Source organism: Pelodiscus sinensis, unplaced genomic scaffold (genome assembly GCF_049634645.1).
Source record: "Pelodiscus sinensis isolate JC-2024 unplaced genomic scaffold, ASM4963464v1 ctg58, whole genome shotgun sequence".
NCBI classification, from domain to species: domain Eukaryota; kingdom Metazoa; phylum Chordata; order Testudines; family Trionychidae; genus Pelodiscus; species Pelodiscus sinensis.
In genome coordinates, this window is record NW_027465922.1 from 99 (window position 1) to 68,423 (window position 68,325).

At 65.6% G+C, this 68,325-nt stretch overlaps 2 protein-coding genes across 4 annotated transcripts; both read right to left on the reverse strand.

The window, feature by feature from the left end:
- Window positions 1-5,227: 5,227 nt before the first annotated feature.
- Window positions 5,228-57,182, reverse strand: MAPK8IP2 (mitogen-activated protein kinase 8 interacting protein 2). 3 transcript variants are annotated; one of them, XM_075916730.1, is made up of 13 exons: window positions 57,040-57,182; window positions 50,072-50,177; window positions 38,433-38,657; window positions 27,798-27,906; window positions 27,073-27,231; window positions 24,805-26,946; window positions 23,768-23,843; window positions 21,965-22,140; window positions 17,319-17,428; window positions 10,099-10,218; window positions 7,750-7,820; window positions 6,641-6,739; window positions 5,228-5,834 (listed from the first exon to the last, which is right to left on the reverse strand). In XM_075916730.1, the coding sequence occupies exons 1-13, from the start codon at window positions 57,102-57,104 to the stop codon at window positions 5,762-5,764; spliced, it is 3,531 nt and encodes a 1,176-aa protein (XP_075772845.1). In that variant the 5' UTR covers window positions 57,105-57,182; the 3' UTR covers window positions 5,228-5,761. The 3 variants fall into 3 exon arrangements, with proteins under 3 accessions (XP_075772845.1, XP_075772844.1, XP_075772843.1); XM_075916729.1 differs by having other exon boundaries at window positions 21,965-22,137; window positions 24,805-27,231; XM_075916728.1 differs by having other exon boundaries at window positions 24,805-27,231.
- LOC142825013 (uncharacterized) lies at window positions 38,829-40,179 on the reverse strand (the record flags this gene model as incomplete). The annotated part of the gene is made up of 1 exon (XM_075916726.1): window positions 38,829-40,179. A coding segment is annotated over exon 1 (1,176 nt), but the record flags the coding sequence as incomplete, so codon positions are not given.
- Window positions 57,183-68,325: the final 11,143 nt, after the last annotated feature.

Genomic DNA, 68,325 nt, shown 5'->3' on the forward strand with positions numbered 1-68,325 from the left:
CACACACACGCGCGCGCACACACACACACACGCGCGCACACACACACACGCCCTGTTCTTTCGCCCAGACACACTCACCTGTGGGTTTTTGGTTTGCTTTGATTTGGTTTTTTAAATTTTACAGGGTCAGTTTGACTTCACACCTTATTTTGTATGGATTTCCGGAGAGTTCTCCTTCTCCGGAGTCATGGCGGTGCAGCACATGCACCTCCGGCCCCTCGACGTTGTGATACACACACCCCACAGAGATCTATGTTTCTTATATTATTATTATATTATTATTATTATTATGTAATAAATTTATAAGAAACCTTGTGTTGTGCTCCGCGAGAATCCTTGCTCTGGCGGGCGCGGGTCCCAGGTGGCTCAGGCAGCAGCAGCCCTGGCCAGTGCGTCTGTGGCAGGAAAAGGGTCTCAGCTCGCAGCCGAGCAACCGGCCACCAGTGTATCGGCAACAAGCGGGGGACGATCCGCTGGCTCAGGCGCGCTGACGGGGACGATTCGCTCCTGTCGCGTGCGGGCTCCGTGCTGCAGGCTGAGCATCCCTCCCGTTCACAGGCCGAACACCCGCCCACCCCAGGGCCAATTCCCGGGCTATGCCTCTCACACCTGTGCCGGCCACGGGTCAGGCCCCACGCCCCTCATGGCCCTGGGGCTGCGTGGTGCCAGGAGCGCTGCCTGAGCTGAGGCCATCGCTCGAGCCAGACAAGCAGGCGGGCGTGAGGACCGGGGAGGCCGTGGCTGGCCCCTGCTCGGCCAGGTCACCCCACAAAGAGCCACGCAGCAGGGCAGGCGGATCTCGGAGCCTGCGGCACCGTCCAGCCCTCGGCGCTCGCAGGAGCATGGCCCCATCCTCCACCAGGGTCAGTCACCAGCTCCCTTCCCGTGGCCGCGCTGGGCCAAGCAGGGGAGAGAGGCTGGGCCCCCAGCGGTGCTGCAGGGCTTAGTGTCAGCCGCCCAGTGCAGGCGACTGACGGGCTGGGGCCCAGGGCCACTTGCCACACACCAGCGGCTGCAACGTGAGCAGGGCGTGGGCCCGCCAGTGCCTTGCTGCCCTGCTGGAGCTGAGGGCAGGGGGCTGGCCCAGCCGGGGCCTTTCCCAGCCCTCGGGCAGGGGCAGGCGCTCGCAGGCAGCGGTTCAGGCCGGCTGGGAGCCCCCTGCTCTAGGGGGGCCAGCTGGGGGAAATGCTGGGCCACGTGGCGGCCACGGCCAGGAGCGGCCCGAGGCGGGATGCGCGATCGGCGCCCCGCCTCCCTAGCCCGCAAGGGCGTGATGTCATCCCTAGCCCGCAAGGTTGCCTGCAGCCACAGACAACCCCAGCCACGCACCGGCCACTGCAGGCCCCAGCCACGCGCCTCTGGAGGGGGCGGGGGGGCGTAGCCAGGGCCCAGCCAAGCGCTCAGGTGGGGGCTGGAGATAGAGGGGGGGGCATAGCCAGGGCACAGACAGGTGCTCGGGCGGGGGGAGCTGAAGGCGCTGGGGGGGGCATACCCAGGCGTGGGGGGGGGGCTGAAGGCACTGGGGGGGCATACCCAGGCGTGGGGGGGGCTGAAGGCACGGGGGGGGCATACCCAGGCGCTCGGTGGGGGCTGAAGGCACTGGGGGGGCGTACCCAGGCGCGGGGGTGGCTGAAGGTGCTGGGGGGGGCATACCCAGGCGCTCGGTGGGGACTGGGGGGGCATACCCAGGCGCGGGGAGGGGCTGAAGGCGCTGGGGGGGGGCGTACCCAGGTGCTTGGTGGGGACTGGGGGGGCATACCCAGGCGCGGGGAGGGGCTGAAGGCACTGGGGGGGCACACCCAGGTGCTTGGTGGGGGCTGAAGGCACTGGGGGGGGCGTACCCAGGCGCGAGGGGGGGCTGAAGGCACTGGGGGGGGCGTACCCAGGCGCGAGGGGGGCTGAAGGCACTGGGGGGGGCGTACCCAGGCGCGAGGGGGGGCTGAAGGCGCTGGGGGGGGCGTACCCAGGCGCGAGGGGGGGCTGAAGGCACTGGGGGGGGCGTACCCAGGCGCGGGGGGGGCTGAAGGCGCTGGGGGGGCATACCCAGGCGCAGGGGGGGGCTGAAGGCGCTGGGGGGGACATACCCAGGCGCGGGGGGGGCTGAAGGTGCTGGGGGGGCGTACCCAGGCGCGGGGGGGGCTGAAGGCGCTGGGGGGGCGTACCCAGGCGCGGGGGGGGCTGAAGGCGCTGGGGGGGCATACCCAGGCGCAGGGGGGGGCTGAAGGCGCTGGGGGGGGCATACCCAGGCGCGGGGGGGGCTGAAGGTGCTGGGGGGGGGCGTACCCAGGCGCGGGGGGGGCTGAAGGCACTGGGGGGGCACACCCAGGCGTGGGGGGGCTGAAGGCGCTGGGGGGGGCATACCCAGGCGCGGGGGGGGCTGAAGGCAGTGGGGGGGGCGTACCCAGGCGTGGGGGGGCTGAAGGCGCTGGGGGGGGCTGAAGGGGTTGGGGGGGCATACCCAGGCGCGGGGGGGGCTGAAGGCGCTGGGGGGGGGCTGAAGGGGTTGGGGGGGCATACCCAGGCGCGGGGGGGGCTGAAGGCGCTGGGGGGGCATACCCAGGCGCGGGGGGGGGGCTGAAGGGGTTGGGGGGGTCATACCCAGGTGCGGGGGGGGCTGAAGGGGTTGGGGGGGCATACCCAGGCGCGGGGGGGGCTGAAGGCGCTGGGGGGGGGCTGAAGGGGTTGGGGGGGCATACCCAGGCGCGGGGGGGGCTGAAGGCGCTGGGGGGGGGCTGAAGGGGTTGGGGGGGCATACCCAGGCGCGGGGGGGGCTGAAGGCGCTGGGGGGGCATACCCAGGCGCGGGGGGGGGCTGAAGGCGCTGGGGGGGGGCATACCCAGGCGCGGGGGGGGCTGAAGGCGCTGGGGGGGGCATACCCAGGCGCGGGGGGGGGGCTGAAGGCGCTGGGGGGGACATACCCAGGCGCTTGGGCACACAAGGCCCTGCCTGGTCCGGTGGGGGGGGCTCAGCTCTGCACGCCCCAGGGACGCCTCAGCCCAGCTCGTCCAGGGCCTGGTCTGAGTCCTTGGGCCGAGCCGGGACCCTGCCCTCAGCGCAGCCTCAGCCACGGCCCCCGCCCCCCGCCCCGAGGGCACCCACCAGCGCGGCGCAGGGGCCGACGCCGGGGGGGGGGGGGCAGTCTGGGTGAGCGCGTGGCCGGGGTGGCCTGGCCAGCCCCGCGTCCCCCCACTGGACAGTGGTTTCTCAGCTCTTTCCTCTGGCTCCCCCGATCAGCTGGCACAGCTGCCCTTCCTGCCCGCCAGTGGGGCATGGAGCAGCAGTGCATGTGAGGCACCGGCCCCACCCTCCACAGCGGGGCGACTGCTGGGGGAGGGGGGCAGGCGTCCAGCCACTGGCTGTTCCGAGAGGGGGAATGTGCCACGTTCTCATCCCGCCCTGTGCCGGGCGCAGGGTCACCCAATGACATTACTAGGCAGCAGGTTTAAAACGAGCCAGAGGACGTTCATCACTCAGCGCGCAGCCAACCTGTGGAACTCCTCGCCGGAGGATGGTGCGTAGGCCAGGACTTTAACAGGGTTCAAAACAGAGCAGATCCATTCCTGGCGGTTAGGTCTGTCAGTGGCTATTAGCCGGGATGGGCAGGAAAGGGTCCCTCACCTCGCTGTGTCAAACTGGGAATGGGCGACGGCAGGGATCACTTGATTCCCTGCTCTGAGCAGCCAGGACCCAGGGCCGGATGGGCCTTTGGTCTGAGCCCGCCTGGCCGCTCTGATGCTCCGCGGCAGTTACTCTGTGTCCTGCCCAACAGCTGTTAAGTAGCTGCCCCAGAAGTAGCTGCATTTCCTGACGCTCTAGAGCGAGCTGCCCAATTGGCATTTACAATGACGCCCTTCCAGAGGCGGCAGCGAGGCACCCGGGGCCCGGAGCGGGTAGCATCCCGGGCTGCAGAGCCAGGCTCCCGGGGCTGCTGACAGAGCGGGCCCAGCCGTGGGTCACACCAAGCATATATTTTATTGAAAGCCCAGGGCTGTGGGGCGGCAGTGGGGACCCCTGCCCCAGGGGTTTGTCCAAGTCACAGTCACTCGGGGCCCGGGGGGTGATACCGCGTCGTACACAGAGCAGCGTGGGGCGGGGGCGCTAGCGAGACGCGCGGGGCTGGCGAAGCGACACCACCGGGCAGGGCGGGGGCGGGAGAGCAGGGCGGCGGAGGGGCCGAGGGCAGCAGGTGCTGGGCGCTCAGGCGGGGTTTCCCCCAGCTGCTCTGCACCCGGCTCGGGCTGAGGGGAGCTGGCGGCGCAGACCGGGGCTGGAGACGGGTGGCGGGGGGAGGCTAGTTACGGCCTGCGCCGCTCAGGAGGCTGGGGTGGGGCAGGGCCACTCAGGCCACAGACCAGCCTGCCCACTGCGGGGTCCCAGCCAGGCCAGCCCCTCCCGGGCAGGCCTTTGCCCCGGCACGGCTGGGCGTGTCACGCAGTCCCTTGTGCAAACACAGCCCAGGCCACGGCATGGCCGGGCCCGTCACGCAGCCCCTCGTGCAAACGCAGCCCAGGCCACGGCACGGCCAGGCGCGTCACGCAGCCCCTCGTGCAAACGCAGCCCAGGCCACGGCATGGCCGGGCCCGTCACGCAGCCCCTCGTGCAAACGCAGCCCAGGCCACGGCACGGCCGGGCCCGTCACGCAGCCCCTCGTGCAAACGCAGCCCAGGCCACGGCACGGCCGGGCCCGTCACGCAGCCCCTCGTGCAAACCCAGCCCAGCCCACGGCACGGCCAGGCGCGTCACGCAGTCCCTTGTGCAAACACAGCCCAGGCCACGGCACGGCCGGGCCCGTCACGCAGCCCCTCGTGCAAAACCAGCCCAGGCCACGGCACGGCCAGGCGCGTCACGCAGTCCCTCGTGCAAACACAGCGCAGGCTACGGCACGGCCAGGCGCGTCACGCAGCCCCTCGTGCAAACCCAGCCCAGCCCACGGCATGGCCAGGCGCGTCACGCAGCCCCTCGTGCAAACCCAGCCCAGCCCACGGCACGGCCAGGTGCGTCACGCAGCCCCTCGTGCAAACCCAGCCCAGGCCCGGCCCAGGCTCCACGGAGTTCAGCCCCTGGCTGGTCAGCTCTGGCTCGGCGTTCCTGGGGGCGGGGGCATTTGCTGGCTGGGGCGGGTGGGGGCAGGCTCGGCTCAGCACCGCGCCGGGGGACAGGCCGACGTGCGTGTGTGTAAACGACACAGCCCATTGGCTGGCGCCATTGGGGGCCTGGGAGCTGGAGAGGCGGAGGTGGGGGGTTGTGGGGGAGGAGCCAGCTGTGGGGTGGAGCGCTTGGGGGTAACGCTGGGGTGCCCCGCCCACGCGCCTCTCCACGCCAGGCACCCCTCCCCCCACTTCCTGCACGACCCTGACCCGCTGCCCCTCCCCCCACTCGCTGCACGTCCCGACTCTGACAGCCCCCCTCCGCCCCTCCCCCCACTCACTGCACATCCCCTAAACCCTGCCAACACCTCCCCCCACCAGTCCTGTGACCTCCAGCCCCCACCCCTGTGCAGCTCATCCTCTGCTGGCCCCTCCCCCACTCGCCGTGCGCTCCCCCCTCCCCCGCCAGCCCCTTGGCCCAGCCCTTGTGCCCTCCAGGGTTAGGTCTGGCCATGCAGACGGGGGCCCTGCGGTCTCTGCTCAGCCAGGGAGGGGCCCGGCGGGTGCCCGGCTTGGGGGGAGCAGTGAGGGTGCAGCGAGTCCGTCGGGGGCGGGGGCCAAGCCGCCGGCTGGGGGTCGGAGAGTCTCTGGCCCGCGGGGGGGGGCCGGGCCCCTCACTCCAGGTAAATGTCCTCTGTGGGGCAGGCGAACTCCAGGTGCTCCTGGTAATATTCCTGAAACGCCCGGCTGCAAGGCAAGGGGCAGCGTGAGGGACCCGGAGCCAGGCCGGCCAGCGGGGGAGGGGCAGCGTGAGGGACCCGGAGCCAGGCCGGCCAGCGGGGGAGGGGCAGCGTGAGGGACCCGGAGCCGGGCCGGCCAGCGGGGGAGGGGCAGCGTGAGGGACCCGGAGCCGGGCCGGCCAGCGGGGGAGGGGCAGCGTGAGGGACCCGGAGCCAGGCCGGCCAGCGGGGGAGGGGCAGCGTGAGGGATCCGGAGCCGGGACGGCCAGCGGGGGAGGGGCAGCGTGAGGGACCCGGAGCCGGGCCGGCCAGCGGGGGAGGGGCAGCGTGAGGGACCCGGAGCCGGGCCGGCCAGCGGGGGAGGGGCAGCGTGAGGGACCCGGGGCCGGGCCGGCCAGCGGGGGAGGGGCAGCGTGAGGGACCCGGGGCCGGGCCGGCCAGCGGGGGAGGGGCAGCGTGAGGGATCCGGAGCCGGGCCGGCCAGCGGAGGAGGGGCAGCGTGAGGGACCCGGAGCCGGGCCGGCCAGCGGGGGAGGGGCAGCGTGAGGGATCCGGAGCCGGGCCGGCCAGCGGGGGAGGGGCAGCGTGAGGGATCCGGAGCCGGGCCGGCCAGCGGAGGAGGGGCAGCGTGAGGGACCCGGAGCCGGGCCGGCCAGCGGGGGAGGGGCAGCGTGAGGGATCCGGAGCCGGGCCGGCCAGCGGGGGAGGGGCAGCGCCACGGGCCAGCGCCGGGCCAGGCCAAGCCCCGTGGGGGAGGGGCAGCGCCGTGGGCCAGGCCCCCCAGCCCCCGCGCCCATCCCCCCCCGTGCTCACCCGACGCACTCGGCGACGTGCCGCATGGACTCCTGGGACACGAAGACGTGGCAGGCGAAGCGGCTCAGCAGCGGGTGCTTGGTGATGAAGCCGAAGTAGCTGCGGCGGGAGGCAGAGTCGCACGGGCCCCGCAGGCACCAGGCGGCTGCTCGCTGGGCCCCACCGGGCCCCTGCACCGGCCACGGGGCCACGCGCTGCAGGTGCCCTGTGCACAAAGCTGGGGAAGGGCCCAGCCCCCCCCAGGCCCACGGCCATAACCAGCAATGGGATCCCCGATCCCTGCAAAGTGGGGGTGGGGCCCAGGGGGCCGGGCCGGGCAGGGGCGGGGGGGGGGCCCATGGGGATGAGACGGGCAGGGCAGGGGCAGAGGGGGGGGCCCAAGGGGACGGGACGGGCAGGGGCAGGGGGGGGCCCAAGGGGACGGGCAGGGCAGGGGCAGAGGGGGGGGCCCAAGGGGACGGGACGGGCAGGGGCAGAGGGGGGGGCCCAGGGGGACGGGCAGGGCAGGGGCAGAGGGGGGGGCCCAGGGGGACGGGCAGGGCAGGGGCAGAGGGGGGGGGCCCAAGGGGACGGGACGGGCAGGGGCAGGGGGGGGCCCAAGGGGACGGGACGGGCAGGGGCAGAGGGGGGGCCCAGGGGGACGGGCAGGGCAGGGGCAGAGGGGGGGGCCCAGGGGGACGGGCCGGGCAGGGGCAGAGGGGGGGCCCAGGGGGACGGGACGGGCAGGGCAGAGGGGGGGGCCCAGGGGGACGGGCCGGGCAGGGGCAGGGGGGGGGCCAGGGGGACGGGACGGGCAGGGGCAGAGGGGGGGCCCAGGGGGACGGGCAGGGCAGGGGCAGAGGGGGGGGCCCAGGGGGACGGGACGGGCAGGGGCAGAGGGGGGGCCCAGGGGGACGGGACGGGCAGGGGCAGAGGGGGGGCCCAGGGGGACGGGATGGGCAGGGGCAGAGGAGGGGGCCCAGGGGGACGGGCCGGGCAGGGGCGGGGGGGGCCCAGGGGGACGGGATGGGCTGGGCAGTAGGGGCAGGTCCCGGCTGTGCGGGCTGGTTTGCCCCTGGCCCTGCCGGCGGAGGGGGGAGCGGGAGCGGGGGGGGGGGGCGGGCGCTCACCAGCAGTTCCTGGGGTGGCAGCCGCAGAAGGAGATGTTTTTCATCTGGAAGAAGTGGCTGCAGCGCTCCAGCTGAAAATGAAACGCTGTGTGAACCCAACCACCCCCCCGTGGGCGTGCGGAGCCCCGTGCAAACCCAACCCCCGTGGGCATGCGGAGCCCCGTGCGAACCCAACCCCCGTGGGCGTGAGGAGCCCCGTGCGAACCCAACCCCCGTGGGCGTGAGGAGCCCCGTGTGAACCTAACCCCCGTGGGCATGAGGAGCCCCGTGCGAACCCAACCCCCGTGGGCGTGAGGAGCCCCGTGTGAACCCAACCCCTGTGGGCGTGAGGAGCCCCGTGCGAACCCAACCCCTGTGGGCGTGAGGAGCCCCGTGCGAACCCAACCCCCGTGGGCATGCAGAGCCCCGTGTGAACCCAACCCCTGTGGGCGTGAGGAGCCCCGTGCGAACCTAACCCCCGTGGGCATGAGGAGCCCCGTGCGAACCCAACCCCTGTGGGCATGAGGAGCCCCGTGCGAACCCAACCCCCGTGGGCATGAGGAGCCCCGTGCGAACCCAACCCCTGTGGGCATGAGGAGCCCCGTGCGAACCCAACCCCCGTGGGCATGAGGAGCCCCGTGCAAACCCAACCCCTGTGGGCATGAGGAGTCCCGTGCAAACCCAACCCCTGTGGGCATGAGGAGCCCCGTGCGAACCCAACCCCTGTGGGCATGAGGAGCCCCGTGTGAACCTAACCCCCGTGGGCGTGAGGAGCCCCGTGTGAACCTAACCCCCGTGGGCATGAGGAGCCCCGTGCGAACCCAACCCCCGTGGGCATGAGGAGCCCCGTGCGAACCCAACCCCCGTGGGCGTGAGGAGCCCCGTGCGAACCTAACCCCCGTGGGCATGAGGAGCCCCGTGCGAACCCAACCCCCGTGGGCGTGAGGAGCCCCGTGTGAACCTAACCCCCGTGGGCGTGAGGAGCCCCGTGCGAACCCAACCCCTGTGGGCATGAGGAGCCCCGTGCGAACCCAACCCCCGTGGGCATGAGGAGCCCCGTGCGAACCCAACCCCCGTGGGCATGAGGAGCCCCGTGCGAACCCAACCCCCGTGGGCATGCAGAGCCCCGTGCGAACCCAACCCCTGTGGGCATGAGGAGCCCCGTGCGAACCCAACCCCCGTGGGCATGCAGAGCCCCGTGTGAACCCAACCCCTGTGGGCGTGAGGAGCCCCGTGCGAACCCAACCCCCGTGGGCATGAGGAGCCCCATGTGAACCCAACCCCTGTGGGCGTGAGGAGCCCCGTGCGAACCCAACCCCCCGTGGGCGTGAGGAGCCCCGTGTGAACCTAACCCCCGTGGGCGTGAGGAGCCCCGTGTGAACCCAACCCCTGTGGGCATGCAGAGCCCCGTGTGAACCCAACCCCTGTGGGCGTGCAGAGCCCCGTGCAAACCCAACCCCCGTGGGCGTGAGGAGCCCCGTGCGAACCCAACCCCCGTGGGCATGAGGAGCCCCGTGCGAACCCAACCCCCGTGGGCGTGAGGAGCCCCGTGTGAACCTAACCCCCCGTGGGCGTGAGGAGCCCCGTGCGAACCCAACCCCCGTGGGCATGAGGAGCCCCGTGCGAACCCAACCCCCGTGGGCGTGAGGAGCCCCGTGCGAACCCAACCCCCGTGGGCATGAGGAGCCCCGTGCGAACCCAACCCCCGTGGGCATGAGGAGCCCCGTGCGAACCCAACCCCCGTGGGCGTGCGGAGCCCCGGGCAAAACCAATCCCCGTGGGCGTGAGGAGCCTCGTGCGAAGCCAACTCCCCAGTGGGCATGCACAGCCCCGTGCAAACCCAACCCCCCCCCCCCCGAGCTTGCGGAGCCCCGTGCGAACCCAACTCCCCAATGGGCGTGCGGAGCTCTGTGTGAACCCAACCCCCCAACGGGTGTGCGGAACCTCGTGCAAACCCAACCTGGGTGTGTGGAGCCTTGTGCGAATCCAACCCCCCCATGCATGTGCAGAGCCCCGTGTGAAACCAACCCCCCCACCCACGTGCAGAGCCCCGTGTGAAACCGACCCCCCCACGTGCAGAGCCCCGTGTGAAACCGACCCCCCCACGTGCAGAGCCCCGTGTGAAACCGACCCCCCCACGTGCAGAGCCCCGTGTGAAACCGACCCCCCCCACGGGCGGCGTGTGTTGAGTAGCCCTGACCTAGACGTAGCCAGGTCCTGCCGGGAGGGCCGGGGACTGCACTCGATGACTCTCGAGGTCCCTTCCCGTCCTAGGGCTCCATGATTCACTGCATGGCCCCCCTGCAGCCCTGCCTCTCCCCCTCGGGACGGGCCCCACCTCCCCCCAGCCAAGGCCCCCGCCTCCCTCACCTCGTCGTCCCGGCTGTCCTCATTGACGCTCAGGATCAGCTTGATGCCTTGCAGGGTGATCTCCAGGTCGCACGTGGCCGGGGGGCGCAGATGCACCGTCAGCTTCCTGGTGGTAGCGATCTGAAGGGCCCAGGCAGCGCTCAGAGCGGGCCCGGCCCGAGCCACGGGGAGCGGCCAGAGCCCCCCCCGCCCACGCGCCTGCCCCGTGCCCGGCAGCGCCCCCTGCTGGGAGCGGCCAGAGCCCCCCCCGGCCCACGCGCCTGCCCCGTGCCCGGCAGTGCCCCTTGCTGGGAGCGGCCAGAGCCCCCCCCCCCGCCCACGTGCCTGCCCCGTGCCCGGCAGTGCCCCCTGCTGGGAGCGGCCAGAGCCCCCCCCCCGCCCACGCGCCTGCCCCGTGCCCGGCAGTGCCCCCCTGCTGGGAGCGGCCAGAGCCCCCCCCGGCCCACGCGCCTGCCCCGTGCCCGGCAGCGCCCCCTGCTGGGAGCGGCCAGAGCCCCCCCCCCGCCCACGCGCCTGCCCCGTGCCCGGCAGCGCCCCCTGCTGGGAGCGGCCAGAGCCCCCCCCCGGCCCACGCGCCTGCCCCGTGCCCGGCAGCGCCCCCTGCTGGGAGCGGCCAGAGCCCCCCCCCCGGCCCACGCGCCTGCCCACTGCCCGGCAGCGCCCCCTGCTGGGAGTGGCCAGAGCCCCCCCCGGCCCACGCGCCTGCCCCGTGCCCGGCAGCGCCCCCTGCTGGGAGTGGCCAGAGCCCCCCCCCGGCCCACGCGCCTGCCCCGTGCCCGGCAGCGCCCCCTGCTGGGAGTGGCCAGAGCCCCCCCCCGCCCACGCGCCTGCCCCGTGCCCGGCAGCGCCCCCTGCTGGGAGTGGCCAGAGCCCCCCCCCGGCCCACGCGCCTGCCCAATGCCCGGCAGCGCCCCCTGCTGGGAGTGGCCAGAGCCCCCCCCCCGCCCACACGCCTGCCCCGTGCCCGGCAGCGCCCCCTGCTGGGAGCGGACAGAGCCCCCCCCAGCCCACGCGCCTGCCCCGTGCCCGGCAGCGCCCCCTGCTGGGAGCGGACCGAGCCCCCCCCCGGCCCATGCGCCTGCCCCGTGCCCGGCAGCGCCCCCTGCTGGGAGCGGCCAGAGCCCCCCCCCCGGCCTACGCGCCTGCCCCGTGCCCGGCAGCGCCCCCTGCTGGGAGCGGCCAGAGCCCCCCCCCAGCCCACGCGCCTGCCCCGTGCCCGGCAGCGCCCCCTGCTGGGAGCGGACCGAGCCCCCCCCCCAGCCCACGCGCCTGCCCAATGCCCGGCAGCGCCCCCTGCTGGGAGCGGCCAGAGCCCCCCCCCCGGCCTACGCGCCTGCCCCGTGCCCGGCAGCGCCCCCTGCTGGGAGCGGCCAGAGCCCCCCCCGGCCCACGCGCCTGCCCAATGCCCGGCAGCGCCCCCTGCTGGGAGCGGCCAGAGCCCCCCCCCGCCCACGTGCCTGCCCCGTGCCCGGCAGCGCCCCCTGCTGGGAGTGGCCAGAGCCCCCCCCAGCCCACGTGCCTGCCCCGTGCCCCGGCAGCGCCCCGTGCTGGGAGCGGACAGAGCCCCCCACGGCCCACGCGCCTGCCCAATGCCCGGCAGCGCCCCCTGCTGGGAGCGGACAGAGCCCCCCACGGCCCACGCGCCTGCCCCGCTGGGAGCGGCCAGAGCCCCCCCCCCCCCGGCCCACGCAGCGCCCCCTGCTGGGGTGTCGGAGGGGTTTTGCTCGGGAGGCTTCAGGCAGGCTGCTGAAGCGCTCTGTGGGACTGGTTTGTGGCCTGTGTGGAGAGGTCACCAGTCTGGGGGCTGTAAGGAGCCCCGGATTTGAGCAATTCGCCCGGAGCGGACGCCCTCAGCTGTGCCCAGACACGGCCCGGTCCGTCACAGTGGCGTAGTCGGCAGGATCCACAGATCTTGGTCAATTGAGCTTTGGGATCAGGACCCCGCGCTGTCTACATTTGATTTGTGGTACTGAGAGTGCGGTTGGTTAAAGGCAGCCGAAATGAGTCAGCAGCGCCCATATGAGAGCCTGAGCAGAGAGGCTCTGAAGGATTTGTGCTCACAGAGGGGCATTGGCTTCCTACAGAAGACTACTAAGCAGCAGCTGACAATTTTGCTGCTGCAGGACGACCTGCGGGCCAAGGGGCAGCCCCCACCCGAGGCTACAGATGCGGTTACGGAGGAAATCAAGAGGCAGCAGGCAGCGAGGGAAAGGGAGCTAGAACACGAGAGGGCCCTGGCAGAGAGACGTGCCCAGGACCACGCACGGCGCATGGAGGAGAGGGCGGCGGAGGAGAGTTCCCAGCGGCGCCAACTCCAGATACTGGAGGCACAACAAAGGGTCCAGCAACCTGCGAGCCCAGCCCCGCTTGCCAACAAGAGCTGGGAGAGGATCTGTCCCGTCTACAGCGATAGTGACGATATCGAGGAGTTTTTGGCCACCTTCGAGCGCATCTGCAACGTGAACCGGATCCCAGACGAGCAGCGCAGGCCTGTCCTGAGGGCCAGACTGACTGGCGAGGACAGGGAGGTATCAATGACATGGGGGAGGAGGAAGCGTTGGACGACGGGCGGTTCAAGGACTATGCACTGAGGCGGTTCAGGGTCACCCCTGGATCCCACCGGGTTAAGTTCAGGAGTTTTAGGGTGGCCAGTGATTGTTCCTATCTGGAATGTGCCCACAAGCCGATGGGCTTTGTTAAAAGGTGGGTGATGGGGGCGAAGGTAAACGGGGATTATGAGAAGCTGCTGGATTTGGTCACCCTGGAGCAGTTTCTGAATGTGGTGCCTGACCAGGCCAGGGCGGCCGTGTGTGATCGAGAGCCCGAGTCGGTCCTACGGGCTGCAGACATTGCGGACGCCCAGACCCAGAACAGGGCGCGGGATGGGCACAGACCCCTGGGGAGGACTCAGCACCTGTCCCCCAGTCTAGACGGAGGGAGGGGGTCAGGAGCAGACCCGGCCCAGAATCCATCGAGGGGACACAGAGGAGCCCCGAGAGCAGGGGTGCCCTCCTCAGGGATAGGCAGGCCAAGTGCTATCCCTGTGGCCAATCTGGCCATATAAGGCCCGACTGTCCAGACCTAAAGAGCAGCCCGAGGCCAGAAGCTCCCGGCTGCTCTTTAAGCACCAATTCAATTCCAGTGCACACACAGGACGGGCTCTCGGACCCCAGCGAGGCCCCTGACGCCGCCCTGGGTCCAGATGGGAGCCCTGCAGTGGCCAACGTTAACACTGGAACCCATGGCGGAGTGAGGGGTCAGTGAGCTCACCCGGTATGGCAGGACGGAGGTGGGGAAGGGCAGGGAGAAGTTTATGGGGGAGGCGAAGGTCAATGGAGTTGGATATAGGGGCTGGCGGGACACTGGCTCCTAGTTCGAACTAGCAGGGGTAATGGAGTCATCCGCAGCTGCAAATGAAGCCCGGGATTTGAATTTCCCAGGCTTCATTTGCATAAGCCGGCCGGCGCCATTTTTAAATGCCGGCTAGTTCGGACCCCGTGCCGTGCGGCTACACGCGGCTACACGCGGCTACACGTGGCACGGAGTAGCTAGTTCAGATTAGGCTTCTAATCCGAACTAGCTGTACGCCTCGTACCAAACATGAAGCCTAATCCGAACTAGCTGGTCCGTGCCGCGTGTAGCCGCGTGGCACGGGGTTCAAACTAGCCGGCATTTAAAAATGGCACCAGCCGGCTTATGCAAATAAAGCCCGGGAAATTCAAATCCCAGGCTTCATTTGCAACTGCGGATGACTCCATTACCCCCTAGTTCGAACTAGCAGGGTAGTGTAGACAGACCCTCAGGGAAGTTGATATCTGGTTCCATGTGGAAATAGAGGTTGGAGGTGGCCAGAGGAGAGACTTGGGAGTCTACAGCTTACTGCTGTTACCCCACTGAGTGGGGGAAGGGGGAGAATTCCAGGGCCATTGTGAGCCAGGGTACGTCTAGACTACATGCCTCTGGCGCCAGAGATTAGGCTACCAGACATAGTAAAATGAAGCGGCGATTTAAATAATCGCGGCTTCATTTAAATTTACATGGCTGCCGCGCTGAGCCGACAAACAGCTGATTAGCTGTTTGCTGGCTCAGCGCGATTGTCAGGACGCGCGGGTGTCGACATCAAAGGTATTTGTCGACCACTCCGGTATGCCTCCTGGGATCAGGTTTACTTGGGTGGTTGACAAATGCCTTTGATGTCGACACCCGCGCGTCCTGACTATCGCGCTGAGCCAGCAAACAGCTGATGAGCTGTTTGTCGGCTCAGCAAGGCAGCCATGTAAATTTAAATGAAGCCGCGATTATTTAAATCACCGCTTCATTTTCCTATGTCTGGTAGCCTAATCTCTGGGGACAGAGGCATGTAGTCTAGACGTACCCCCAGGGAGTCACGCCCAGCCAGCCCTTTGTCTTGGTCAGGCTGGAAGTTTCAGGCCTGGAGCCCAGAGGACAAGGGGGAGGGGCAGGACTTGCTTTGGCCAAGAAGATTTGCAGTTTAAACCTGAAGGGCCAAAACTGCAAAGGTGTGGGGCCAGAGAAGGGGCCTGACGGAGAATGTCAGTATACACCTGAGATAGGGTTGTTCTTGTTACTGATGTTAATTCTTGTAACCAATGGATTAGTGTTGCAGAGAATTGTAAAGGTGCACTGTGCCGTAGTGGGGGTACCTGGCTGGTTTCTATGGGGCTGTGGTAACCCCACTGGCTGCCACCGGTACCACAGCCCAGAAGGACAGGGATGGGTCATTATGCAAAGGGATCTCTCAACCGGTCTGACCAGCTACCCCAGGGAGAGGAACAAAGGAAGGTGGATGCTGCCCTGGCTGGGGGGCAGGGCTGGAGGACGGGGAGTGAGTTTCTGTCTGGGAGGATGGAGGAAGCAGCCTCAGCTACAGGCTGGGGGGTTTAGAAGCCAAGACCCCCCCCATCTCAAGGGGGGCTGGGGCATCCTAGGCCTGCCCTGGAACCTGATGACATCTGTGCTGGGCTGTATCCTGGGGAAGCAATAAACCACCCTCTGTTCTACCGGCTGGCGGAGTCTGTTTGTGCCATTTCAGGGGTGCAGGAAACGGGGGACCCCCAACGCGCCCTCACATATACAATGGGCATGATCTTATGGCAACACCTTGTAACTTGTCAGGGAATGTGCCCAGTGACAGACTGGACGTAAAAGGACATTGTGATGTTGCTGTTTCATGGTTAATGCTTGTAACTGGTCTTGGAACTTCATACAGGGCAAGGAAGGTTCCAGCCAGACGGTGCTGCATGATAAGGGAAACTGAGGCACGCCACCATTTTGTTTTCGTGGATAAGTGCAAAAATGCCTACACTATTTGGGATGAGAATACCTGCATTCACACAAGGTTAATTGTGGTTCAGAGAGTTGCCAGAGCTGGCCCGGATAAATTCACTACTTTCTTCAGCTCTGGGCAAAATCACCTGACATACACGGGGATCATGCTACAAAGGCAGATCCAATTAGTTCTGGGTTTTACCAAGTTTTACCTGGGGATTCTAAGACAATGCAAGGACGTGGCTGTCGCTATGACAGACCTTGCAGTAATGAAGCCTATTTTAGGCGAACTGGGTTCTCATACACTGATCCGGCTCTGTACTGTTGTTTCTAACATTGGGTTAGAACATGCGATGACCCAGAGCCAAAGCATGGGGAGGCCTGTGATGCCCTCAGTGATGTTACTGGCATCACTTCCTGCATCAATTTTGCGTTGGGGATGTCATGTTGTTGCGTTGGGGGTGTCATGTCATGAATTTGAGGGAAGCAGCCAGATCACTGCTGCACCCATAGGTGGGGGTGCTGGCCCCAGAAATGGTATAAAAGGGGCCATGTGGGGTGTTGAATAGAAGCTACCGTCTGCTGATCCTGTGTACGCTAGTCATGTGAGTGGATAATGTCTGTGTGTGTAGTTAGGAATCTGTAATCTGTGTGGATACTGAATATTTCCCTGCATGTGGTAGAGCAGTGGGCAGAGCCCGGCCTGTGGACATGCTAATCAGCGAGGCCCTGTGGGACAATGGCTTTCAATGGGCCAAGGACACACCTAAAGAATGAGGGCTGACACCTGAGGGCTGCCAGCAGGGAACAGGGATAGGCCGCTGGCCAGGTGACCTGCTGCAGCCAAGAAGAGACGAGGAAGGAGGGATAAAGGGTCCATGTGGTCAACTCCATCTTGTTATTCAGCTCAGCACTTCATCCCAGAGGCAGCATTGCAGGGATCGAAGAGCCCGGAAGACCTGTGAACCCATCCTGATCTCAGGATGTGCAATAAGAACTTTTAAACCAGCAGCTGCAACATCTCTGCTAGAGCCTGCATCGAGGACTGGGAGATTCGGTGCATGTAACGTACTGTACTTTAACAACCTCACTCTCAGGCTTTTCTTTCTTGTAATAATAAACCTTTAGGCCGTGTCCAGACTCAGGGGTTTTTTCGGGAAAAGTAGCCTTTTCCCGAAAAAACTTCCCCTGCATCCAGACTCAAGCTGCGTTCTTTCGAAATTATTTCGAAAGAACGCGGCTTTTCTTTCGATGGCGGTAAACCTCATTTCACGAGGAAGAACACCTTCCTTCGAAAGTTCCTCTTTCGAAGGAAGGCGTTCTTCAATGTAAAGAGGCCGTCTTCGAAAGAGAGCATCCAGACTCGCTGGGTGCTCTCTTTCGAAAAAGCGGATTTTTCTTTCGAAAGATCCGCCTGCAGTCTAGACGCGATCTTTCGAAAGAAGCCTGCAGTCTAGACATAGCCTTAGATATAGATTCTAAAGGATTGGCCCAGCGTGATTTGTGGGTAAGGTCCAGAGGGTAAATTGACCAGGGATCTGTGGCTGGTTTCTTGGAACCGGACAGAACTTGTTCGGGGTAGGTGGGATTGGGTGCTAGGACCCCCCACCTGTGTATAGGCCCGGGGCCATCTGGGGCACGGATATTGCTGGGGTGTCGGAGGGGTTTTGCTCGGGAGGCTTCAGGCAGGCGGCTGGAGCACTCTGTGGGACTGGTTTGTGGCCTGTTTGGGAAGGTCACCAGTCTGGGGGCTGTAAGGAACCCTGGATTCGAGCAATTCGCCCTGAGCGGACGCCCTCGGCTGTGCCCAGACACGGCCCGAAGCCAGTGCTCCTGCCCCAGTCCCGTAGTGCCCCCTTCTGGGGAGGCCAGAGCTGGGGAGCTGGGTTGGAGCCCCCCGCCAGACGTCCCCGCGGTGTCCCCCGACTCACCTTCTGCATGGCTGCGCACAGGATGCCGTTCCCCTGGTGATACGGGACCTCCACCGAGCCCAGGAACTGCACGTTGAACCGCTCCACCCAGCACGGGCGCCTCTTCAGCCCTGAAAGCAGAGTCACGCCAGCCCTGGAGTCACCCGCAGCAGCAGGCGGGGGGCAGCCCTGTCACCGGGCTGGGCACGGGGGCGCCGGGTCAGGCCGTCTGGCGACGAGAGCAGCCACGTCGGAGACGGACGAACCCACCGGGCAGGTTCTGGTGTCGGCCCCAGGGACCCCCCCCCCCCGGGCCTCTCCGTGCCAAGAAACTTCCCCCCACCCCTCGCACCCTTGAGACCCCTGTCCCCACCTGGGGGTCACGCCCTGCTGTGCATCCTGCCACAGGCAGGCCGAGGGGCAGGGGCAGGGGCTGCCCCCTACAGCAGACAGGACAGAGCGTGGAGGTGAAACCAGCCAGTCTCCATGAAAGCCAAGGCTGGCGTGTACTCAGTGCAGGAGCGCAGGCAGCCAGGTGCCCCCAAAGCCCGCCAGCCGCCCCCAATCCTCACCAGCCACCCCCAAGCCCCTCCAGTTGCCCCCAAACCCCGCCAGCCGCCCCCAATCCTCACCAGCCACCCCCAAGCCCCTCCAGTTGCTCCCAAACCCCGCCAGCCGCCCCCAATCCTCACCAGCCACCCCCAAGCCCCTCCAGTTGCCCCCAAACCCCGCCAGCCGCCCCCAATCCTCACCAGCCACCCCCAAGGCCCTCCAGTTGCCCCCAAACCCCGCCAGCCGCCCCCAATCCTCACCAGCCACCCCCAAGGCCCTCCAGTTGCCCCCAAACCCCGCCAGCCGCCCCCAATCCTCACCAGCCACCCCCAAGGCCCTCCAGTTGCCCCCAAACCCCGCCAGCCGCCCCCAATCCTCACCAGCCACCCCCAAGGCCCTCCAGTTGCCCCCAAACCCCGCCAGCCGCCCCCAATCCTCACCAGCCACCCCCAAGGCCCTCCAGTTGCCCCCCAAACCCTGCCAGCCGCCCCCAATCCTCACCAGCCACCCCCAAGCCCCTCCAGTTGCCCCCAAACCCCGCCAGCCGCCCTCAATCCTCACCAGCCACCCCCAAGCCTCTCCAGTTGCCCCCAAACCCCGCCAGCCGCCCCCAATCCTCACCAGCCACCCCCAAGGCCCTCCAGTTGCCCCCCAAACCCTGCCAGCCGCCCCCAATCCTCACCAGCCACCCCCAAGGCCCTCCAGTTGCCCCCCAAACTCTGCCAGCCGCCCCCAATCCTCACCAGGTGCCCCCAGCCACCCCCAAGCCCCTCCAGTCACCCCAAAACTGCTCCAGCTGCTCCTGTGACGCAGTGGGGGGCGCTGTTACATTCACTCTTTGCTGTATTGTGCTCTGCGTGTGCACGTGGGTGTGTACCTCAATCCCCCCCTCCCCGCAGCACTCTCTGCATGAGGAGGGGGGGTGTCAGTGCCACACCAGCCTGGCCCCACGCTCGGCACCACGCCGCCCAGTGTCAGTGCCACGCTGCTCTGGCCCCTCACTCACACACGCACTCACACACACTCACACACACACTCATACACATGCTCGCACACATGCATACATTCACACACATTCACATGTACACTCACACAGTCGTGCTCACAGGCTCACACACACAGTCACATGCTGACACACACACTCGTGCGCACACACACACACTCGTGCGCGCGCACACACACTCGTGCATGCACACACACACACACTCGTGCGCACACACACACACACACACACACTCGTGCGCACACTCACACATGCACTCTGCCCCCCCACCCCATTTCTGCGGAGCTGCAGAGCCAGGGGGCTGAGGACAGGGTGAGCAGCAGATCCCTGGCAGCTCTCCGGGGTCTGTCTACACTACCCCGCTGGTTCGAACTAGGGGGGGTAATGGAGTCATACAGAGTTGCAAATGAAGCCTGGGATTTGAGTTTCCCAGGCTTCGTTTGCATGAAGCCGGCCGGCGCCATTTTTAATGCCGGCTAGTTCGAACCCCGTGCCACACGGCTACATGCGGCTACACGCAGCACGGACTAGCTGGTTCGGATTAGGCTTCCTATCCGAACTAGCTGTACACCTCGTGGAACAGCAGCCTAATCCGAACTAGCTAGTTCGTGCTGCGTGTAGCCGCGGGCACGGGGTCCGACCTAGCCAGGATTTAAAAATGGCGCCGGCCGGCTTCATGCAAATGAAGCCCAGGAAATTCAAATCCCGGGCTTCATTTGCAACTCTGTATGACTCCATTACCCCCCCTGGTTCGAACCAGCGGGGTAGTGTAGACAGACCCATGGGGATTACGCGGCATGAACTGGGGGCAGGATGCGGCCAGTGCTCACCCGTCGGAGGGGTGTCTCGGGGGTGTGGGTGGAGGGAGGGGAAGTGACCCCAGGATGGCCTGGGCCTGGCCCCAGGGCTGTGGTTGGCTGGAGGGTGGGTGTGGGGGGCGGGGGAGCGACCCGGGCGGTGGCTGGCTGGAGGGTGGGGGCGGGGGAGCGACCCGGACAGAGGCTGCCTGGGGGGTGGCGTGGGGGCGGGGGCAGTGGCCGGCCGTGGCTGTGGGGTGGGGGCGGGGGCGGCGTGGGGGCGGGGAGGACCCGGCAGTGGCGGGGGTGGGGGCGGGGGCGGCGTGGGGGCGGGGGCAGTGGCCGGCCGTGGTTGGGGAGTGGGGGTGGGGGCAGGGGCGGCGTGGGGGTGGGGGCAGTGGCCGGCCGTGGCTGCGGGGTGGGGGTGGGGGCGGGGGCGGCGTGGGGGCGGGGGCAGTGGCCGGCTGTGGCTGGGGGGGGCGGGGCAGTGGCCGGCCGTGGGTGGGGGGGGGCGGGTTCGGCATGGGGGCGGGGGCAGTGGTCGGCCGTGGCTCGGGGGTGGGGGTGGGGTCGGCGTAGGGGCGGGGGCAGTGGCCGGCCGTGGCTGGGGGGTGGGGGCGGCGTGGGGGCGGGGGCAGTGGCCGGCCGTGGCTGGGGGGTGGGGGTGGGGACGGGGTCGGTGTGGGGGCGGGGGCAGTGGCCGGCCGTGGCTGGAGGGTGGGGGCAGGCGGCGTGGGGGCGGGGTCGGGGTCGGCGTGGGGGCGTGGGCAGTGGCCGGCCGTGGCTGGGGGGTGGGGGCGGGGGCAGTGGCCGGCCATGGCTGGGGGTGGGGGCGGGGGCAGTGGTCGGTCGTGGCTGGGGGTGGGGGCGGGGTCGGCGTGGGGGCGGGAGCAGTGGCCGGCCGTGGCTGGGGGGTGGGAGTAGGGGCAGGGGCGGCGTGGGGGCGGGGGCAGTGGCCGGCCGTGGCTGGAGGGTGGGGGCGGGGGCAGTGGCCGGCCGTGGCTGGGGGGTGGGGGTGGGGGCGGGGGCAGTGGCCGGCCGTGGCTGGGGGGTGGGGGCGGGGGCAGTGGCCGGCCATGGCTGGGGGTGGGGGCGGGGGCAGTGGTCGGCCGTGGCTGGGGGTGGGGGCGGGGTCGGCATGGGGGCGGGAGCAGTGGCCGGCCGTGGCTAGGGGGTGGGAGTAGGGGCAGGGGCGGCGTGGGGGTGGGGGCAGTGGCCGGCCGTGGCTGGAGGGTGGGGGCGGGGGCAGTGGCCGTCCGTGGCTGGGGGGTGGGGGCGGGGGCAGCGGCCGGCCGTGGCTGGGGGGTGGGGGCGGGGGCAGCGGCCGGCCGTGGCTGGGGGGTGGGGGCGGGGGCAGCGGCCGGCCGTGGCTGGGGGGTGGGGGCGGGGGCAGTGGCCGGCCGTGGCTGGGGGGTGGGGGCGGGGGCAGTGGCCGGCCGTGGCTGGGGGTGGGGGCGGGGGCAGTGGCCGGCCGTGGCTGGGGGGTGGGGGCGGGGGCAGTGGCCGGCCGTGGCTGGGGGGTGGGGGCGGGGGCAGTGGCCGGCCGTGGCTGGGGGTGGGGACGGGGGCAGTGGCCGGCCGTGGCTGGGGGGTGGGGGCAGTGGCCGGCCGTGGCTGGGGGGTGGGGGCGGGGGCAGCGGCCGGCCGTGGCTGGAGGGTGGGGGCGGGGGCAGCGGCCGGCCGTGGCTGGAGGGTGGGGGCGGGGGCAGCGGCCGGCCGTGGCTGGGGGGGTGGGGGCGGGGGCAGTGGCCGGCCGTGGCTGGGGGGTGGGGGCGGGGGCAGTGGCCGGCCGTGGCTGGGGGGTGGGGGCCGGGGCAGTGGCCGGCCGTGGCTGGGGGGTGGGGGCGGGGGCAGCGGCCGGCCGTGGCTGGGGGTGGGGGCGGGGGCGGGGGCAGTGGCCGGCCGTGGCTGGGGGGTGGGGGCGGGGGCAGCGGCCGGCCGTGGCTGGAGGGTGGGGGCGGGGGCAGTGGCCGGCCGTGGCTGGGGGGTTGGGGGCGGGGGCAGCGGCCGGCCGTGGCTGGGGGTGGGGGCGGGGGCAGTGGCCGGCCGTGGCTGGGGGTGGGGGCGGGGGCAGTGGCCGGCCGTGGCTGGGGGGCGGGGTCGGGGGCGGGGCAGTGGCCGTCCGTGGCTGGGGGGTGGGGGCGGGGGCAGCGGCCGGCCGTGGCTGGGGGGTGGGGGCGGGGGCAGTGGCTGGCCGTGGCTGGGGGGTGGGGGCGGGGGCAGCGGCCGGCCGTGGCTGGGGGGTGGGGGCGGGGGCAGTGGCCGGCCGTGGCTGGGGGTGGGGGCGGGGGCAGTGGCCGGCCGTGGCCGCCTACCTGCGAGCTCCCTGGCCCGGCCCAGCACCTCGTGGGCGTAGAAGGCCGGGAAGACGCCGCGCTCGCCCGTGCGCATGTTGTAGCCGCGGTACCAGAAATCGTCTTCCTCCAGCTCCACCAGCACCGGGTCGTCCACCTCCAGCTCCAGCTCGTCCTCGTGCCGCGGGATGAACCTGCTGGCGGGGCGGCCGGGGGCGGGCGAGGCAGAGCTCAAGGCGGGTGTGGATGCAGCCCCCCCTCGGAGCTCCTAGGAACAGTGGGGCTGCCCCACACGGCCCTGCTGGCCCGGGGGCGGGGAGCTATCGGCTGCTCTGCCCTGCCGATGAAGCCGCTTCCCCCTCTCAGCACCAGGGAGAGGCCCCGAGGGCAGGTTCCCGGCCGGGGGCCGCGCTGGGGGGCTGGGGCAGGTTCCCGGCCGGGGGGCAGCGCTGGGGGGCTGGGGCAGGTTCCCGGCCGGGGGCCGCGCTGGGGGGCTGGGGCAGGTTCCCGGCCGGGGGCCGCGCTGGGGGGCTGGGGCAGGTTCCCGGCCAGGCGGGGGCCGCGCTGGGGGGCTGGGGCAGGTTCCCGGCCGGGGGGCCGCGCTGGGGGGCTGGGGCAGGTTCCCGGCCGGGGGGCAGCGCTGGGGGGCTAGGGCAGGTTCCCGGCCAGGCGGGGGCCGCGCTGGGGGGCTGGGGCAGGTTCCCGGCCGGGGGGGCAGCGCTGGGGGGCTGGGGCAGGTTCCCGGTTGGGGGGGGCAGCGCTGGGGGGCTGGGGCAGGTTCCCGGCCAGGCGGGGGCCACGCTGGGGGGCTGGGGCAGGTTCCCGGCCAGGCGGGGGCCGCGCTGGGGGGCTGGGGCAGGTTCCCGGCCGGGGGGGCAGCGCTGGGGAGCTGGGGCAGGTTCCCGGCCAGGCGGGGGCCGCGCTGGGGGGCTGGGGCAGGTTCCCGGCCGGGGGGGCAGCGCTGGGGAGCTGGGGCAGGTTCCCGGCCAGGCGGGGGCCGCGCTGGGGGGCTGGGGCAGGTTCCCGGCCAGGCGGGGGCCGCGCTGGGGGGCTGGGGCAGGTTCCCAGCCGGGGGGGCAGCGCTGGGGAGCTGGGGCAGGTTCCCGGCCAGGCGGGGGCCGCGCTGGGGGGCTGGGGCAGGTTCCCGGCCAGGCGGGGGGCAGCGCTGGGGGGCTGGGGCAGGTTCCCGGCCGGGGGGGCAGCGCTGGGGAGCTGGGGCAGGTTCCCGGCAGGCGGGGGCCGCGCTGGGGGGCTGGGGCAGGTTCCCGGCAGGCGGGGGCCGCGCTGGGGGGCTGGGGCAGGTTCCCGGCTGGGGGGGCAGCGCTGGGGGGCTGGGGCAGGTTCCCGGCCGGGGGGCCGCGCTGGGGGGCTGGGGCAGGTTCCCGGCCAGGCGGGGGCCGCGCTGGGGGGCTGGGGCAGGTTCCCGGCCAGGCGGGGGCCGCGCTGGGGGGCTGGGGCAGGTTCCCGGCCGGGGGGGCAGCGCTGGGGAGCTGGGGCAGGTTCCCGGCCAGGCGGGGGCCGCGCTGGGGGGCTGGGGCAGGTTCCCGGCCAGGCGGGGGCAGCGCTGGGGGGTTGGGGCAGGTTCCCGGACAGGCGGGGGCAGCGCTGGGGGGCTGGGGCAGGTTCCCGGCCGGGGGGGCAGCGCTGGGGAGCTGGGGCAGGTTCCCGGCCGGGGGGCTGCGCTGGGGGGCTGGGGCAGGTTCCCGGCCGGGGGGCTGCGCTGGGGGGCTGGGGCAGGTTCCCGGCCGGGGGGCTGCGCTGGGGGGCTGGGGCAGGTTCCCGGCCGGGGGGCTGCGCTGGGGGTTTCCGGGCTGCTCTGCTCACCTGAAGACGGCCCGGTGGGTCTGCTCCCGTTCCTCCCCGTTCACCAGGCAGGAGAAGAGGCCGAAGGACTCGGTACCTGGGAGCAGAGGAGGGATCAGGGGGGGTTTCCACTAGCCAAGCAAAGAAGACCTGACCCAGCTGGGCCCCAGTGGGGACCCCCGGCCCGAGCGTCTCAGGGTCTGTCTACACTAACCCGCTGCTTCCAACTAGGGGGCTAATGTAGGCAACCGGAGTTGCAAATGAAGCCTGGGATTTGAATTTCCCGGGCTTCATTTGCATAAAGCCGGCCGGCGCCATTTTTAAATGCCGGCTAGTTCGGACCCCGTGCCCGCGGCTCCAGGCGGCTCCAGGCGGCTCCACGCGGCTCCACGCAGCTACACGGACTAGCTAGTTCGGACTAGGCTTCCGATTCCAAACTACCGTTACTCCTCGTGAAGCCTAGTCCGAACTAGCTACTCCATGCCGCGTGTAGCCGCGTGTAGCCGGGTGTAGCCGCGTGTAGCCGCGCGGCACGGAGTCCGCACTAGCGGACATTTAAAAATGGCGCCGGCCGGCTTTATGCAAATGAAGGCCGGGAAATTCAAATCCCAGGCTTCATTTGCAACTCCGTATGACTACATTACCCCACTAGTTCGAACTAGGGGGGCGGTGTAAACAGACCCAGGGGGAGCAGGCAGGTGTGATGGGCCAGCCCCCGCTGTGGGGGGGGAACGTCTCCAGAGGGGAAGGAGGAGGCCCAGTGGGGCGAGCAGAGGTCCCGGGTCCATTCCCGGCTCATCTCAGGGCTCGTCTGCCGGGCCGCAGGGCCGCCAGGGAGGAAGGGGGCTGCCGGCAGGAATGACTAGGCCCCTCGTCCACGGGAGTGTGGCCCGGCTGGGGGAGGATGTGGGCCACGGAGCAGGCTCACGCGGGCAGCAGGGCGCCCTGCAGGCCACGCCGGCCTCGGCACCACGCACGCAGCCGTGGCTCAGGAGGCCCGTGGCAGCCCGTGGGCCTGGGCGAGGGGCTCTCCGGCGGGGCCAGGAGCCGGCACTTACTGGAGGAGCGGGACGTGCTGTTGACAAAGACATTGAGGAACTTCTTGGAGAAGTGGAGGTCGGCCTCGGGGGAGGAGTCCTCGGAGGAGCTCAGCCCGTCCTGCGCCGTCAGCCCCTCCCCGAACTCCTCGTCCTCCTCCGGCTCGCAGGCCCGCAGCAGCTCGCTGTCGTCGCTCAGCACCGAGGTGCAGCGCCGCAGGCTCACCAGCTCCAGCTGCGTGTTCTCGTCCACCACCAGCGTGTACTTGATGGAGTCGTAGGCCAGGGACTCGTCCAGCGCCCGCGGCTCCAGGCCCGTGGGGGGCGGTGGCAGCGGCAGGTCCTCCTCAAAGCTGGGCGCGGCCTCGGGGAAGGGGGAGCCCTGCAGGTGGCCGAAGTAGGGCGCCTCGTGCTCCTCGGCGGAGTAGCTCAGGCTGAAGCCCCGGTTGGTCTTGGCGGTGGAGACGTCGAGCCCGGGCAGGAAGGCCTCGGGGCTCCGGGCCAGGCTCGCTAACCGGACGTCGTCGATCAGGTCGCTGTCCTCCAGGATCCCCGAGTCCAGGTCCTTATCGACGGCCCAGGCCTCTGGCCCGGGGGCCGGCTCCGTCTGCGTGCCCTGGGCTCCGGGGGCCGGCTCTGAGGCCTGGGTGCTGGGGGCGCCGAAGGGGAAGGTGTGGACGGGCCCCGTGCAGCAGCCCAGCACGGCCAGCCGGTCGAGGGCGGCGGGCTGCCCCAGGAACACGGGCGTGATGGTGTCGTTGGTCGGGTTGCTCAGGAGCAGGCACGGGCCCGAGTCGCTTGCCGGGGGCGAGGCCTGGGGGGCGGGGCTGGTGCTCGTGGGCTTCTCGTCCGCCGTGCCCTGGAGCGAGCTGCGCAGCGTCTCCATGTCCACCAGCTCGATGCTCTGCTGGCAGCAGGCCCGGAGGCCCCGCCTGGCCTGGCTGCCCGGGGAGTCCTGGGGCCCCTCCAGCCCCTCGGGCTCCAGGTCGGAGGCCGGGGAGATGGTGTCGCAGAGGGAGTGGCCTGGGAAGCACTCGTCCGGGCACCGGAGCGGGTACGAGCCCTCCGAGATCATCTTGTTGACCAGGTTGCTGAGCAGCCAGGGGGAGTCCGAGTCCTCGCTCAGGTCCGGCTCCGACTCCGAGTCCGAGTCGTACTCGCTGGTCCCCTCGCCAGCCCCCTCGGGCAGGAGCTGGGGCCTGACGGGCAGGTAGAAGGAGCGGCGGATGCTCTCCAGGCTGTGGTCCGGGTCGATCTTTAGATCCAGGGGGCTGGAGCCGGACACGTCTGTCTGGTCGAGGGGGGCCGAGGAGTCCTCCGGGTTCAAGGTGTCATAGTACCCCTCCATCTTCAGGTCGGCCAGGCTCTCCCTCCCCACCATGCTCAAGCGGCTCTCCGGCAGCTCCCCCTCCAAGGCCCCCTCCTCCTCCTGCTTGCGCTGAGCCAGCAGCAGCGCGTCCTTGAGGCTCATCACCCCCCGGCCTTCCAGCTCCGTCTCCAGCTCCGCCTCCGAGGTGGGGGAACTGGCCTCCTCGATGGAGTTGGTGAGGTGGGAGGACCTGCCGCTGCTGCTGCCGCTGCTCAGGTCCAGCTCCGTCTCCGAGATGGAGGAGATCATGTTGCTGGCCAGGCGGCCCCCGCAGGCGAAAGCCGCCTCGATCTCCCCCTCGACGTCGGAGTCGGAGCCCGGGGAGCTGAGGGCCTCGCCGTGGCGGCCGCGGGGCAGGAACGGCTTTGAGTTCCGGCTGGTGAGATCTGCCTCGATGCCGGGGTCGGACGACGGAGACGTGGTCTCGGAGGAGCCCGAGGGGAGCCCCCGGAGGCTGGCGGCCCTGCTGCTGTGCGGGCCCTCCCCTTCGGAGCTCAGCTGCTCGCTCAGGCCTCGCAGGCAGGCATAGGACCCCGCGGGGCCCCCGCCGGCCCCCTCCCGCCCATCAGCGAAGACTCGGGCTCCAGGGCTCTTGGGCGGCTCCTCCTCGGAGAGCGGGGTGCTGGCCTGGCTGAGGAGGGGGCTGGGGGAGCCCCGAGTGAGAGCCAGGCCTGTCTCGCCGCCCACGGGGCTCCCCTCCTCTCGGGGCTCTCGGCTCTCCTGCGCCGGCTCGGGGCCGTGGCTGTCGGTGGCTCGGGGCTGCGAGCAGGGGGCTGGGGGGGGAGCGGCAGGCCCTGTTGGAGAGAGAGGCGGTTTAGCCGGCGGCCGGCGGAGGGGAGCCGGGGGATGCGGTGAGCACGGCGCCGAGGAGGTGAGGTTCATGTTATAATCTTCCCCGGCTCTGTGCGGCGCTTGGTTACCATGGGCCAGAGACTCATGTCTGTTGCCTTCCGAGTCATACTGGGAGGGTGTGAGCAGCGCCGGAGCCTGGCCCCCTTCCTCAGGGCTCAGCCCCAGGCCGCGCCGGCTGTCCTGGCAGGGGCCGTCCTGGACACACGGGTGGGAAGGAGACAGGTGCCCTGGAGAGAGAGCAGAGAGCCGAGCTCAGGGCTTGAACCAGCCCCCCGGCCGGGTCCCTCCCTCCCCCTGCGCCCCATGGGGACGGTGCCCTGTGCTGAGGCGGGACGGAGCCGCGGCGCCACGTCCCTCCGGGCACCAGGGAGAGCAGGATGGGCCCCAAGTGCCTTGTGGGGAGGCCCCGGCGGCCCGGCAGCCTCGGCGCTCGGCAGGCAGGGGGCTGGGACGGCCGCCGTGGCCAGGCGGGGCTGGACTGCGTGGCTGGGTGGGATCCCCTGTGGCGTGTGGAGAGGGGCAGCCCAGCGCCGGGGGCAAGGAATCCTGCCGCCAGCCCCCCTCGTCCGCGGGAGCCGGGGACGTGCCCAGCGGGTCCCACCAGGCACTGGGCTGCCTGAGGGCAGGCCTGGGGGGCGAGGAAACGCGACTCTGCCCAGCCCCCTCCCTGGGGTCCCTCGCCCTCCCCCCGATTTCCCACCCGGCCCCAGGGCGAGAGCTGCCCCACAGCTGAGCTCAGACCCACGCGCGCCTGCCCAGGCTGCCCCAGGGTGGGGGAGGGTCGTGCGCTCACCAGTGTGCGAGGACGAGGAGGAGGAGGAGGAGTGGCGAAGGGTCTCCTGCCAGGTGGCCCGCTGGGCGGGGGGAGGAGGCGGGGAGCTGCCATTGTTGTTCAGCGAGTCCTGGTCAGGAAGAAGGAGGAAACATCAGACGGGGGCAGAGCAAAGGCCCGTCCAGCCCGTGTCCTCCACTGTGGGCGGTGCCGGGGCCCCGGAGGGAGCGAACAGACCAGGGAACCCTCCCGGGTCCCTCCCCTGTCGCCCATTCCCAGCCCCTGACAAACCAAGGCCAGGGACCCATCCCTGCCCAGCCTGGCTAACAGCCAGTGATGGCCCTGTCCCCATGAATGTCTGTTTTGAACCCTGTTAGAGTCCCAGCCTGCACACCATCCTCTGGCGAGGAGTTCCACAGGTTGTCTGTGCTGTGTGACCAAATGCTGCCTTGGGTTTGTTTTAGCCCTGGTGCCTATGAAAGAGGAGAGCCAGTGAGTGCAGGAAATGGGTCTGGGGGCGAGGGGTGGGAGGGCCAGAGGTAAGGGGGGGCTCCCCTAGCAGTGCTTCATGGGGATCGGTCTCCTAGAGCAAAGCTGGGCTGGGCACCTGCCAGTGAAAGTGGTGGCAAAGGTGTGAAATAGCAACAGCCCCACAGGGCTCCCCCTCGGCCCCTGGCTGGCAGCACTGGGGGGCCTGCTGGTCTGAGGGGGACCAAGGCGAAGGCCACATGCAGCTAGGACAGGCCCCTCCGGGCCTGGGATCCCTGCTGGCCCCTGCCGTGGCTGAACAGCCCAGTCAGCAACGCTGTGTCACGTTATCGGATTGTGAGGGGAGCAGCCGGGTCTCTGCTGCGCCCGTGGGGGGGGGTTCGCCCCAAAGTGGTACAAAGGGGCCCATGTGACGTGTCAAACAAAAGCTTATTGGCTGCCGGTTCTGAATATGCTCTTCATATGCCTGTATAATGCCTGTGTGCGGAGCTAGGAACCTGTACTCTGCATGGCGACTGGAATCTCTCTGTATCGGGGGAGCCGTGTCAGTCTGAATCTGCAAACGCGGCGAGGAGTCCTGTGGCACCTGAGAGACTAACCAACATGTCGGAGCATACGCTTCCGTGGGCAAAGACCCACTACATGCATCTGACGAAGTGGGTCTTTGCCCACGGAAGCTCATGCTCCGACACTTCGGTTAGTCTATGAGGTGCCACAGGACTCCTCGCTGCTTTTGGAAGTTTCTCTGTATGTGGTTGAGCAATGGGCCAGGAATGTTTGCCTATGGACGTGCTAATGAGCAAGTCTCCAGGGAACAATGGATCTCTGGAGGCCAAAGACACACCTGGCCAGTGGCCACGTGACTCTAGCTGGCTTGGAAGGAACCAGGAGGGGTATAAATAGGCCATGTGGCCGACTCCATGTGGTCTCCAGATCTGCTCCTGACCCCAGATATGGCCTCACAGGGAATCACGAGCTGGGAAGACCTGTGGACCCAGCCTGGCATAGGATGTGCACCAAGGACTTTTAACCAGCAGCTGCAATATCGCTGCTATGAGCCTGCATCGAGGACTGGGAGATTCGGTGCATGTAACGTACTGTACTTTAACAACCTTACTCTCAGGCTTTTCTTTCTTGTGATAATAAACCTTTAGATATAGATTCTAAAGGATTGGCCCAGCGTGATTTGTGGGTAAGATCCAGAGGGTAAATTGACCAGGGATCTGTGGCTGGTTTCTTGGAACCGGACAGAACTTGTTCGGGGTAGGTGGGATTGGGTGCTAGGACCCCCCACCTGTGTATGAGGCCCGGGGCCATCTGGGGCACGGATATTGCTGGGGTGTCGGGGGGGGGGGGTTTGCTCGGGAGGCTTCAGGCAGGCGGCTGAAGCGCTCTGTGGGACTGGTTTGTGGCCTGTTTGGAGAGGTCACCAGTCAGGGGGACTGTAAGAAGCCCCGGATTTGAGCAATTCGCCCTGAGCGGCGCCCTCAGCTGTGCCCAGACATGGCCCGGTCCGTCACACCCTGTAACCCCCACGGACCCCCCGTTCCACACCCCCGGCCTCCCTTCCACCCACGGAAACACCCCCACACCACATAAACATACAGAAACACACACACCCCACGCACAGAAACACCCCCACATCACACACACACACAAACACAGAAACACCCTCCCACAAACACCCCCACACCACACACACACAGAAACACACACACACACACACAGAAACACCCTCCCACACACAGAAACACACCCACACCACACACCCCAAACACCCTAAACAGAAACACACACACACCCAACACACACAAACACCCCCCCACAGACACATCCATGCACCACATACAGAAACACACCCACACCACACACACACACACAGAAAAACACACCCACACCATGCTAAGAAACACCCTCCTACGTACAGAAACACCACCACACCACACACACACAGAAACACACACACAGAACCCCCCCCCAGAAACACACACACCCCACACAGAAACATACCCACACCACACACACACAGAAACACACACACCATGCACAGAAACACCCCCCACAGAGCCTTGGTGCGTCTGCACAGCGCCTTAGGGTGAGTCTGCACAGAGCCTTAGGGTGCGTCTGCACAGCGCCTTAGGGTGAGTCTGCACAGCGCCTTAGGGTGCGTCTGCACAGCGCCTTAGGGTGAGTCTGCACAGCGCCTTAGGGTGCGTCTGCACAGCGCCTTAGGGTGAGTCTGCACAGAGCCTTAGGGTCAGTCTGCACAGCGCCTTACGGTGAGTCTGCACAGCCTTAGGGTGAGTCTGCACAGCGCCTTAGGGTGAGTCTGCACAGAGCCTTAGGGTGAGTCTGCACAGCGCCTTAGGGTGAGTCTGCACAGAGCCTTAGGGTCAGTCTGCACAGAGCCTCAGTGTCCGTCTGCACAGCGCCTTAGGGTGCGTCTGCACAGCGCCTTAGGGTGAGTCTGCACAGCGCCTTAGGGTGCGTCTGCACAGCGCCTTAGGGTGCGTCTGCACAGCCTTAGGGTGAGTCTGCACAGAGCCTTAGGGTGCGTCTGCACAGAGCCTTAGGGTGAGTCTGCACAGAGCCTTAGGGTGAGTCTGCACAGCGCCTTAGGGTGCGTCTGCACAGCGCCTTAGGGTGAGTCTGCACAGCCTTAGGGTGAGTCTGCACAGAGCCTTAGGGTGCGTCTGCACAGAGCCTTAGGGTGAGTCTGCACAGAGCCTTAGGGTGCGTCTGCACAGAGCCTTAGGGTGAGTCTGCACAGAGCCTTAGGGTGCGTCTGCACAGAGCCTTAGGGTGAGTCTGCACAGCGCCTTAGGGTGCGTCTGCACAGCGCCTTAGGGTGCGTCTGCACAGAGCCTTAGGGTGAGTCTGCACAGCGCCTTAGGGTGCGTCTGCACAGCGCCTTAGGGTGCGTCTGCACAGCGCCTTAGGGTGCGTCTGCACAGAGCCTTAGGGTGAGTCTGCACAGCGCCTTAGGGTGCGTCTGCACAGAGCCTTAGGGTGAGTCTGCACAGCCTTAGGGTGCGTCTGCACAGAGCCTTAGGGTGCGTCTGCACAGAGCCTTAGGGTGCGTCTGCACAGCCTTAGGGTGAGTCTGCACAGAGCCTTAGGGTGCGTCTGCACAGAGCCTTAGGGTGCGTCTGCACAGAGCCTTAGGGTGAGTCTGCATAGGGCCTTAGGGTGCGTCTGCACAGAGCCTTAGGGTGCGTCTGCACAGCGCCTTAGGGTGCGTCTGCACAGCGCCTTAAGGTGCGTCTGCACAGGGCCTTAGGGTGCGTCTGCACAGGGCCTTAGGGTGCGTCTGCACAGAGCCTTAGGGTGAGTCTGCACAGAGCCTCAGTGTGAGTCTGCACAGAGCCTTAGGGTGCGTCTGCACAGCGCCTTAGGGTGCGTCTGCACAGCGCCTTAGGGTGCGTCTGCACAGAGCCTTAGTGTGAGTCTGCACAGAGCCTTAGGGTGCGTCTGCACAGCGCCTTAGGGTGCGTCTGCACAGAGCCTTAGTGTGAGTCTGCACAGAGCCTTAGGGTGCGTCTGCACAGCGCCTTAGGGTGCGTCTGCACAGAGCCTTAGGGTGCGTCTGCACAGCGCCTTAGGGTGCGTCTGCACAGAGCCTTAGTGTGAGTCTGCACAGAGCCTTAGGGTGCGTCTGCACAGCGCCTTAGGGTGCGTCTGCACAGCGCCTTAGGGTGCGTCTGCACAGAGCCTTAGTGTGAGTCTGCACAGAGCCTTAGGGTGCGTCTGCACAGCGCCTTAGGGTGCGTCTGCACAGAGCCTTAGCTCGAAATGAGCTACGCAAATTGAGTGGCTGATTTCGAGTGGAACGATGGTCACCGGGACGTCAGAATAAGCTGCCCGTTATATCGAAATCTATTTCAAAGTAACAGGCTGTCTCAAAAGTCGCGGACTAGCTATTTCAGGGGAGTCCTGGTATCCCCAACACTGCTCCGCCATGTAGACGTACCTTAGGGACCAACAACACATGTAGATGGTAGCGCGAGCTTCCGTGGGCACCGCCCGCTTCCTGCCAGGGGGGCAGACACTGGGGTAAGTTGCCCGGGGGGGGCTGTGGAGTCTCCATCCCTGGAGATACTTAGGAGCAGGTTGGACAGGCACCTGTCAGGGATGGTCTAGACGGGGCCTGGTCCTGCCGGGACTGGACTCCGTGTCCTCTCAAGGACCCTTCCAGCCCCGAGTCTGTGGCAGTGACTCTCGCTAGCCGCGCTCGCCAGCAGAAGGCTGCGGACTGCGAGGTGCTGCACGGCCTGGCTCCCGGCAGCGGGCCCAGGGCGGTTTGGGACCCGACGAGACGTGGCTGCAGGGCGCCGGGGTGGGAGCTGCCTGGAGTCGGTGGGACTCACTGCAGCGCCAGGAGGCAGGGCCCGGCCGTGGGGCCCGGAGGCGTGTCTGACACAGCAGCCGGCTCACTGAGACCTGGGCAAAGGCTGCCAGCAGACTGGCCTGGAAGGCCCGGTGGCGTCACTGGCCTTGGCAGAGGAGACTCGGGGGAGCTGCGGGTGCGAGGGGGATGGAGCGAGAAGCCGAGCGAGGGGCTGGCGGGTTCCGCGGGCGCGAGGGGCCGGCCAGCCCCGGGGGGAGGGGTTGTGAGGCCGGGCTCTGTCCTGGCGTATCCAGTGCTGCTGGGGGAGGCTTGGCCGGCCGGCAGCCACGCACATGCTGAGCAGCACCCGTCTGGCGGGCCTTGCTGGGAACGGTCAGGCCGGGGGCCCACGGGTCCTGCAGGGGCTCCCCTCCGTCTCCTCGTTAGTCACTCTGTGCTGGATTGTGCTCTGGGCGTACCTCAGTTTCCCCCCGCATGGGGGGCTGGGCATGGCTCACCCCAGACCTGTGCTGGGCCCAGACACCTGAGGGCCAGACGCAGGAGATGACGACTAGCCCGGAAGGCGGGCAACGGGCGGGCGGGGCTGCCCCAGGCTGGGGCAGGGCCTGTGGGAAGGGGCAGTCTCAGCTGGGTTAGGGTGGGAGAAGGGGCCTAGAGCAGGAAAAGGGGGGAGGGGCCCAGGGACGAGGCCCCCCCAGCGGAACGAGGCCGCCTGCTCTCGGCGCCTGCGCTAACATCGACCCCGCTGTGCCGTGTCCCGGGGAGCCAAGAGCCCTTCTCTTCTACCTGCCGCCGGAGAGTCCCCTCTGGCTGCGGGGGTGCAGGGCCGGGGACTCTGAGGCTTGGTGACACGTCCCTGCGGCTGCGCCCCGGGGGAGGCGCGTGGCCACGAGCTGCAGAGCAGAGCAGGGACCGAGGGCCCAGCCCAGCAGCGGCTCCCTGAGACCCGGCGGGAGCCAGCGGCGTTCCAGCCCTGCCGCAGGCTGCACCCGGAGCTGTGCATGGGGGTCCGGGATCGACTCCGCATGTTTCACTCCGGCCCGTTCGTCCCTCCTCGGAACAAACCCCACAGGACACGAGCTACGGGACGGGCCAGCGGGCTCCCTTGGGCCACAGCAGGGACGGGGCTGGGCCTCTGGGCCTGGGAGAACCTGGGGGGGGGGAAGGATTAGAACCTCTCCCCTGTGTGAGGGGGGCTGGGGGGCACAGGGAGCACTGGGGTGTGTGAGGGGAGGTGGGGGATGGGTTATCACCTCTCCCCTGTGTGAGGGGGGCTGGGGGGCACAGGGCGCACTGGGGTGTCTGAGGGGAGGTGGGGGATGGGTTATAACCTCTCCCGTGTGAGGAGGGGCTGGGGGGCACAGGGCGCACTGGGGTGTCTGAGGGGAGGTGGGGGATGGGTTATGACCTCTCCCCTGTGTAAGGGGGGGCTGGGGGGCACAGGGAGCACTGGGGTGTCTGAGGGAGGTGGGGGATGGGTTATAACATCTCCCCTGTGTGAGGGGGGCTGGGGGGCACAGGGAGCACTGGGGTGTGTGAGGGGAGGTGGGGGATGGGTTATAACCTCTCCCCTGTGTAAGAGGAGGCTGGGGGGCACAGGGAGCACTGGGGTGTCTGAGGGGAGGTGGGGGATGGGTTATAACCTCTCCCCTGTGTAAGGGGGGCTGGGGGGGCAGAGGGAGCACTGGGGTGTCTACAGGGAGGTGGGGGATGGGCTATAACCTCTCCCCTGTGTGAGGGGGGCTGGGGGGCACAGGGAGCACTGGGGTGTGTAAGGGGAGGTGGGGGATGGGTTATAACCTCTCCCCTGTGTAAGAGGGTTTGGGGGGCACAGGGAGCACTGGGGTGTGTTAGGGGAGGTGGGGGATGGGTTATAACCTCTCCCCTGTGTAAGGGGGCGCTGGGGGGCACAGGGAGCACTGGGGTGTCTGATGAGGGTGGGGGATGGGTTATAACCTCTCCCCTGTGTGAGGGGGGCTGGGGGGCACAGGGCGCACTGGGGTGTCTGAGGGGAGGTGGGGGATGGGTTATAACCTCTCCCCTGTGTAAGGGGGGCTGGGGGGGCACAGGGAGCACTGGGGTGTCTGAGGGGAGGTGGGGGATGGGTTATAACCTCTCCCCTGTGTAAGGGGGGCTGGGGGGGCACAGGGAGCACTGGGGTGTCTGAGGGGAGGGGGGATGGGTTATGACCTCTCCCCTGTGTAAGGGGGTTGGGGGGGGGCACAGGGAGCACTGGGGTGTCTGAGGGGGGTGGGGGGCACAGGGAGCACTGGGGTGTCTGAGGGGAGGTGGGGGATGGGTTATGACCTCTCCCCTGTGTAAGGGGGTTGGGGGGGGGGGGCACAGGGAGCACTGGGGTGTCTGAGGGGGGTGGGGGGCACAGGGGGCACTGGGGTGTCTGAGGGGGGTGGGGGGCACAGGGAGCACTGGGGTGTCTGAGGGGGGTGGGGGGCACAGGGGGCACTGGGGTGTCTGAGGGGAGGTGGGGGATGGGTTATAACCTCTCCCCTGTGTAAGGGGGTTGGGGGGGGCACAGGGAGCACTGGGGTGTCTGAGGGGGGTGGGGGGCACAGGGAGCACTGGGGTGTCTGAGGGGAGGTGGGGGATGGGTTATGACCTCTCCCCTGTGTAAGGGGGTTGGGGGGGGGGCACAGGGAGCACTGGGGTGTCTGAGGGGGGTGGGGGGCACAGGGGGCACTGGGGTGTCTGAGGGGGGTGGGGGGCACAGGGAGCACTGGGGTGTCTGAGGGGGGTGGGGGGCACAGGGGGCACTGGGGTGTCTGAGGGGAGGTGGGGGATGGGTTATAACCTCTCCCCTGTGTAAGGGGGTTGGGGGGGGCACAGGGAGCACTGGGGTGTCTGAGGGGGGTGGGGGGCACAGGGGGCACTGGGGTGTCTGAGGGGGGTGGGGGGCACAGGGGGCACTGGGGTGTCTGAGGGGGGTGGGGGGCACAGGGGGCACTGGGGTGTCTGAGGGGGGTGGGGGGCACAGGGGGCACTGGGGTGTCTGAGGGGATTTGCTTGTGAGGCTTCTCGCTGGCCAGGGGGGCAGCTGGAGTACTTGGTGCGGCTGGTTTGGTATTTTACAGAGAGGCCCCCAGGCTTGGGTTGGAAGTGGCCCCTCCGCACCACACACACACACACACACACACACACACACACACACACACACGGCAGGGCCCCTCCGCACCCCACACACACACACACACACACACACACACACGGCAGGGCCCCTCCGCACCACACACACACACACACACACACACACACACACACGGCAGGGCCCCTCCGCACCACACACACACACACACACACACACACACACACACGGCAGGGCCCCTCCGCACCACACACACACACACACACACATACACACACACACACACGGCAGGGCCCCTCCGCACCACACACACACACACACACGGCAGGGCCCCTCCGCACCACACACACACACACACACACACACACACACACACACGGCAGGGCCCCTCCGCACCACACACACACACACACACGGCAGGGCCCCTCCGCACCACACACACACACACACACACACACACACACGGCAGGGCCCCTCCGCACCCCCCCCCCCACACACACACACACACGGCAGGGCCCCTCCGCACCACACACACACACACACATACACACACACACACACGGCAGGGCCCCTCCGCACCACACACACACACACACACACACACACACACACGGCAGGGCCCCTCCGCACCCCACACACACACACACACACACACACACACACACACACACACACGGCAGGGCCCCTCCGCACCACACACACACACACACACACACACACACACGGCAGGGCCCCTCCGCACCACACACACACACACACACACGGCAGGGCCCCTCCGCACCCCACACACACACACACACACACACACACGGCAGGGCCCCTCCGCACCACACACACACACACACACACACACACACGGCAGGGCCCCTCCGCACCCCCCCCCCACACACACACACGGCAGGGCCCCTCCGCACCCCACACACACACACACACACGGCAGGGCCCCTCCGCACCACACACACACACACACACACACACACACGGCAGGGCCCCTCCGCACCCCCCCCCCCCACACACACACACGGCAGGGCCCCTCCGCACCACACACACACACACACACACACACACACACGGCAGGGCCCCTCCGCACCACACACACACACACACACACACGGCAGGGCCCCTCCGCACCACACACACACACACACACACACACGGCAGGGCCCCTCCGCACCACACACACACACACACACACACACACGGCAGGGCCCCTCCGCACCCCCCCCCCCACACACACACACACGGCAGGGCCCCTCCGCACCACACACACACACACACACACACACGGCAGGGCCCCTCCGCACCACACACACACACACACACGGCAGGGCCCCTCCGCACCACACACACACACACACACACACACACACACACACACACGGCAGGGCCCCTCCGCACCACACACACACACACACACGGCAGGGCCCCTCCGCACCACACACACACACACACACACACACACACGGCCCCCAATAACGCTGTTGCACACGGGCACACACAGAGCCTGACCCAGTGCAGGGACCCCCCCAGCACCAGACAACTTCAGTGCCTGGCTCCAAACACTGGAGCACACAGGAATCCAACACGGACAAGCTTAACCCCCACGCAGAGACCCCCCCAATCCCCTCAGCCCAGCACTCAGACACCCCCAAGCCCCTCAACATGGCACACGGAGACACCCCCTGTGACGTAGTGGGGGTACTTGCTGGGCTGTGGTGACCCCTGCTGTCTGGAGCAAGACCCAGCAGGGAAAACCTCGCTAGGCAGAGGTAAGGCCAAACTTGTTGAACCAGTGGCCAGACACCCCCCATGGAGAGGAACAAAGGAAGGTGGATGCTGCCCTGGCTGGGGGGCAGGGCTTGGAGAGGGTTAGTGAGTTCCTATCTGGAGAGCATGGAGGAGAGCCTAGGGAAAGGGGCTGGAGTTTAGGGGCCCAGTCTCCCCCATCTCAAGGGGGCCTGAGGCATCCTAGCCCAGCTCTGTGACCAGATTCCATCTGTGCTGTGCTGTATCCTGGAGGAGCAATAAACCACCCTCAATTCCACTAGCTGGTGCAGTCTGTTTGTGCCATTTCGGGGTGCAGGAGACGGGGAACCCCCAACTCGCCGTCACACCCCCCAAACCCCTCAGCCTACCACGCGGAGACACCCCCAAATCCCTCAGCCCAGCACACAGAGACACCCCCTCCTGAGCCCTCAGCCCCCATGCAGAGAGCCCCCCAGTCCTGAGCCCCCATGCAGAGAGCCCCCCAGTCCCCTGAGCCCGCATGCAGAGAGCCCCCCGTCCCCCGAGCCCCCATGCAGAGAGCCCCCCAGTCTCCCAAGCCCCCATGCAGAGAGCCCCCCAGTCCCCTGAGCCCGCATGCAGAGAGCCCCCCGTCCCCTAAGCCCCCATGCAGAGAGCCCCCCAGTCCTGAGCCCCCATGCAGAGAGCCCCCCAGTCCCCTGAGCCCGCATGCAGAGAGCCCCCCAGTCCGGAGCCCCCATTCGGAGAGCCCCCCAGTCCCCTGAGCCCCCATGCAGAGAGCCCCCCCAGTCTCCCGAGCCCCCATGCAGAGAGCCCCCCAGTCCCCTGAGCCCCCATGCGGAGAGCCCCCCAGTCCGGAGCCCCCATGAGGAGAGCCCCCCAGTCTGGAGCCCCCATGCGGAGAGCCCCCCAGTCCGGAGCCCCCATGCGGAGAGCCCCCAGCCCTGTCCAGGCAGCGCGGCCGGTCGCTCACCTGGGCCCCAGGCGCGCTCAGGCTCAGGGTGCTGGGCCGCGGCTTGTGCGTCTCCGGGGGGCCGGGCGAGGGGATGGGGGAGGCCGAGGGCGAGGGCGGCGCGTCCCGGCCCGGCCCGTCCAGCTCCTCCTCGTCCTCGTCATCGATCATCTCGAACTCCTGGAACTCCTCCGGGAAGGTGCAGATGGGGTGCGGCTGCTCACAGCGCTCCAGCCCCAGCCCGTCCTGCGGGGGGCACAGGGTTAGGGGCAGCCCCAGGGTGTCCGGGGGAGTCAGGGTTGGGGGGCAGCGCTCCAGCCCCGGGGTGTCCGGGGGAGTCAGGGTTGGGGGGCAGTGCTCCAGCCCCAGGGTGTCCGGGGGGGGGGTCAGGGTTGGGGGCAGCGCTCTAGCCCCGGGGTGTCCGGGGGGGTCAGGGTTGGGGGGCAGCGCTCCAGTCCCAGGGTGTCCGGGGGGGTCAGGGTTGGGGGGCAGCGCTCCAGTCCCAGGGTGTCCGGGGGGGTCAGGGTTGGGGGGCAGCGCTCCAGTCCCGGGGTGTCCGGGGGGGGCACGGTTTGTATCTGACACGGTGCCCTTTCCCACTCCTGCAAATGCCAGGGCTTGGGCGGACACCGTGCCCCCCTGAACGGGGAGGTGCCGCCCATGTCTGTGTGGCCCCGCGTCCCGCCCATTTCTCTCCATCTCTCCGCCTCCCCCACAGTCGCCACGGGGCGTGGGGCTAGGCCTGCTGGCTGCGAGCCCCTTCCCCTCGTGCGGCCCGGGGCCTGCTGGCTGCGAGCCCCTTCCCCTCGTGCAGCCCGGGGCCTGGCCTGGCTGCGAGCCCCTTCCCCTCGTGCAGCCCGGGGCCTGGCCTGGCTGCGAGCCCCTTCCCCTCGTGCAGCCCGGGGCCTGCTGGCTGCGAGCCCCTTCCCCTCGTGCAGCCCGGGGCCTGGCCTGGCTGCGAGCCCCTTCCCCTCGTGCGGCCCGGGGCCTGGCCTGGCTGCGAGCCCCTTCCCCTCGTGCAGCCCGGGGCCTGGCCTGGCTGCGAGCCCCTTCCCCTCGTGCGGCCCGGGGCCTGGCCTGGCTGCGAGCCCCTTCCCCTCGTGCAGCCCGGGGCCTGCTGGCTGCGAGCCCCTTCCCCTCATGCGGCCCGGGGCCTGGCTGGCTGCGAGCCCCTTCCCCTCGTGCAGCCTGGAGCCTGGCCTGGCTGCGAGCCCCTTCCCCTCGTGCAGCCCGGGGCCTGGCTGGCTGCGAGCCCCTTCCCCTCGTGCGGCCCGGGGCCTGGCTGGCTGCGCGCGGCCGGGGCGCTGCTGGCGGGACTGAGGGGCGGAGCAGGGACTCAGCGCCCGCCTCTGCACCCTGGCGCTCTGCCCGGCTGGGCCTGGGTTCACGAGCCAGAAGGGTCCGTCCCGAGCGTCCCAGACCGGCCCCGGAGCCCGGTGCTTGTGAGCAGGGCAATTGGCGAGAGCCCCCGTGCGCCAGAGGCCCTGCCCTTCTCGGCTCACAGCCCTTGCCAGACCCGTCCTCCAGGCGCTTACGAGCGCCACAGGCTGGCAGGAAGGAACCTGGGTTGTCCGAACCGCGCGGCTTGTTCATCGTATGGCCCTGGCGCTGGCCTCGCGTGCAGGGGAAGGAACTTTCCTCCCCCCGGGCATGTGCCGTATCCCCTCGGCCGCGCCCCCTCGGGGTTATCCTCTCGGCCTCCTCCCCTCGGCCGTATCCCCTCGGCTGCGCCCCCTCGGGGTTATCCTCTCGGCCTCCTCCCCTCGGCCGTATCCCCTCGGCCTCCTCCCCTCGGCCGTATCCCCTCGGCCTCCTCCCCTCGGCCGTATCCCCTCGGCCGCGCCCCCTCGGGGTTATCCTCTCGGCCTCCTCCCCTCGGCCGTATCCCCTCGGCTGCGCCCCCTCGGGGTTATCCTCTCGGCCTCCTCCCCTCGGCCTCCTCCCCTCGGCCGTATCCCCTCAGCCGCGCCCCCTCGGGGTTATCCTCTCGGCCTCCTCCCCTCGGCCGTATCCCCTCGGCCTCCTCCCCTCGGCCGTATCCCCTCAGCCGCGCCCCCTCGGGGTTATCCTCTCGGCCTCCTCCCCTCGGCCTTGTCCCCTCGGCCGCGCCCCCTCGGGGTTATCCTCTCGGCCTCCTCCCCTCGGCCGTATCCCCTCGGACGCGCCCCCTCGGGGTTATCCTCTCGGCCTCCTCCCCTCGGCCGTATCCCCTCGGCCGTGCCCCCTCGGGGTTATCCTCTCGGCCTCCTCCCCTCGGCCGTATCCCCTCGGCCTTGTCCCCTCGGGGTTATCCTCTCGGCCTCCTCCCCTCGGCCTCCTCCCCTCGGCCGTGCCCCCTCGGGGTTATCCTCTCGGCCTCCTCCCCTCGGCCTCCTCCCCTCGGCCGTGCCCCCTCGGGGTTATCCTCTCGGCCTCCTCCCCTCGGCCTCCTCCCCTCGGCCGCGCCCCCTCGGCCGCGCCCCCTCGGCCGCGCCCCCTCGGCCGTATCCCCTCGGCCGCTCCCCCTCGGCCCTCTTTTCCCCGCTGAGCAGGGCCCAGTCTCATGACTCTCTCCTCTGACGACACCCGTTCCCGACCCCTCGTCTTTCGTCTCGTCCTTTCGGAACCTTTGCAAGGCCAATGAGCTTGTTTGTGGTGTGGTGGCCACATGTGCAGGCAGGATTCACGCGGTGGACGCCCCGTGGTGGATAGAGGCAGTAAGATATCCTCTGTCTTCTCCAGCCCTTTCCGGATGATTCCCAACAGCCGCTTTGCTCCTCTGACTGCGGGTGTGTCCAGAGAACTGTCCACAGCAGCTCTACACAGCGACTTGTGGAGCGGTACGAGCCCGTTTAGATCCCAGCGTGGGGTGTGTCCAGCAGGGACACTGGTTCCCAATGTGCATCACTTTGCATTTGTCAGCCCTGAACTTCATCTGAACGAGGAGTAACAGTAGTTCAGAATAGGAAGCCTAGTCCGAACTACCTAGTCCGTGCTGCGTGTAGCTGCATGTAGCCGCGTGTAACTGCGTGTAGCCGCGGGCACGGAGTCCGCACTAGCGGACATTTAAAAATGGCGCCAGCGGCTTTATGCGAATGAAGCCTGGGAAATTCAGATCCCGGGCTTCATTTGCAACTCCAGTTGCCTACATTAACCACCCTAGTTCGAACTAGCGGGGTAGTGTAGACAGACCCTGGCTTAGGTTAAAAGGGGTAAAAACAAGGGGTCTACTACAGACCACCTACCCAGGCGGACGAGGCTTTTTGGAAACAACTCACAAAATCATCCAAAGCGCAGGATTCGGTGGTGATGGGGGACTTCAACTCTCCAGACACGTGTAGGGAAACTAACACAGCGGGGCGCAGACTAGCCAACACGTTCCTGGACTGCATTGGAGACAATTTTTTATTCAGATGGTCGAGAAAGCTCCTGGGAGCTCCTGTTGTAGGTTTGATTTGAACAGATCTGGAGGAACTTTCTGAGAATTTGAAAGTGGACACAGCTCGGGTGAAAGCGACCCTGAAACCAGAGTTGCTGAGTCTAAGGCCTGGTAGAAGGGAGAACAGCAACATGGAGACCATGGATTTCAGGAAGGCAGATTTCAGCAGACTCAGAGAGCTGGTAGGTAAGGTCCCATGGGAAGCAAGACTAAGAGGAAAAACAAGTGAAGAGAGTTGGCAGTTTTTCAAAGGGACATTATCAAGAGCACAAGAGCAAACTATTCCGCTACGTAGGAGAGATCAGAGGCCTGGCAAGAGACCAGCCTGGCTTAACCAGGAGATCTCGAACAATCTCAAAATCAAAAAGGAGCCCTACAAAGAGTGGAAACCAGGTAAAATCACAAAGAATGAGCATAAACAATAAGCCATGTAGGCAGGGGCAACATGAGAAAGGCAAAGGCACAAAACAAGCTCAGTCTAGCTAGAAACATAAAGGGGAGCAAGAAAACATTCTGCAAATATATTAGAAGCAAGAAGACAACCCAGGACAGGGTAGGCCCATTGCTCAATTACGAGGGAAAAGCAATAACAGGAAAGGCAGAAATTGCAGAGGTGCTTAATAACGTCTTTGTTTCGGTTTTCACCAGAAAGGTTAGAACATAAGAACGGCCAGACTGGGTCAGACCCAAGGCCCATCCAGCCCAGTATCCTGTCTGCTGACAGAGGCCAATGCCAGGTGTCTCCAGAGGGAGTGAATCGAACAGGTAATGATCAAGCGATCTCTCTCCTGCCATCCATCTCCACACTCTGACACACAGAGGCTAGGGACACCATTCCTTACCCAGACTGGCTAATAGCCATTAATGGACTTAACCTCCATGAATTTATCTAGTTCTCTTAAACCCTGTTCTAGTTCTAGCCTTCACAACCTCCTCAGGCAAGGAGTTCCACAGGTTGACTACACGCTGTGTGAAGAAGAACTTCCTTTTGTTTGTTTTAAACCTGCTGCCCGTTAGTTTCGTTTGGTGGCCCCCAGTTCTTATATTATGGGAACAAGTAAATAACTTTTCCTTATTCACTTTCTCCACACCACTCATGATTTTATATACCTCTAGCATATCCCCCCTCAGTCTCCTCTTTTCCAAGCTGAAAAGTCCCAGTCTCTTTAATCTCTCCTCACATTGGACCCGTTCCAAAGCCCTGATCATTTTAGTTGCCCTTCTCTGAACCTTTTCTAATGCCAGTATATCTTTTTTGAGATGAGGAGACCACATCTACACGCAGTATTCAAGACGTGGGCGTACCATGGATTTATATAAGGGCAATAAGATATTCTCCATATTATTCTCTATTCCTTTTAAATGATTCCTAACATCCTGTTTGTTTTTTTGACTGCCACTGCACACAGTATAGACGTCTTCAGAGAACTATCCACGAAGACTCCAGGATCTCTTTCCTGATTAGTTGTTGATGACTGGACACCTAACATAGTGAATGCCAGTGAAAATGGGTTCAGAGGGGTAGCCAAGCTAGTCTGTAAGAAAGACTCATCTGAAGAAGTGGGTTGTGCCCACGAAAGCACAAGATCCCATCTACACGTTCTGTTAGTCTCTAAGGTGCTGCAAGACTATTTGTTGTTTTTTAAGATTTCCAGAGAAAATGGGATAAGTTCAGAAGTTAAAATAGGAAAAGAACAAGTTAAAAATTACTTAGACAAGTTAGATATCTGCAAGCCACCAGGATCAAATGCATCCTAGAATACTCAAGGAGCTGATAGAGGGGCCATTAGCTATCATCTTTGGAAAAGTCGTGGAAGATATGAGAGAGATTCCAGAAGACTGGAAAAGGGCAAATCTAAGGCCCATCTATAAAAAGGAAAATAAGAACAACCCAGGAAACTACAAACCAATCAGCTTAACTTCTGTGCCAGGGAACATAATGGAGCAAGTAATTAAGGAATTAATCTGCAAACATCTGGAAGATAATAAGGTGCTAGGTAACAGCATGGATTTGTAAAGAATAAATCATGCCAAACCAATGTGATAGCTTTAACAGGATATCAAGTCTTGTGGATAAGGGGGAAGTGGTAGATGTTGTGTACCTGGAGTTTGGTAAAGCATTTGATACGGTCTCACATGACCTTCTTAGCAATAAACTAGGGAAACACAACCTACATGAGGCTACTACAAGGTGGGTGCATAGCTGTCTGGATAATTGTTCTCAGAGGCTATGTCTAGATTGCATCTTCTTAAAATGAGGGATAAGGGATCTTTCGGAAAAGGCTTTATTTTCCGAAAGATCCGCGTCTAGGCTGGCGCTTTTTTCCAGCAAAGCTCCGAGCCAAAAAAAAGCGGCAGCCATTTTTATGCTAATGAAGTGGGGGAGATTTAAATCCCGGCTTTATTAGCAATTGCGATACTTCTAATTTGCATTCCTTTTACGAAAAAGGGATGCAGTCTAGACGTAGCCAGAGAGTAGTTATTAACGGTTCACAGTCATGCTGGAAGGGCAGAACAAGTGGGGTTCTGCAGGGGTTTATTTTGGGACCGGCTCTGTTCAGTATCTTGGTGAATTATTTAGATAATGGCATAGAAAGTACACTTAGGAAGTTTGTGGATGATCCAAGATGGGAGGGGTTGCGAGTGCTTTGGAGGTTAGGATTCGAATTCAAAATGAGCTGGACAAACTAGAGAAATGGTCTGAGGTAAACAGGATAAAACTCAATAATGACAAATGTAAAATGCTCCACTTAGGAAGGAACAATCAGGTTCATGCATACAGAATGGGAAGTCACTCTCTAGCAAGGGATACTGTCTAAAGGGATCATAGTGGACCATAAGCTAAATATGAAACCACAGTGTGAGACTGTTGGGGAAAAAAAGGCAAAAATCATTCTGGGATGTGTGAACAGGAGTGTTGTGAGCAAGACACGAGGAGCCATTCTTCCACTCTGCTCTGCACTGATCAGGGCTCAGCTGGAGTCTTGTGTCCAGTTCTGGGCACCGCATTTCAGGAGAAAGGTGGAGAAATTGGAGAAGGTCCAGAGAAGAGCAACAAGAATGATTAAAGGTCAAGAGAACATGAGCTAGGAAAGAAGACTGAAAGAACTGGGCTTGTTTAGTTTGGAAAGGAGACTGAGAGGAGACGTGAGAACAAGTTTCAAGTCCCTAAAAGGGTGTTACAAGGAGGAGGGAGAAAACTTGTTCATCTGGGCCTCTGAGGATAGAACAAGCAGCAATGGGCTTCAACTGCAGCAAGGGGGGTTTAGGTTGGACGTTAGGAAGAACTTCCTGCCTGCCGGGGGGTTAAATTGCTCAGGGCAGTTGTGGACTGTCCATCTCGGGAGATATTTAGGAGCAGATGTGACATAGCGGGGGAGGGGGCTGTCCACGTTTGTGATCCGGGTTTCTCTGTGCTGTATGGTGTGTAATCCCTGGTGACTCCCTGCCGTGGTGAGTGGGGCCCAGACACCTGGGGGCCAGACCCAGGAGTTCCCAACGCCTGCCCGGGAAGGGAGACAAAGGGCCGGGCGGCTGCCCCAGGCGGGGGTAGAGTCAGTCTGGCCTGGGCTAGGCGAGAGAGGAGGCTGGGAGCAGGAAAAGGGGGGAGGGGCCCAGGCGTGCCTTTCCCCCGAGAGGAATGAGGCCTCCTGCTCTTGGTCCCTGTGCGAACAGAGATCCTGAGCTGCACCGTGTCCCTGGGAACCAAGAACCCTTCTATTCTACCTGCCGCCAGAGAGTCCCCTCTGGCTGCGAGTGGGGTGCAGGGTCGGGGGCCCCCAACATGCTATGATAGTGGTAGCAGAGGATGGTTCAACTGCACCCCGTGGATGAAGCACCCGGCAGTAAGTGACGGGCGCAGAAGGAAGGGGGCTTGCGAGAGCCAGGCGCTGGAGGCAGAGAGAAGCGATTCCAGGAAGCGGAGGGGCAGGCGGCTTAACCCGAGTGTGGCTGCGGAGAAGCAGCGTCCCCAGGACGGGCAGCGGCGCTCGAGGAGCCTGGCACACTGAGCGGGTTTTCCTGGGAGTCGTGGGGCGCCGCAGCATTCTCGAGCTATCCCTTTAAACTCCTCCCTGGGCATTTGACCAAGTTTCCACTTTCTGTAAGCTTCCTTTTTGTGCTTAAGTTCACCAAGGATTTCCCCTGTAAGCCAATCCGGTCTCCTACCAGGTTTGCCTCTCTTGCTACGCGTCGGGATGGTTTCTTTCTGTGCCTTCAATAAGGCTTCTTTAAAATACTGCCAGCTGTCCTGGGCTCCTTTCCCCTTCATGTTAGCATCCCATGGGATTCTGCCCATCAGATCTCGGAGGGAGTCAAAATCTGCTTTTCTGAAGTCCAAGGTGTGTATTTTACTACTCTCTTTTCTTCCTTTGGTCAGGACCCTGAAATCTACCATCTCATGATCACTGCTTCCCAGGTTGTCACCCACCTCTACTTCCCCTATTAGTTCCTCCCTGTTTGTGAGCAGAAGGTCAAGCTGCGCACGGCCCCTGGTTGGATCCTTCAGCACTTGTACCAAGAAGTTATCCCCAACATTCTCCAAAAACTTCCTGGATTGCCTGTGTACTGCGGTGTAGGTCTCCCAGCAGATGTCAGGGTGATTAAAGTCCCCCACGAGAACCAGGGCCTGTGATCTGGAAGCTTCGCTCAATTGTCCAAAGAAAACCTCATCTACCTCATCCACCTGATTCAGTGGCCTGTAGCAAACACCAACCACAACATCACTGCTGTTGTTTGCTCCTTTAAACTTAACCCATAAACCCTCAACAGGTTTTTCTCCCTCTTTATACTGGAGTTCAGAGCAATCGTAGTGCTCTCTTAAATATAGTGCAACTCCTCCTCCTTTCCTCCCCTGCCTGTTGTTCCTGAACAGTCTATAGCCTTCCATGACAGCGCTCCAGTCATGCGAGTCATCCCACCAAGTCTCTGTTATCCCAATTAAATCATATTTCTTGGTCTGGGCCAGGGCCTCCAGTTCTTCCTGTTTGTTGCCCTGGCTTCTCGCATTAGTGTACAAACACCTCAGGTAACCAGTTGATCGTCCTATCTTCTCCATTCGAGACAGGGGTCCTCCTTTCTTGCTCCTTCCTCTCTGCATTTCTTCCCGGTATCCGACTTTCCCACTCCCCTCAGGGTTTTGGTCACCGTCCCCCGACGAACCTAGTTTAAAGCCTCCTCACCAGGTTTTCAAGCCTGCCCGCGAAGATGCTCCTTCCTCTCTTCATTAGGTGGATCCCATCTCTTCCTAACAATCCTTGTGCCCGGAACAGAGTCCCATGGTCGAAGAAACCAAAGCCCTCTCTGCGACACTATCTGCGCAACCACGTATTTATGTCCTCAGTTCGACGATCCCTGCCCAGTCCTTTCCCTTCAACAGGGAGGATGGAGGAGAATACCACTTGCGCTCCGAATTCTTGGATCCTTCTTCCCAGCGCTACATAATCCGCAGTAACCTGCTCAAGGTCATTCTTGGCCGTATCATTAGTTCCTATGTGGAGAAGCAGGAAGGGGTAGCGATCGGAAGGTTTGATCAGCTTGCTAAGCCTCTCAGTGACATCCTGAATGCGAGCTCCCGGTAAGCAGCACACCTCTCGAGATTCCAGGTCCGGACGGCAGAGGGATGGCTCAGTCCCTCTTAGGAGGGAGTCCCCGACCACCACCACCCGTCGTTTTCTTTTGGGGGTTGTGGCCGTGGAACCCGCATCCCTAGGACTACGCATCCCATGCCTTCCAGTAGATGGTGTTCCCTTCTGGTTTCTTCCTTGTGAGGTCCCTTCCAGAGCATTCAGCACTGCAGAGCCTGTGGAGAGAGCCTGAAAGCGATTGCTTACCTCTATAGCATCGGGGGATTCCCGTGCTGGCCTTTTTCCCCTTCTAGAAGTTACATGCTGCCAGTTCTCTTCTTGGTCACGTACTGCCCTCGCTGGTTCCTCTGCCTTCCGTGCTTGACGGATTAAACGCTGCCTTCTATCGAGGAAGTCTTCATCTTCTCTGATCGAGCGTAGGGTCGACACTTGGGCCTCCAGTCCTCTAATTTTTTCTTCCAAAATGTCGACCAGCTTGCACTTGGTGCAGATGAAATCCGTTCTTTCTTCCGGGAGGAAGACAAACATGGCGCACACTGTGCAGGTAACAGCAGCAGACCCATCACCATCCATCACGGCTGTCCTGTTCGCAAGCTCCTTGGTCGCTTGCCCACTGCCTTATAAAGCCCCTCCCCCTACCAAGGCTCAGCCGGGTGGTTATCAGGAAGGTGAAAGCGCAAATGGAATTGCAACTGGCTAAGGATGTGAAGGATACAAGAAAGGTTTCTACAGGCATGTTAACAAGAAGAAGGTGATCAGAGAGGGTGTGCAGCCCCTAATGGATGAAGGAGGTAACCTAGTGACAGATGATGTGGGGAAAGCTGAAGTACTCAATGCTTACTTTGCCTCTGTATTCACGGACAAGGTCGGCTCCTGGACTTCTGTGCTAAGTGATGCAAGATGGGAAGAAGATGGACAGCCCTTGGTGGGTAAAGAACAGGTTAGGAACTATTTAGAAAAGCTAATCGTACACAAATCCATGGGTCCGGACTTAATGCACCCAAGGGTACTGAAGGAGTTGGCAAATGTCATTGAGGAGCCTTTGACCATTATCTTTGAAAAGTCGTGGAGATCGGGAGAGATCCCGGATGATTGGAAAAAGGCAAATGTAGTGCCCATCTTTAAAAAAGGGAAGAAGGACGATCCAGGGAACTATAGGCCGGTCAGTCTTACCTCGGTTCCTGGAAAAATCATGGAAGGGATCCTTAAGGAATCCATATTGAAGCACTTGGATGAGAGGAAAGTGATCAGGAATAGTCACATGGATTCACAAAGGGCAAGTCGTGCCTGACCAGTCTGATTAGCTTCTATGAGAGGTAGCGCTGGGCTGGGTTCCCTGGGGAGGGGGTGGAGTCTCCATCCCTAGGGGTGTTTGTCCCGGCTTGACAGACCCCTGGCTGGGCTGATGGAGTGGGGACTGGTCCTGCTTTGGCGGGGGGCTGGGCTCGGTGCCTCCTGAGGGCTCTGCCCGCCCTGGGGTCCTAGGATTGAGAGTTCCTCAGGGCTGCCCCCTAAGCATGGCGCAGGCTGGGGATCTCCCTCCCGTCCTCTGCGGTGAAACGGACGCAGGGTTCACGTCGCTTCCGGGCCACGGCCTGCGAGCCAGTGGGAGCGCGTTGCAGTGCAGCCGCGGAGCCGCCGGGGTCGCTCCTGGGTGGACTAGAGCCGATCTGCTGGGAAACGCCCTGTCTCGCCGTAAGAGCTGCCCGGGACGAAGCCTCCGTCATGGCTAATAGCCCCACAGGCCAAGAGCCGCCTCTTCCTTCCGCTCCGAGTGCTTCTGGCTTCAGCGGCTCGCGGCGGCTCTTGGCCCCGTGGCTTGCTGGACTGACCAGCCCCGAATTCCCAGTGACTGCGCTCATGGGACCCCGGCCCCTTCTGTGACCTCCCAGCGCTGCCATCGCCCTCGCCGTGAGCAGCACCCTCTGGAGCCGGGTGCAGGGTCCCAGCAGCAGCTCCCCAGTGCCAGCCCGCGATGGAATAACCCGAGAGCCCCTCCTCCTGCAGCCCCTTGGCTCCCAGCGCCCCACGGCCCCTCGCCAGGGCCCCTCCTTCCCCAGCATCCCCCACTGTGCCTGGCTGGCCCCTTTGCCTTGTGAGAACACGTGGGCGCCCCGGCACCCGGTGCTCCAAGCCCCCATGCCCGGCGAGGAGGAGACGTGGGCCAGGGAAGGCTGCCCTAGTGCCGGCACTGCCCAGGGCAGCCCCTTCGGCACGGGGCGACGGGAGGGGCCGCCAGCAGGGCCCACGGTGCCCCGTGCAACCCTGGCCAGGAAGGGGCCGCAGAGCTCGGAGGAAAGCACCAGGCGAGGGCAGAGCTGCGGGAGCGCGGGGAGTCCTGGATGCAAAGAGCCTGGGGAGCTGCAGGCTGGTGTCAGCCATGCACGTTCACGTGCGTGTGCACATTCAGGTGTGTCCACGTTTACGTGTGCATGCACGCTCACACGCGCCTGCATGGCACAGCTCTGGGTAACAAGGGATTTTGCTTCTGGCCTCTGGCCACCCCCTCCCCAGCCCCGGGCTGTGCCCACGGGGATTTCCCTGGGGTGGGGGCTGTGGGGACATTGCTGGGGAGCGCTCAGTTGTGCTCGCCCTGCCTCGGCTTCCCGTCCCTGGGCAGCAGCACCTCCCCCGGGTCTCTGCCCCCCAACCCCCACCTTCTCATAATGGTCCGAGTCGTAGTTCAGGCCGATCCCGCAGTCGTCCGTGATTTCCGACAGGTCCTCGTCGTCAAACTCCTCTAGGCTGATGTCCTGCGGGGGCCTGGCGAGGGGAGAGCAAGCGGGGTCAGTCCCGGGGCACAGGCCGGTCTGGGGAGATCCCGGGGGCTGGGCATGGGGCAGGCCCTGCCCCTGGGCGGAGGGAGAAGATGGAGGATGGGTCACAAAATCCCAAAGGGCGGGGACAAGCACGTTCCCCCAGGCTGCCCCTCGCACACGGAGGCCTCACATTGGTCCACGGGGCCACCGCCTCCCAGGCCCTCAGCCACGCTGGTTTCTAAAGCGGTTCCCCTCGCAGCCCAGCTCCCGCCTGGTCCCGTCTCTGATCCAGCAGGAGCCGTGCAGCGCGGGCTCCTCAGGACTGGCTGCTGGTCCTGCCCCTGCCCCCGGGACTATCGGCGAGTCGTGTAACCGCCAGGAATTCGCGAGGTGAATCGACTAGTCAATTCAATGGAGCCGTCCAGATAGGAACGGGGCACGTGACTTGCCAGGGGAACAACGGAAATAAATGGAGATGCCTCTCTCCTGGAACTGGAAGGGACCTTGAAAGGTCATTGAGTCCAGTCCCCTGCCCTCACAGCAGGACTAAGGACCATCCCTCACACATTTTTGCCCCCAAATGGCCTCTGCAAGGAGTGAACTCACCACCCTGGGTTTAGCAGGCCAGTGCTCAAACCACTGAGCTCTCCCTCCCCCCATTGCACGTGCCCTTGCACTGAGCTGGGCAGGGCACGGAAACAGGAGCAAGAGCTCAGCAGCCAGCCTGATACTGGATTGCCCCTGTGTGAATGCAGCTCAGCAGCCAGCCTGACACCAGATTGTCCCCGTGTGAACGCAGCTCAGCCACCAGCCTGAAACCGGATTGTCCCCGTGTGAACGCAGCTCAGCAACCAGCCTGATACTGGATTGCCCCAGTGTGAACGCAGCTCAGCAACCAGCCTGAAACCAGATTGTCCCCGTGTGAACGCAGCTCAGCAACCAGCCTGATACTGGATTGCCCCTGTGTGAACGCAGCTCAGCAACCAGCCTGATACTGGATTGCCCCTGTGTGAACGCAGCTCAGCAACCAGCCTGATACTGGATTGCCCCTGTGTGAACGCAGCTCAGCAACCAGCCTGATACTGGATTGCACCTGTGCGAACGCAGCTCAGCAGCCAGCCTGACACCAGATTGTCCCCGTGTGAACGTAGCTCAGCCACCAGCCTGAAACCGGATTGTCCCCGTGTGAACGCAGCTCAGCAACCAGCCTGATACTGGATTGCCCCAGTGTGAACGCAGCTCAGCAACCAGCCTGAAACCAGATTGTCCCCGTGTGAACGCAGCTCAGCAACCAGCCTGATACTGGATTGCCCCTGTGTGAACGCAGCTCAGCAACCAGCCTGATACTGGATTGCCCCTGTGTGAACGCAGCTCAGCAACCAGCCTGATACTGGATTGCCCCTGTGTGAATGCAGCTCAGCAACCAGCCTGATACTGGATTGCACCTGTGCGAACGCAGCTCAGCAGCCAGCCTGACACTGGATTGTCCCCGTGCGAACGCAGCTCAGCCACCAGCCTGAAACCGGATTGTCCCCGTGTGAACGCAGCTCAGCCACCAGCCTGAAACCGGATTGTCCCCGTGTGAACGCAGCTCAGCCACCAGCCTGAAACCGGATTGTCCCCGTGTGAACGCAGCTCAGCCACCAGCCTGAAACCGGATTGTCCCCGTGTGAACGCAGCTCAGCCACCAGCCTGAAACCGGATTGTCCCCGTGTGAACGCAGCTCAGCCACCAGCCTGATACCGGATTGTCCCCGTGTGAACGCAGCTCAGCCACCAGCCTGAAACCGGATTGTCCCCGTGTGAACGCAGCTCAGCCACCAGCCGGAAACCGGATTGTCCCCGTGTGAACGCAGCTCAGCCACCAGCCTGAAACCGGATTGTCCCCGAGTGAACGCAGCTCAGCCACCAGCCTGAAACCGGATTGTCCCCGAGTGAACGCAGCTCAGCCACCAGCCTGAAACCGGATTGTCCCCGAGTGAACGCAGCTCAGCAACCAGACTGAAACCGGATTGTCCCCGTGTGAACGCAGCTCAGCAACCAACATCACACCAGATTCGTCCTGTGTGAACGCAGCTCAGAAACCAGACTGAAACCGGATTGTCCCCGTGTGAACGCAGCTCAGCAACCAACATGACACCAGATTTGTCCCGTGTGAACGCAGCTCAGCAACCAGACTGAAACCAGATTGTCCCCGTGTGAACGCAGCTCAGCAACCAGATTGAAACCAGATTGTCCCCATGTAAACGCAGCTCAGCAACCAGACAGAAACCGGATTGTCCCCGTGTGAACGCAGCTCAGCAACCAACATCACACCAGATTCGTCCTGTGTGAACGCAGCTCAGCAACCAGACTGAAACCGGATTGTCCCCATGTAAACGCAGCTCAGCAACCAGACTGAAACCGGATTGTCCCCGTGTGAACGCAGCTCAGCAACCAACATCACACCAGATTCGTCCTGTGTGAACGCAGCTCAGCAACCAACATGACACCAGATTCGTCCCGTGTGAACGCAGCTCAGCAACCAGCCTGAAACCAGATTGTCCCGTGTGAACGCAGCTCAGCAACCAACATGACACCGGATTGTCTCCGTGTGAACGCAGCTGCCAGCCTGACACTGGATTTTCCCCATGTGAACGCAGCTCAGCAGCCAGCCTGACACCGGATTGTCCCGTGTGAACGCAGCTCAGCAACCAACATGACACCGGATTGTCTCCGTGTGAATGCAGCTGCCAGCCTGACACTGGATTTTCCCCATGTGAATGCAGCTCAGCAACCAGCCTGACACCGGATTGTCCCGTGTGAACGCAGCTCAGCAACCAGCCTGACACCGGATTGTCCCATGTGAACACAGCTCAGCAACCAGCCTGACACCGGATTGCCCCGTGTGAACGCAGCTCAGCAGCCAGCCTGACACCTGCTTTCTGGGGGCTGGCTTCTTAGAGGGAGAGGCCAAGCTCCGCTCTGCAGGATGCTTCCCAGGGTGCTCCAGGGAGTGCCCCGGCTGCAGGAGACGCTCAGGCCGTGGGGTCTGCCCTGGGCCGGGTGTCCGTCGGCTGCAGGGGACAGCCCATGGCCGAGCACTGCAGCCGAGAGTGCTCTAGGACACGCGGGCGCCCCGCTTTGGGCCGAGCCGGGGTCCCTGCACCCCCCCTCCTAGCCCCTTCTCCATCGGGGCCAGGCAAACTGGCGTTTGGCTCCTCGGCTCTCACCTTCCGGGCTGGGCCTGCCTGGGGCTCTCAGGGCTGGGGAGGGAGCGTGCGGCACGGGGCCAGTCTGCGAGCCCTGCCCTGGCTGCCCTCTCCCCACCGAAACCAGCCACGGGGTGCCAGAGGGGTCGGCAGCCCCCGCGCCCGCCCCGCCCCCGCTGCCCTGCGCCTGCCCCGCGCCTGCCCCGTGCCTGCCCCGCCCCCGCTGCCCCACGCCTGCCCCGCCCCCGCTGCCCCACGCCTGCCCCGCCCCCGCTGCCCCGCGCCTGCCCCGCTTCGCGCCCGCTGCCCCGCCGCCCCGCGCCTGCTGCCCCGCCCCCGCTGCCCCGCGCCTGCCCCGCCTCGCGCCCGCTGCCCCGCGGCCGCCCGGGGCCCTGGCTCTCCAGTGCACAAAACAAGCGTCTCTGGGCGGCGCGTGCCTGGCCAGGGCAAAGAGCCCGGCTCTGCTCTGCCACGTGCAGACCGGGCTGGGGGGCCACGGCTCCGCCCACGCTGGGAATCCCTCGGCTTGCACCTTCCCACACGGCCTGGGATGGGGCCCACCAGCAACCCGCACCCCCGTGCCACGGAGCCCCTCGCGTGGGCAGCCATCTGGCGCCTCTGCCGGGGGCACCAGGCCACCCTGCCCCCACCCTGGCATCAGGGCGCCCTGGGAATCTTGCTGCCAGCTGGGCCTGGGGAATGGCTGGGCAGGGGGGGCCCTGGCTGGGCAGTGCCGGCGGGGGGGGAGGGGGCCCTGGCTGGGCAGTGCCGGCGGGGGGGGGGGCCCTGGCTGGGCAGTGCCGGCGGGGGGGGGGGGGGCCCTGGCTGGGCAGTGCCGGCGGGGGGGGGGGGAGCCCTGGCTGGGCAGTGCCGGCGGGGGGGAGGGAGCCCTGGCTGGGCAGTGCCGGCGGGGGGGGAGGGAGCCCTGGCTGGGCAGTGCCGGCGGGGGGGAGGGGGCCCTGGCTGGGCAGTGCCGGCGGGGGGGAGGGGGCCCTGGCTGGGCAGTGCCGGCGGGGGGGGGAGGGGGCCCTGGCTGGGCAGTGCCGGCGGGGGGGGGGAGGGGGCCCTGGCTGGGCAGTGCCGGCGGGGGGGGGAGGGGGCCCTGGCTGGGCAGTGCCGGCGGGGGGGGGAGGGGGCCCTGGCTGGGCAGTGCCGGCGGGGGGGGGAGGGGGCCCTGGCTGGGCAGTGCCGGCGGGGGGGGGAGGGGGCCCTGGCTGGGCAGTGCCGGCGGGGGGGGGAGGGGGCCCTGGCTGGGCAGTGCCGGCGGGGGGGGGAGGGGGCCCTGGCTGGGCAGTGCCGGCGGGGGGGGGGAGGGGGCCCTGGCTGGGCAGTGCCGGCGGGGGGGGGAGGGGGCCCTGGCTGGGCAGTGCCGGCGGGGGGGGGAGGGGGCCCTGGCTGGGCAGTGCCGGCGGGGGGGGAGGGGGCCCTGGCTGGGCAGTGCCGGCGGGGGGGGGGGGCCCTGGCTGGGCAGTGCCGGCGGGGGGGGGGGGGGCCCTGGCTGGGCAGTGCCGGCGGGGGGGGGGGGGGCCCTGGCTGGGCAGTGCCGGCGGGGGGGGAGGGGGCCCTGGCTGGGCAGTGCCGGCGGGGGGGGGGAGGGGGCCCTGGCTGGGCAGTGCCGGCGGGGGGGGGGAGGGGGCCCTGGCTGGGCAGTGCCGGCGGGGGGGGGGGGGGCCTGGCTGGGCAGTGCCGGCGGGGGGGGGGGAGCCCTGGCTGGGCAGTGCCGGCGGGGGGGGAGGGGGCCCTGGCTGGGCAGTGCCGGCGGGGGGGAGGGGGCCCTGGCTGGGCAGTGCCGCACCCCCAGAGGAGCAGAGCGCAGCTCCAGCCGGATCTCTGCACCGGAGCCGAGGACCTGAGGGGATGGGCCCCTGGGACCCCCGGCCTGACGATAAACAGCCATTCGGAGCGGGGAGAGCAACGTGCTGCCTCCCGGGGAGGATTCAAGGGGCCACATCTGTCCAGTGGGGCTCAGCGGGGGCACCAGGCGCCCGGCCTGCCGAGCCCAAGGACACGCGGGCGGAACTGGGCCAAGGGCGGCTGCGCGACTTCCCGACAGGGCCCCCGGGGGCCAGGGACGCGCCCGGGGAAGGGCCGGGACGCGCGCCCCAAAGGGGGAGGCTCCAGCTGGGAAGTGCCCCTGGGGGAAGGGGCATTCGGAGCCCCAGGCTGGAGCAGGAGGGATGCACTGGGCTGGGGCGGGAGGGGTCAGCCCTGTTCCAGGGGCTCTGCCTGCAGGGGGGCTCCCCCAGGTGGGGGCTGTGCCCTGGATGCACCTTGTTTAGGCTCCGCTCCCCAAAGGCACCGTTTTGTGGGGATGGACCCCCCGGGGACCAGTCCTTGGGAGGGGTCTCAGGCCTGGCCGGGGCTCTGACACCCCCATCCCCACAAGCTTGCTACTCTCTGGGGCAGGCCCCCACCCACACACCACTCCTGAGACCTGTGGGGCTGGGCCCAGCTACCGCCATGGGGCAGGGGAGCCCCAGCCAATAAAACTGAGGCTTGGCCCCCTGCCTGAAGTGCTGAGGCTCGGCCGGGGGAGGGGGGGCGCTTGAGCCTGGCCTCTCCTCAAGGCTTCCCTGGGAAGCCTGCCCCCCCAGCTCCCCCACTCTCTGCCCCACACCGGGGCCCACTAGGCAGGGCAGACCTGGGGAGAGCTGCAAGGGGCAGTGCTGTTCCCTGCCCCACCAGGGCCCCTTGGAGTAGGGCAGGCTGGCCAGGGCCATGCAGGAATATTGCAACAGCCACCAGGGGTGGGGGTCCCAGCCCAGTGGGGGATATGGGGAGGAGACCTGGCTTGGTGGGGCAAGGGAAGACCTAGCCAAGGGGAAGCAAGGGGGCAGGCAGAGATGGGGGGGGACAGAGACCAAACGGGGGGGCAGAGACCAGGTCCGGGGGGGCGGACAGGGACCAAGCGGGGGTGGGGGGGATAGAGGCCAGGGCCCCGTGGAGTCGGGGGGGAGGGCAGACAGCCAGCCAGGGGGAGGATGTTGCTGGAGAGATTCGGTCGGGGGGAGGGGCAGAGGCCCGGGGGTGGGGGGGCAGAGAGCAGGGCCGGGGGGGGGGGGCGCAGAGAGCAGGGTCGGGGGGGGCAGAGAGCAGGGCCGGGGGGGGGCAGAGGCCGAGGCCCGGGGGTGGGGGGGCAGAGAGCAGGGCCGGGGTGGGAGGGAGCAGGGCCGGGGGGGGCAGAGGCCCGGGGCTCTGGGGGGGGCGCAGGGAGCAGGGCCGGGGGGGGGCAGAGGCCCGGGGCCGGGGGGGGGGGGCCGCAGGGAGCAGGGCCGGGGGGGGCAGGGGCCCGGGGCCGGGGGGGGCGCAGGGAGCAGGGCCGGGGGGGGCAGGGGCCCGGGGCTCTGGGGGGGCGCAGGGAGCAGGGCCGGGGGGGGGCAGAGAGCAGGGCCGGGGGGGGCAGGGGCCCGGGGCTCTGGGGGGGCGCAGGGAGCAGGGCCGGGGGGGCCCGGGGCCGGGGGGGGCGCAGGGAGCAGGGCCGGGGGGGGCGCAGGGAGCAGGGCCGGGGGGGGCAGGGGCCCGGGGCTCTGGGGGGGCGCAGGGAGCAGGGCCGGGGGGGGGCGCAGGGAGCAGGGCCGGGGGGGGCAGAGGCCCGGGGCCGGGGGGGGGGGCCGCAGGGAGCAGGACCGGGGGGGGCAGGGGCCCGGGGCCGGGGGGGCCCGGGGGGGGCTCCTACCTGCAGGCCGGCGGGGAGAGCGCGTGGAACGGGGCCAGCGAGAACATCTCCGCCCGCTCCGCCATCTTCCCCTGCCGAGCCCGACTGCGGAGCGAGCCTGGCGCAGGCGGGAGCGAGCCGGGCTGGGCACCGCGGGGCGGGGGGGGGGGCGGTGTCCGGGGTTATGTGGGGGCAGGGCCGGGAGCGGGGGGGGTTGGGCAGAGGGGCGGGGGCAGAGCTGTATGGGGGCTGGGCAGAGGGGCGGGGGGCTTTGCAGGGGGGACTGGGCGGGGGGCAGAGCTGTGTGGGGGCGGCGCAGGGGGACTGGGGGCAGAGCTGGGCGGGGGGCGGTAGGACCGGGCGGGGGGCGGTAGGGGCGGTAGGACCGGGGGGGGGGAGGGGCGGTAGGGCCGGGCGGGGGGCGGTAGGGGCGGTAGGACCGGGGGGGGGGGCGGTAGGGCCGGGCGGGGGGCGGTAGGGGCGGTAGGACCGGGGGGGGGCGGTAGGGGCGGTAGGACCGGGCGGGGGGCGGTAGGGGCGGTAGGACCGGGGGGGGGCGGTAGGGCCGGGCGGGGGGCGGTAGGACCGGGGCGGGGGCGGTAGGGGCGGTAGGACCGGGGGGGGGAGGTAGGGCCGGGCAGGGGCGGTAGGGCCGGTAGGGCGGGGGGGGGGGTAGGGCCGGGCAGGGGCGGTAGGACGGGGGGGGGGCGGTAGGGCCGGTAGGGCCGGGCGGGGGGCGGTAGGGCCGGGCGGGGGGCGGCGGTAGGGCCGGGCGGGGGCGGTAGGACGGGGGGGGGTAGGGCCGGGCGGGGGGCGGTACGGGCGGTAGGACCGGGGGGGGGTAGGGCCGGGCAGGGGGCGGCGGTAGGGCCGGGCGGGGGCGGTAGGGCCGGGCGGGGGCGGGGGCGGTAGGGCCGGGCGGGGGGCGGCGGTAGGGCGGGGGGGGCGGTAGGGCCGGTAGGGCCGGGCGGGGGGCGGTAGGGCGGGGGGGGCGGTAGGGGCGGTAGGGCCGGGCGGGGGCGGTAGGGCCGGGCCCGGCCGGCGCTAGGAGCTGTCCGCAGGCTGGTGCTGATCAGCCGGGCGCTGTCCTGGCGGGGCGGGCGGGAGGCGCTGGCGCGGGCGGGGCTCGGCCGGGCGCCCGGTGCGGGTCCGGGCAGGCTGCGGGGCGGGGCGGGGAGCCCAGAGCCAGACTGAGCCGCCCCGCGCCTGCTGCTGGGCCCAGGGGGCTCCGGGCAGAGCAGGGCGCAAAATGGGTGTGAAGCCAGCCCCAGCCGCTGGGCACGTGTATGTGGGGGGGTTGTACGGGGGGGGGGGGCGGCAGCCGCTGGGCGCGTGTGGTGGGGGGAGGGGGCTTGTACGGGGGTCCCAGCCGCTGGGCACGTGTGTGGGGGGGGGCTGTACGGGGGGTCCCAGCCGCTGGGCGCGTGTGTGTGGGGGGGCTGTACGGGGGGGGCAGCCGCTGGGCACGTGTGTGGGGGGGGGGCTGTACGGGGGGTCCCAGCCGCTGGGCGCGTGTGTGGGGGGGAGGGGGCTGTACGGGGGGGGGTCCCAGCCGCTGGGCACGTGTGTGTGGGGGGCTGCACGGGGGGGGCCCAGCCGCTGGGCACGTGGGGGGGGCTGTAGGGAGGGCCGGGGGCCCCAGGCAGTGGCTGGGAGCCCATGGCAGAGCAGGCTCCAGGCTGTGCCCTAGGGGCCAAGGCCTGGGTCTCTGGGGTGAGCCTGCGGGGAGACGTCCCCAGAGACAGATGCTGCTGCTCTGGCTTGGCGGGTTCTCCCCCTTGTGTGTTTGGCTGCTAGGAAAGGGGGGGGAGCTGCCGGCCGACCCTCCCCCTGAGGCGCCTCTCGCAGGGCTGAAAGGCAGGCTCTGGCCTAGGCCCCAATAGCCCCTCACTGGGGTGTCCCCAGTTCAGACTCTCCTGGGGCCTCTGTGCTCCAGGGCATTGGGGACGGTGACTGGGGATGGGCCGGGCCGGGGTCTGGCGGCCAAGCCCCGTTTGGGGCGCACAGGCTCAGCCGCTCAGGACTCCCTGGGACCTAACTCACCAGATGGCCCCACCCTGGGTCAAGGGGAAGCCTGGATCAGTGGGAGACGGTAGTTTGCAGCCTGTCCAGAGCTGGAGGAGCAGTGGGGGGCTGTCCCAGAGCTGGGGGGTAGTGTGGGGGGCTGTCCCAGAAAGGAGGGCAGTGGGGGGAAGGGCTGTCCCAGAGCTGGGGGGCTGTCCCAGAGTGGGGAGCTGTGTGAGGGGGCTGTCCCAGAGTTGGGGGGTAGTGTAGGGGGCTGTCCCAGAAAGGAGGGCAGTGGGGAGGACTGTCCCAGAGCTGGGGGGCTGTCCCAGAGTGGGGAGCTGTGTGTGGGGGGTGACCCAGAGTTGGGGGTAGTGAGGGAGTTGTCCCAGAGCTGGGGGTAGTGGGAGGGCTGTCCCACACTGGAGGGTAGTGGGGGACTGTCCCAGAGCTGGGGGTAGTGGGGGGGGTGTCACATTATTGGATTGTGAGGGGAGAAGCTGGGTCACTGCTGCGCCCATGGGGGGTGTTGGCCCCAAAAGTGGTACAAAGGGGGCCATGGGAGGGGTCAAACAAAAGCTACTTTCTTCTGATTCTGTGTCTGCTCTTCATAGATCTGTACAATGTCTGTGTGTGGAGTTAGGGTCCGTACTCTGGATGGAGACGGGAATCTCTCTGAATGGGCTTGAGCAATGGGCCAGGAATGTTTGCCCAGGGACGTGCTAATGAGCGACGCTCCAGGGAACAATGGGCCTCTGAAGGCCAAAGACACCCCTGGCCACTGGCCATGTGACTCCAGCCAGCCTGGGAGAAACCAGGAAGGGGGGATACAATTGCCATGTGGTCGATGCCATTTTGTTCTCAGCTCAGCACTTCATCCCAGAGGCAGCACTGCAGGGATCGAAGAGCCCGGAAGACCTGTGGACCCATCCTGATCGTAGGATGTGCAATAAGAACTTTTAAACCAGCAGCTGCAACATCTCTGCTAGAGCCTGCACCGAGAACTGGGAGATTCGGTGCATGTAACTTACTATCCTTTGACAACCTCATTCTCATGGGGTATGTCTACACTAGCCCCCTAGTTCGAACTAGGGTGGTTAATGTAGGCAACCGGAGTTGCAAATGAAGCCCAGGATTTGAATTTCCCGGGCTTCATTTGCATCTTGCCGGGCGCCACCATTTTTAAATGTCTGCTAGTGTGGACTCCGTGCCCCGTGGCTACACGCGGAATAGGAAGCCTAGTCCGAACTACCTAGTCCGTGCCGTATGTAGCCGCGCGGCACAGAGTCCGCAGTAGTGGACATTTAAAAATGGCAGCGCCCGGCAAGATGATAGAATCATAGAATCATAGGACTGGAAGGGACCTCAAGAGGTCATCGAGTCCAGCCCCCCGCCCTCAAGGCAGGACCAAGCTCCACCTACACCATCCCTGACAGATGTCTATCTAACCTGTTCTTAAATATCTCCAGAGAGGGAGATTCCACCACCTCCCTTGGCAATTTATTCCAATATTTGACCACCCTGACAGTTAGGAATTTTTTCCTAATGTCCAATCTAAACCTCCCTTGCTGCACTTTAAGCCCATTACTCCTTGTCCTGTCCTCAGAAACCAAGAGGAACAAATTTTCTCCTTCCTCCTTGTGACACCCTTTTAGATATTTGAAAACCGCTATCATGTCCCCCCTTAATCTTCTTTTTTCCAAACTAAACAAGCCCAGTTCATGAAGCCTGGCTTCATAGGTCATGTTCTCTAGACCTTTAATCATTCTTGTCGCTCTTCTCTGTACCCTTTCCAATTTCTCCACATCTTTCTTGAAATGTGGTGCCCAGAACTGGACACAGTACTCCAGCTGAGGCCTAACTAGTGCAGAGTAGAGCGGCAGAATGACTTCACCAGTTTTGCTTACAACACACCTGTTGATACAACCTAGAATCATATTTGCTTTTTTTGCAACAGCATCACACTGTTGACTCATATTCAACTTGTGGTCCACTATGACCCCTAGATCCCTTTCCGCCATGCTCCTTCCTAGACAGTCGCTTCCCATCTTGTATGTATGGAACTGATTGTTCCTTCCTAAGTGGAGCACTTTGCATTTCTCTTTATTAAACCTCATCCTGTTTACCTCTGACCATTTCTCTAACTTGCTAAGGTCATTTTGAATTATGTCCCTATCCTCCAAAGAAGTCCCAACCCCACCCAGTTTGGTATCATCTGCAAACTTAATAAGCGTACTCTCTATCCCAATATCTACATCATTGATGAAGATATTGAACAGTACGGGTCCCAAAACAGACCCTTGAGGAACTCCACTTGTTATCCCTTTCCAGCAGGATTTAGAACCGTTAACAACAACTCTCTGACTACGGTTATCCAGCCAATTATGCACCCACCTTATCGTGGCCCTATCTAAGTTATATTTGCCTAGTTTATCAATAAGAATATCATGCGAGACCGTATCAAATGCCTTACTAAAGTCTAGGTATATGACATCCACCGCTTCTCCCTTATCCACAAGGCTCATTATCTTATCAAAGAAAGCTATCAGATTAGTTTGGCATGACTTGTTCTTCACAAACCCACGCTGGCTATTCCCTATCACTTTACAACCTTCCAAGTGTTTGCATATGATTTCCTTAATTACCTGCTCCATTATCTTCCCTGGGACAGACATTAAACTGACCGGTCTGTAGTTTCCTGGGTTGTTCTTATTCCCCTTTTTATAGATGGGCACAATATTTGCCCTTTTCCAGTCTTCTGGAATCTCCCCTGTCTGCCATGATTTTTCAAAGATCATAGCTAAAGGCTCAGATACCTCCTCTATCAGCTCCTTGAGTATCCTGGGATGCATTTCATCAGGACCTGGTGACTTGCTGACATCTAACTTTCCTAAGTGATTTTTAACTTGTTCTTTGTGTATCCTATCTTCTAAACTTACCCTCTCTCTGCTTGTATTCACTACGTTAGGCACACCTCCAGACTTCTCGGTGAAGACCGAAACAAAGAAGTCATTGAGCATCTCTGCCATTTCCAAGTTTCCTGTTACTGCTTCTCCCTCCTCACTGAGCAGTGGGCCTACCCTGTCCTTGGTCTTCCTCTTGCTTCTAATGTATTTATAAAAGGTCTTCTTGTTTCCCTTTATACCTGTAGCTAGTTTGATCTCATTTTGTGCCTTTGCCTTTCTAATCTTGCCCCTGCATTCCCGTGTTGCTTGCCTATATTCATCCTTTGTTATTTGTCCTAGTTTCCATTTTTTATAGGACTCCTTTTTTATTTTGAGATCATGCAAGATCTCCTTGTTAAGCCAAGCTGGTCTTTTGCCATATTTTCTATCTTTCCTACACAGCGGAATTGTTTGCTTTTGGGCCCTTAACAACGTCCCTTTGAAATACTTCCAACTCTCCTCAGATGCAAATGAAGCCCGGGAAATTCAAATCCTGGGCTTCATTTGCAACTCCGGTTGCCTGCATTACCACCCTAGTTCGAACTAGGGTGGTAGTGTAGAAATACCTGTGCTTTTCTTTCTTGTAGTAATAAACCTTTAGTTGTTAGATGCTAAAGGATTGGCCCAGCGTGATTTGTGGGTAAGGTCCAGAGGGTAAATTGACCAGGGATCTGTGGCTGGTTTCTTGGAACCGGACAGAACTTGTTCGGGGTAGGTGGGATTGGGTGCTAGGACCCCCCCCACCTGTGTATAGGACCGGGGCCATCTAGGGCACGGATATTGCTGGGGTGTCGGAGGGGTTTTGCTCGGGAGGCTTCAGGCAGGCGGCTGAAGTGCTCTGTGGGACTGGTTTGTGGCCTGTTTGGAGAGGTCGCCAGTCTGGGGGCTGTAAGGAGCCCGGATTTGAGCAATTCGCCCTGAGCGGACGCCCTCAGCTGTGCCCAGACCGGCCTGGCCCGACACAGGGGGCTGTCTCACGCTGGAGGGCAGTGGGGGGGGTCTGTCCCAGAGCAGGGGGCACTGCGGGGGAGGATGGCAGCCCCGTGGTGCTGAGTGGATCCCTAGCCCCAGCAGTAGATGTCGGAGCTCCAGGGAGCCGGGCTGGAGCCGTGTGTACAACGTACCAGCTGCCTCGGTGCCGGTCCCGGGGGGGCGTTGCCATAGCGCTGCAGCTGGGGCCGGGTAGCGCCACGGAGCCGCCCGCCAGGTGTCTGCTGCCCCTGGAGGAGGCGGGAAAGGCTCCCAATGACGGGGCAGGGCGCACGGCACAGCAGCGCTGGGAGGGCCGGGCCCTGGCTGGGGGGTGCAGGGTCTAGGGCCGTCCCTGCGCTGTGGCTAGAGGGGCTGGTTCATGCTCAGCAGCTCTAGGAAGCGTCCGGATCTCCCCCTCCCAGCTGCATGGACCCTGCTGCCCCCCGCCCAGAGTGCCCGGGCGGGGCTCGTGGTGCTGCCGCATCGCTTTGCCAGTTCTGGGGCTTCCAGCAGGACTGGCCCCACAGCCCCTGCTTGGCTCCGGGCCCCACCTGGCCCCCAGCTGCCCCAGAGCGGCCTTAGCTGCAGCCCTAGCCGCCTCCAGGAGCTGCGTGGGGAGAGAGCGACACGCCGTGTCCGGGGAGGTCTCACTGCCAGTGCTATTGCCGCAGGAAACCGCTCCTTTGTGTGAGGGAGCGAGAGCTCGGGGCCAAGCACCGTCCCACCTGGGCTGAGCCAGGACAGGCTGGGGGCTCTGCACCAGGGCTGGCAGGACCCGAGGGAGAGAGGAGCTGGCCCGGCCCAGGGTTTGGTCTGCGGGGAGGCCGGGCTGTGGGTAGCCCCGGAGCTCCGAGGAGCATTGTGCACAAGGCCGGGCAGCCTGGGCCTGAGACGCAGGGGGGTCCCTGCAGCCCGAGCTGCCAAATTGATGCCACGTTCTCAGTGAGGAGGCGGCGGAAGCTACGGCTCAGGACCCGCAGGTCCCGGTAGCTGGAGCCCTCTGGGGCCGTGCCTGAGGAGAGTGGGTCTGGATCGGCACGGAGCCCTGCACCCGCGCGGATGAGTCTGTATGTGGAGTGATGAGCAGCGGCGCCGGCGATGGCCAGCGGGGGGAGGGTTAGAACTGAGCAGCCCGTCCCAAGGAGATGCCCATCTGCACGGCGTGGGCGTTCCGGGGTGCCCCTGGGCGTGCCACAGCAGTGACCAGGCAAACCGCACGGAGCCGGGACTCGCCCGTGTGCCCTTCCCCCGCAGGAGCAGCGGGATCCCCTCCAAGGCAAAAGGTAGCTGGGGCCAGCTCCACGCGGCCTCTGGCCCAGGGCCTCCCTCCAGAGCGTTGGAAGGGAGGAGCCGCGTCCTGCCAGCGACGGAGACTCGGCTTGAGCCAGCAGCTTTGCCATTGTTCTGTGTCCGTGTCCTGGCTCTCAGGGGTGCCACACGTGGCCCCTCGGCTCCTGGGAGGACCCCCCCCAGTGCGGCAGCCCCTCCTCGGGGACCCCCTCCTCTCCAGCGGCAGTGAGACGGCCCTTTCCCAGGGGGCCCCTCCAGTGCAGCAACCCTCTCTCGGGGGGGCTGCTCTCACCTGGGGGCCCCCTCCCCCCTCCTAGAGGGAACAGCGCCCCCCTGCTCCCCAGCCCAGAGCGACCCCCAGCCAGCCCCAAACAGGAGGGATTATTAAACTTTGAACACAGCAAAGGATCCCTCCGGCCAGTCGGCCTGGCCCCCACCCCCCACGTCAGTCTCCCCTGCAGCCGGCTGAGTCCTGCCTGCTCTGCTCTGTCCCCCCAAAACAGCCCCCCTCTCCCAGCAGAGCCCCAATACCCCAGCAACAGCCCCTCCCCCGGCCATTGTCTTCTTCCCAGGTAAGAGGGTCGCCTGGCCCCTCTTCTCCCCCTCTCTCTGTCCAGTGTTCCCAGCTGGGCCGGTCGCCGGGTCCCCTCTGCAGCCCCTTGTCTGTCTCTGGCTGGAACCGGCCGTGTCCTCGGAGCAGGCCCGGGGGCACCAGGGCACCAGACACCCCGGCTCCAACTCTGGGCTGTTCCCTGAAACCACAAACTCCCCCTTGTCACATTGAAGCAGTAACCTCCGGGCAGAGTGCCCCTGTGTGCAGCCCCCCTTTGAACCCCCCAAACTCCCCCTTGTCACATTGAAGCAGTAACCTCCGGGCAGAGTGCCCCTGTGTGCAGCCCCCCTTTGAACCCCCCAAACTCCCCCTTGTCACATTGACCAGTAACCTCCGGGCAGAGTGCCCCTGTGTGCAGCCCCCCTTTGAACCCCCCAAACTCCCCCTTGTCAAATTGAAGCAGTAACCTCCGGGCAGAGTGCCCCTGTGTGCAGCCCCCCTTTGAACCCCCCAAACTCCCCCTTGTCACATTGAAGCAGTAACCTCCGGGCAGAGTGCCCCTGTGTGCAGCCCCCCTTTGAACCCCCCAAACTCCCCCTTGTCACATTGAAGCAGTAACCTCCGGGCAGAGTGCCCCTGTGTGCAGCCCCCCTTTGAACCCCCCAAACTCCCCCTTGTCACATTGACCAGTAACCTCCGGGCAGAGTGCCCCCTGTGTGCAGCCCCCCTTTGAACCCCCCAAACTCCCCCTTGTCACATTGAAGCAGTAACCTCCGGGCAGAGTGCCCCTGTGTGCAGCCCCCCTTTGAACCCCCCAATCTCCCCCTTGTCACATTGAAGCAGTAACCTCCGGGCAGAGTGCCCCTGTGTGCAGCCCCCCTTTGAACCCCCCAAACTCCCCCTTGTCACATTGAAGCAGTAACCTCCGGGCAGAGTGCCCCCGTATGTAACCCCCCTTTGAACCCCCCAAACTCCCCCTTGTCACATTGACCAGTAACCTCCGGGCAGAGTGCCCCTGTGTGCAGCCCCCCTTTGAACCCCCCAAACTCCCCCTTGTCACATTGAAGCAGTAACCTCCGGGCAGAGTGCCCCTGTGTGCAGCCCCCCTTTGAACCCCCCAAACTCCCCCTTGTCACATTGACCAGTAACCTCCGGGCAGAGTGCCCCTGTGTGCAGCCCCCCTTTGAACCCTCCAAACTCCCCCTTGTCACATTGAAGCAGTAACCTCCGGGCAGAGTGCCCCTGTGTGCAGCCCCCCTTTGAACCCCCCAAACTCCCCCTTGTCACATTGACCAGTAACCTCCGGGCAGAGTGCCCCTGTGTGCAGCCCCCCTTTGAACCCCCCAAACTCCCCCTTGTCACATTGAAGCAGTAACCTCCGGGCAGAGTGCCCCTGTGTGCAGCCCCCTTTTGAACCCCCCAAACTCCCCCTTGTCACATTGACCAGTAACCTCCGGGCAGAGTGCCCCTGTGTGCAGCCCCCCTTTGAACCCCCCAAACTCCCCCTTGTCACATTGACCAGTAACCTCCGGGCAGAGTGCCCCTGTGTGCAGCCCCCCTTTGAACCCCCCAAACTCCCCCTTGTCACATTGACCAGTAACCTCCGGGCAGAGTGCCCCTGTGTGCAGCCCCCCTTTGAACCCCCCAAACTCCCCCTTGTCACATTGAAGCAGTAACCTCCGGGCAGAGTGCCCCCGTATGTAACCCCCCTTTGAACCCCCCAAACTCCCCCTTGTCACATTGAAGCAGTAACCTCCGGGCAGAGTGCCCCTGTGTGCAGCCCCCCTTTGAACCCCCCAAACTCCCCCTTGTCACATTGAAGCAGTAACCTCCGGGCAGAGTGCCCCTGTGTGCAGCCCCCCTTTGAACCCCCCAAACTCCCCCTTGTCACATTGAAGCAGTAACCTCCAGGCAGAGTGCCCCTGTGTGCAGCCCCCCTTTGAACCCCCCAAACTCCCCCTTGTCACATTGACCAGTAACCTCCGGGCAGAGTGCCCCTGTGTGCAGCCCCCCTTTGAACCCCCCAAACTCCCCCTTGTCACATTGACCAGTAACCTCCGGGCAGAGTGCCCCTGTGTGCAGCCCCCCTTTGAACCCCCCAAACTCCCCCTTGTCACATTGAAGCAGTAACCTCCGGGCAGAGTGCCCCTGTGTGCAGCCCCCCTTTGAACCCCCCAAACTCCCCCTTGTCACATTGACCAGTAACCTCCGGGCAGAGTGCCCCTGTGTGCAGCCCCCCTTTGAACCCCCCAAACTCCCCCTTGTCACATTGAAGCAGTAACCTCCGGGCAGAGTGCCCCTGTGTGCAGCCCCCCTTTGAACCCCCCAAACTCCCCCTTGTCACATTGAAGCAGTAACCTCCCGGCAGAGTGCCCCTGTGTGCAGCCCCCCTTTGAACCCCCCAAACTCCCCCTTGTCACATTGACCAGTAACCTCCGGGCAGAGTGCCCCTGTGTGCAGCCCCCCTTTGAACCCCCCAAACTCCCCCTTGTCACATTGAAGCAGTAACCTCCGGGCAGAGTGCCCCTGTGTGCAGCCCCCCTTTGAACCCCCCAAACTCCCCCTTGTCACATTGAAGCAGTAACCTCCCGGCAGAGTGCCCCTGTGTGCAGCCCCCCTTTGAACCCCGCAAACTCCCCCTTGTCACATTGAACCAGTAACCTCCGGGCAGAGTGCCCCTGTGTGCAGCCCCCCTTTGAACCCCCCAAACTCCCCCTTGTCACATTGACCAGTAACCTCCGGGCAGAGTGCCCCTGTGTGCAGCCCCCCTTTGAACCCCCCAAACTCCCCCTTGTCACATTGAAGCAGTAACCTCCGGGCAGAGTGCCCCCTGTATGCAGCCCCCCTTTGAACCCCCCAAACTCCCCCTTGTCACATTGACCAGTAACCTCCGGGCAGAGTGCCCCTGTATGCAGCCCCCCTTTGAACCCCCCAAACTCCCCCTTGTCACATTGACCAGTAACCTCCGGGCAGAGTGCCCCTGTGTGCAGCCCCCCTTTGAACCCCCCAAACTCCCCCTTGTCACATTGAAGCAGTAACCTCCGGGCAGAGTGCCCCTGTGTGCAGCCCCCCTTTGAACCCCCCAAACTCCCCCTTGTCACATTGAAGCAGTAACCTCCGGGCAGAGTGCCCCTGTGTGCAGCCCCCCTTTGAACCCCCCAAACTCCCCCTTGTCACATTGACCAGTAACCTCCCGGCAGAGTGCCCCTGTGTGCAGCCCCCCTTTGAACCCCCCAAACTCCCCCTTGTCACATTGACCAGTAACCTCCGGGCAGAGTGCCCCTGTGTGCAGCCCCCCTTTGAACCCCCCAAACTCCCCCTTGTCACATTGACCAGTAACCTCCGGGCAGAGTGCCCCTGTGTGCAGCCCCCCTTTGAACCCCCCAAACTCCCCCTTGTCACATTGAAGCAGTAACCTCCGGGCAGAGTGCCCCTGTGTGCAGCCCCCCTTTGAACCCCCCAAACTCCCCCTTGTCACATTGAAGCAGTAACCTCCGGGCAGAGTGCCCCTGTGTGCAGCCCCCCTTTGAACCCCCCAAACTC

Coding starts and splice junctions, on each gene's coding strand:
- MAPK8IP2 (XM_075916728.1), bottom strand. CDS start 57,104: ATGGCGGAGCGGGCGGAGATGTTCTCGCTGGCCCCGTTCCACGCGCTC. Junction 27,907..38,432: donor TGAGCGCGCCTGGGGCCCAG/GTGAGCGACCGG, acceptor CTTCCTGACCAG/GACTCGCTGAACAACAATGG. Junction 23,844..24,804: donor CAGCACGTCCCGCTCCTCCA/GTAAGTGCCGGC, acceptor CTCTGCTCCCAG/GTACCGAGTCCTTCGGCCTC.